Raw genomic sequence first — 60,948 nt, 5'->3', positions numbered from 1 at the left:
GAGAATTTCCACCTCAGTAAATCTCTCATACAAAATAACCTAACACTTATGTGTGTTTTAGCATATAAAAGGACATAATAGAAAAGTAGAAATTTGGTGTGTTTCTTAAATCTTACATAGCACAAGTTCTAAAAATGAAATCATCACGCTGAATCAGAAATACTATCATGTTAGATTACACTACACAGGGTTCTCAATAGCTCACCAAAACAAATACCATAAACTCCCCTCACGAAAGCACAAACACACAGAACCAATAAAGCTAGAAAGCTGACAAATACTAACTTCAGGGAGTTCATTTTAATTATGAAAAGCACTGCATTTCTAGAAACTGCTGATACTGGAACAAAATACCAATATCCATGACCAATACATAAACTTATAATGTTCTGGGCAAAGTATGCATTTCGCTAGTTAAGCAGAAATACTTCTTTTTACATGTTTGAGAAACAATGCTTAAAATCATACAAGGTTTGAAAAACTTAATTTAACAAAGTTTTCACGAAAAGAGAAAACACCCAGGTTGGTAATAATAAAAGTCTTTTGGCTTTCTTACAAATGATAGCTCCACAGCCGCGTAGCTCTGAGAGCACAGAGCATTTCGCTAGGAAAAATACACTGACTGTGTGCTGTGTTTCCTCTACAGTCTATGTATCCAGTCGCTCCCAGAGCCTGGCTCACTGGTTATCCGCATCATCACTCTCTTGGTCCCAGTCTTTCATGGATGCTCCCATCATGAAATCATCACGTAAGATTGTCCATCCAGGGCCCTCTTCTGATTTCGCTTCAGTCTGAGGACAATTACAGAAACAAAATATCAAAAGACAATTTAATCATAAGGGAAATAAAAAAGCCCAAGCTACAAAACTAACTTGTCAACACTTAGTTTCAGAACAGAAATGAAAACAAGACAAATTATAGTTAATTTACACACTGTGATATAAGCACAAATATGGAATAGAGTTATACGTTAATGAACTATTTTTAACCCCATAAAAAATTATGGAAGCAGGGGGAAGAGAATATAGTAGAATCTAGGTTTGCTATGAATTTTTAAAATCTGGCAATCGAAAAAGACTTAAATATTATTTAATGTTTATGGATGATTTATTAGAAAAATTCTGGCAAACTATTTTAAAATAAAAAGGAATTTAACAAAGCCTTATCATACATAATAAAAGAGAGAAAAGGAGACTAACTTGGTATTGTGTTAGGTTTTTATAGATGTTATCTCATTTAACATTTGATAAAAATGTGAACCAAATGTTCTTTATTTAGGTTATGATCTCACTGCCTGACCTAATCATGTAGTCAAAAGACTAATCACATGCTAAAAAGATAAATAACTGAAGCAAGCAATAAACGTAATAGGTAGCCAATTTTGCTTATTTATAGGATTTACATAAAACTATGACAGCTGAAGTACAACCTTGAATTTCATGGTACAACAGCACCACCTTGTGGTATTAATTAAGTAATACAATATATGCGACCTCAAGTTCTGGGTTTCTTTCCTTCATTCCACAAATGTGCTTCAAGCACTGTTCTTAATGTTGGAAATACATTCGTGAACAAAACAAAGCCCCTGTTCCCTGGGATCTAACAGTCTACACCTTTCTATTTAAACCATTCATAAAATACAACGTTGGGAAAAACTCCCAAAGTATGCAAGAACCCATGATATTTGGCTAAAAAATAGTGTTATCTTTACGAGAGCTATTAACCATATAAAAAGCAATTTTTAAGAGAAAAGATATTAAAGACATTTCCTGGGTTACAAGAGATTACTTATCTAATTCTGCTGAAGCTACCTTCTATTTTAAAAAACATCGCTCCAAAAGAGCCAATTCTATTTAGGAGAAAAAGGATACTATTACAAAACAGGAAAAATATCCTATTGGATTCACCCTTGTCTTCCTGGGATCAAAAAATCAAGCAAAGTTTGTACCTAAATGTAAAGACTAAAGAGTATACAAATTGAGCAAAGATTTCAGAATTGTCTTAAGTCAAACAGTGTGCTCTGTACTTTAATTAAACCAACACAAAAAAGAAAAAATATCGGTGTTTTTAGAAACCAACACTAAAACAACTGCAAAGCTTCTCATGCCCACACTGATATGGGAGTGAGCAGTGAGAAAGGAGCGCGTGACTCCACATGGAGCCCGCACACACCTTCACATCACTCGTCTCTACGGCTCCAGAACTACCTTCCTAAAACTATTCTTGCTTCTGTTGGATTTAGTTACCTAACTGGATAAAAGGCTATTTTTTTTTTTAATTCAGCTCAAGATTTCTTTGCCAATCTCCTCACCTTAAGTAAGAGAAAAAGCTGTTTCCTTGGAGCCACTTAGATGCAACCAGAATCAAAACACCTCTCCTACCACATAAAGCGTTCAAAATTTTCAAGTAAATTCTAAAAAGTATAGGACTCCTGGGATAGTCAATGCAAGTACCTGACCAGTAAAGACTTCACCCTGACACTGATGTTCATGTTTACACATGAACAGGCACACTCTCTGCGGTAAGCTTCCACGGGCAGAGTTACACCCAATGCGCTGGCAACATGCCCCCAACCACGGGAAGGCAGACCCCTCACGACTGAGCTCAGTGTAGACTGTTTCTACGTGAGAGCGCGTCCTGACAGCCCACCTCGGCAGGACTGTGGGTGACTCCTCTACTAGGCAGCATCATAAAAGCTGTTAGCAGCCGAAAGCAAAGGAAGGAAGAAGAGTAGAACAGGGACAAAGCCTTAAACAGGTAGTTCAGAAACAAAGAAAAGAACCATAGTGGACCAACGGAAAGAACTCACTAATTAAAATGTTGAAAGCAACTGCCCAGCAAGCTTGTCTTGAAAGAGGATTATGCAAACATATATTTCAGGCAAAGAGAACAATCATAGTAAACTCGAAGCATCTCTCAACGGTCCAATGCAAAGAGTAACAATGAAGTCAAGCTTTGTTGGGGGATTTTGGTTGTACTGTTTTTGTTTTTTTTCAGCAACTGATTGTCTATATCAATAATTTTCCAAGTGTGGTCCCCAGACAGGCAGCACTAACATCAATATCACTTGTTAGAAAATGAAAATCTCAGGCCCCATTCCAGACCTCCTGAATCAGAAACACTGGGAGCTGGAGCCTGGCAACCTCTTTTCATAAGTCATCCAGTGCTTCTGACACTTGCTACAGACTGAGAACCACCAGTCTATAAAAGAACAAATAAGTCTTAGTTTCATTCTCTGCTACAAGACCAAGTAAACGTTATAGCTGAGAGAGAAAAGATTTTAGATTCTGGAAATCCAATGTTAGGACACCTCACTAGATGTTTCTAAAGTCGCCATCATCCAAGCTCCCACATTACAGTGCTATCTTTATACTGTGAAGCAAAAATATGGACAAAAACAAAACAAGAGAAAACAGTACAAACAAGTATGGGTTAATGTATTTTAAAAAGCAGGTATTTTTTATAATATTTGTCCTGATGGCAGTGCAAGAAACACTGTGTTTTAAAGGCAACAGGATGACCCTTTACTTTCTCTGCCTACACTTGCTAAAGTGATACGCAGCCAAGAAAAAAGGCGGGGGTGGGGGGGAGTCTACGTAAGGTGGCAGCTGGAACATACACAACTAGTCCTGCTCAACTGCAAAACTCACTAAAACAACAGAAAAGTTCCTTGTCATTTTAAAGACATAAATCACAAGGAAAAGATCCAGAGAGACAGCAGTGACACCATGGAAGCGAGACGGGCCAGAAGACTGTCTGGTCAAAGCCACAGAAGCGCACTCTTAGGACTGCAACTGTCAAGACGTGACAAACCCAGTTCACACAGCCGGGTCTCAAGAAACCAACCAACCAACCAACCAAAGCCCCGGGAACTAGCACTCGCTGGGTACTTTGGGAATTGAGGATTGGAATGGAAGGCTCAAAACAAAGAGAACTGGGAGAACCTTACGTTGAGAAGCGATCAGATCTCTGGCTCCCCTTGCCCATTCCACACTAGCTGGGTGGGAGACTGAAGCTTTACCCTCCGGAGAGGTGATGGGCTAAGCACGGATGAAGGCGCAGGTGCAGCACCAGAAACAGAGAATTAAGTTATACCCCCTGCTCCCCGATAACGAGTCTCAAACCTCCTCACTTTGGGCTCCCAAGAATACTGGGAGGCAGGGGCGCCTGGTTGGCTCAGTGGGTTAAGCCTCTGCCTTTGGCTCAGGTCATGATCTCAGGGTCCTGGGATTGAGCCCCGCATCAGGCTCTCTGCTCAGCGAGGAACCTGCTTCCTCCTCTCTCTGTGCCTGCTTCTCTGCCTACTTGTGATCTCTGTCTGTCAAATAAATAAATAAAATCTTAAAAAAAAAAAAAAAAGAGTACTGAGAGGCAGATCTTTCCCTTCAGACAGGAAATCAGGAACAGCCTAGAGAATATCTGGCCAGTCACTAATAAACAGCCCCCGGAGAGAACAGCACACGAAGGCTCCTGTCACATGCACAATATCCGCACGCGCACAACTTCATTGCCTCTTTGGGATTATTTGTTCTAAATCATGAACAGACGACTAAGGACTATCAGAAAGGAAAGAGAGGGTAACAAACACAAACATTTAGAAAGCAGCTTGTAGGAAAACAGAAGTGTTCAAAGAGAAGAAAATTTAGGGGAAAATACCATTAGTATACTCAAAGAATTAGGAGATGATAGTGCATCCACACAAGTGGTTGCTATTTAAAAAGAAACATTAAGAGAGTAACAAGGAGCCTGAAATTAAAAACATGATGGCAGAAATAAAAACATCAATACAAGGGTGAGAAGCTAAAGCTGTGGAATCAGCCAGAAAATAGAGTAAAAAGAAACAAGTGATGGAAAATAGAAGTCAAATAACTGGAGGACCAGTCCAGGAGATTCAACATACAAATAACAATTATACAGAGAGAATACAAATATGTAGGGGAGGAAAACCAATGAAATACTTCAAGAAAACTTCCCAAAAGTAAAGGACACACACTTCCAGAATAAAAAGAGCCCTGAGAGTGTCCAAAATACAAAAGAAAAACCAAGCCACATCAAGGACATCATGTACAATTTCAAAATAATAGGTACTGGAAAAATATCCTGTAAGCTTTCTCAGGTCCGAAAGAGAACAAACAAGTCACATACTTAGAGATGATCAGGAATTAAAACAGATACAGATTTTCCCATAAGCAACCCTATAAGCAAGAAAGCACAAGATACATTCTTCCAAAATACTGAAGAAATAATTCCCAACTTAAAATGCAATACTCAGATACACTGTTATTCAAGTATGAGGAAAGAACAGAGGTACTTTCAGATTTATAAGGTACCCAAGTTTACTTCTAATTAAGCCTGTCTCAGGGAACTACTGAGAACGTCCTCCACAAAAACAGAAGAGTAAACCAAGAAGACAAAGACACAGGACAGAAGAAGTAGGCAGTCCGACCGAGGAAAGAGAAGGGAAGTTCGGGGCGCTGGGTGGCTCAGTGGGTTAAAGCCTCTGCCTTCAGCTCAGGTCGTGATCCCAGGGTCCTGGGATCGAGCCCAGCATCAGGCTCTCTGCTCAGCAGGGGGACTGCTTGCCTTCCTCTCTTTCTCTGCCTGCCTCTCTGCCTACTTGTGATCTCTGCCTGTCAAATAAATAAATAAAATCTTTAAAAGAGAAGGGAAGTTCCAGAGTGAGAGTAAACAGAGACTCGAGAATGGTAACCGAGCATCAGGCGCACAGACATCCTAGAACACGGCATGTACCGTAACCTGACAAAAACACTGAAGATATGCTTCACCACAACAGTGGGAGTAAACCAAGAAAGAAGAAATGTGATCCAGTAAATATGAAATCCAATCCAGAAGAAATTCCAAGGATCATAAAAAATATAAGTCGCAGGATGACAACTGTGAAGCAGCCCAGAAAAAGGAGAATGGGGCAGTCTAGGAGAGAACAGCTCAAAAATACATTATCTGAGGTAATTTGATTTTGAGAAACTAAACTAAGGAAGTTACATATGAAAATCAAGGCGATTATTAACTTAAGGAAAAACAAATAGAAAAGAAACAAGTTAAGAATACAGAGAGGCATAAATGCCAATGTAACGAGCTAAAGGAGTAAAAAGTGGTTGTCCTGGGGTAGAAGCCCCAAAAGAGTAGGCAGAATAGGGCAGAAAACTACTTACAATAATCCTTTTGGCAAAAATGTGGCCTCTTAAACAACATGGATAAGTAAAAATTAATTTAAATGGGGAAAAACAGGACCAAGTAATAAGAAAACAAACTATTCCTTGATTATTTCCACAAATTCTAAGTTTTGCAGGCCTCCTCTAACATCCTCCCCAAAAATCTCCCCCAAGACTCTCTCTCAGTTTTACTAACTATGATTCTGTTTCCCTTTCCAACTTATTGAAATGAAAAAAAAAAGTTAAAAACATGAATTATGCTATGAAGTTATTATTGCCAATTTACATAATACTGCCTTATTTCTAATTCTCTTAAAATTCCTAGCCAGAAAGCAGCTGTCTTCCTCATCTTATAGAAGGAAACGAAGGCTCAAAGAAGTGAAGGAACTTGAACTCAAATTCAGTTAATAAATGGATGAGTCAACACTCAAGCACAGATCCATGATTCCAAAGTCCAAGTTCTTTCCATAATACTATACTGCTCTAAAACTTAGTAAGAACACTATTATTACTAAATCGCCTGTTATAACCTATAAATTATACAGTACAATGAGTACTAAAATATACTGAAACGGACTGAATATGTTTAACACAATTTCTATAAAAGTCAGAACTTGTGGGGGGCACGTGGATGGCTCCGTTGGTTAAGCATCTGCCTTCAGCTCAGGTCATGACCCTAGGGTCCCGGGCTCCCAAATCAGGCTCCTGCTCATCTGCTTCATCCTGTCCCTCTGCTCCTGCTTTCTCTCACTCTCTCAAATAAATAAACAAAACCTTTAAAAATAAATAAAGTCAGAACTTGGGAATATTATATTGCACAACAGATTTACATAATTATCAATTTACTATATCTTTTCCATAAAGATGATTTATCATTAGGTATAAAAATTTTCTGAATATTTGGACCATCCGCAAAAAAAACGTCGATCAGAGATTAATAAGAAAAGGCGGCTGAGGGAAATTCCAAATGTGTCATTCACTGGAACACTTGCCTAGGGTGATTCCTAAACAGATTGCGTTACATGTTAAGACATCATGAGAATTAGGGTTTTTTGGTTTGTTTGTAAAATGGAGGTAGTGGTAATCTGATGCATTACTTTTATAAAAGGAATGAAAACCAACAGAGTTCTGGATCTGAATCACAGTTGACTATTGATTACAACACTGAAAATCAGAAAGCTCAGAGGTCCACGTCTTCAAAAAAATGAAAGATCCTTCCCTTAACCTTGGTACAGATATACTGCAAGATACAGGGAACCACACTACCCAGTTTAGGCTCAGACAGGTGCTCTCATCAGGAGGAAGTGGTAGGAAGGTTCAGCACAATCAAAGCCGAGCAGGTTGTGCAGCCTGTCAGTGCCGCTGCAAAGCAGTACAAACTCAGTGACCTCCAGCAACCTGCACGGCAACTCTCTGGGCCTACATCAACCGACAAGTAACACTGATTAAATGCAAAAGTTTAATGAAAACCACATGATACAAGGAAACAAAATAGTCCCTATCCTCACTGGCCTGCTTTTATACAAATATTTAATCAAGATCATACAGAAGCAGTCTGTGTCAATTTTGAAGATGAAGACAACCCTTAAAAATGTTAATCAGCTTCCATTTCAAGGTTCAAACATACGCTGGCAGCTACTGAAAAGCAAACTGAAAACAGAGGTTTGGAATTATTCATTAGTCTAATACCAAATAATTAAGAGTTTAACCTCATTTCAATTCTGAAGGGGAAAATTAAAGTCAAATCCTAAAACAATAAACAGTATAATCACATCTATATTTAGCAATGAGCAATAGTTGTGATTTCATTGCTTTCCCTGAGAATGTTCAGTTTCCATTTTAATTTAGTTTCACCTGAATTTAAAAAGGTTCTTAACACATGGGCTAAATTCACCTTAATACCTTTATTGTTGCAAATTTTTTATAAAGCTATTTATAGTTTTAGTTAGTAATCTCCCCTCCAGCTGATTAAAGCCTATCTGAAAGTTCTGCCATGGAAATGAAGGATATATGGGAAATCCCTTTATAAAAAGATTTATTCCGGTAGAAATCAACAGAAATGAAACACAGCCCCGTATTTTTAGAATCTGAATAAGAACATCTATGGCTTTCTCTTAACGCCAGACATTAAAGCATCCCACGAACCATAAAGGTTATTTATTTATTTATCTGAAAGAGAAAGCAGAGACGGAGAACACACGGGGTAGGGTGAGGGGGGAGAAGGTGCCTCTCTTCACTTTTCTAGAACTCTGTCAGAGTTTTTATTTTTATTTCTTTTTTAAAGATTGTATTTCTTTCTTTGCGAGCGAGCGAGCGAGAGAGAGCACAAGCAGGGGGCAGAAGGGCCGAGGGAGAGTCGGACTCCTCTCTTAGCAGGGAGCCCCATGCAGGACTTGATTCCTGAGCCAAAGTTAGATGCTTAACCAAATGAGCCACCCAGGCACCCCAAAGATTGAAAATTTAATCAGAGAGTGTTGAAATTTTCAAACTGGAATGTACAAGAGTTCTAGTAAGAACATACAGATTCAAGGTTATATGGAAGATCCTGTAATCAGTACATACTCAACTTTCCTCTAATTCTCAAATCAGGGAATAAAATAAATTAAATATTAAAATAAATAAAATATTAAAATGGTTCTTAATATTTTATTTATTTATTTGACAGAGCAAGAGAGCACAAGCAGGCAGAACAGCAGAGGGAAAGGGAGAAGCAGGCTCCCCAGTGAGCAAGGAGCCCGATGTAGGGCTCCAATCCCAGGACCCTGGGGTCATGACCTGAGCTGAAGGCAGTTGCTTAACCAACCAAGCCTCCTAGATGCCCTAATTCCCAAAGAATTCTTAATAAGCAATTCCTAATTGTTTTGATCAATCTGTGCCTTCTTCATTTCTTCACACACTTGTTTTAGTTCGTTGTAACTGTTTTACTAGGACAGCATTCCAGGCAGTAAGCCCATTTGGGCTTTGTTTTTGTTAACTATTGTATAGTTTCCAGATTCTTGTACAGTTTACAAACTTAAATGGGTAACCTGTAAGATCCAAACAAGCAAGAAAAGTATTCAGTAGGCTATCCAAGGAAAAAAGACCAAGATGCTAAAATCATGTACCTTTAGATGTAGTCCAAGCACATGTTAAACGTAGACAGCTCTCTAAGAAAACCTAATTCTACGTAGCTTTCTGAGAATTCAGGCCTAATACTTCTAAAACTCTTCGGTGTTTGTTTCCCCATCTGCTGCACTATTTTTTTATTTTAATTTCCACGCTGCCCTGGATTTTACCATGTACTCAATGCACGCGACTGCTCAACGCGGTTCGCTCTGGCGGCTCCCATTCTAACTTGCTCTCTATATATTTAAATAGAGTTAAGTTTGAGGAAACATTTAAGCAACCCAGATGTTCCTCATTGTTTATAATCTCTTAAGAACTCTTAATAAGTTAAAGTTGACTGAACTGCCCAAAAGACAAATGTAACACCTCAAGAAGCCTTTTGACAAAAGTGCTCTATTATTTTTAGACTCAATTAGGAACTTGAAACATTGAGAACACACTCTGCCAGTCAGACGCTTAAAGCATATCGTTCTTCTTTTATCAACCTCGTTATATAGTATATAGATGAGAATTCAGACTTATAAACAACTTACTAGAGCTGTGAATTCATCTAGAAAACAGACACTAATTTTTAAAATCATAAATGTGTTAAAAAGCTTAAGTGAGAAAACATATGTAAAAGTTCTCTGTGAAACTATGAAATGTTACATAAACAAAACTTCTACCTAGTAAAAATATGCATGCTATCAATCTACCTATGAAAATCAACAAAAAGATTTAAAAATAAATAGACTGTCCTCACTAGAGATCCCTGGGAAAAGGGTGAATCCAGCTCTGGGCCACAGAAAGTACAAGGTTAATCCTGAGAGCCTGTGTCCCAGAAAGCAAGAAAATACTCGAAGGAAAATGAGGTCATGTCAGAAGGGCACAAGAAACTAGTTTGCATTGGTTCCTGTCCTCACATTTGCGAACTTAAGCATTAAAAAAAAGCCTAACAAGGGATGCCTGGGTGGGTCAGTGGGTTAAGCCGCTACCTTCAGCTCAGGTCATGATCCCAGGATCCTGGGATCAAGTCCCACATCAGGCTCCTTATAGCAAGGAGCCTGCTTCTCTCTCTGCCTCTGCCTGCCACTCTGCCTGCTTGTGTGCTCTCTCTCTCTCTCTCTCTCTCTCTGATAAATAAATAAATAAATCTTAAAAAAAAAAAAGGCATAATGATTCTAAAATACCAAACAACTAGACATTCCTACATCTATGAAATTAAACCAAGACAAAAACAAGAAGGTGGGAGTGAGGGAGGAAGGTTAACTCGCCTTCCTGGAGCACTGGAGATGACTGCTAAGTCCACTCCTTACTCTGAACCTGGCCAGCACTGGAGATGACTGCTAAATCCACTCCTTACTCTGAAAAGCGGTCATTAAAAGCAAAGTTACATTAACCCCGTATTTTGGAACTTAAATTTAACCCTAGAAAAATAAATAGAAAATGAGTGAGAAAAGCACCCGTTTGCAAATTTCAATAATATTTAACTGTTTTGGACAAGGATCATCAATTGATGGTAACAGGCAAAAGATAGATGGGGAAAAGTATATTTGCTCCTTTCAAATTATTCATCCCAGAAATTACTTTCTAACTGTAGAGGAGAAAATGCACCTTTAATGAAGAAACATTTATTACCACTTTCACCAAGTGAAAAACCCTCATCGCTAATATGGGACATTCTGATACTGGGTCTCCTGAAGTGAGAGCATGCTACAGAAACAGCATCTACGTATTACACCTATGACACAGTTTAAGCCACAAAAATGTTGAACCTAAATCCTAACCTTTAGTCGTAACCTTCCACTTGCAGCGAAAGGGCACAGAGGAGCAAGTTCACAGACATGATGAAACAATCAGACAGATTCGGAGCTGGACTCATTCTTCAAGACAACTGGTTTAGTTATAGATGATCTTCTGAATTGTAGGGTATATGAATTTTATCTCAAGAAAGCGGTTTTAAAAAAAGAATTCCCAGGACAGTATGGGTATTGGCACCTTCAAATAATCACCCCCAAACAAAAACTAGACGCAGAGGAAGACAGGCAGACAAGTCTATATAACAAACACACGGACAAGTGTCAACAATTATCAAACCTAGGTGACAGAAACACTGGTCTTTCATACTTTCTTCCTGTTTGAAAATTCCCATTAAGCAACAGGGGAAAACAAGGATCCTGAACTTCCTATTAGGCAAGCAATGATTAAATACAGGATGCATCTGACACCCAATAAATTTTAATTAAGTCCCTGATAAAAGAATAGAAAATTAATTCTAATAGTGAACTTAGAAAGAATTCCTTATATGAGTTCAAAGAGTTTGTTTCATGATTCTGAAATGCTTTACTATAGTAATATTTTCTCTTACTTAACAGTTTTGAGAAATGAGATTTTAAAACCTATCAGTCTCGGGGCACCTGGGTGGCTCAGTGGGTTAAAGCCTCTGCCTTTATCTCAGGTCATGATCCCAGGGTCCTGGGATCGAGCCCCGCATCGGGCTCTCTGCTCGGCAGGGAGCCTGCTTCCTCCTTCTCTCTCTCTGCCTGCCTCTCAGCCTACTTGTAATCTCTGCCTGTCAAATAAATGAATAAAATCTTAAAAAAAAAAAAAAAAAACCTATCAGTCTCCACGCGCTGCTACACCTCTAATGAAGGGGCTGTGAGACCCAGGCAGACTCAGACGGCAAGCCCTCTCTCATCATTCTCCTTCGAGCCTCGGGGGTGACACTGAGGCTCATTAGCCAGCCCCACCTCTTCTAGCTCATCTAGGTGAGAAAGGGGAGACCCAGTTTTCAGTTCTGCTTCTCACGAAGGACCTCAGATCTTTTTAAGGAGCAGGCAGAAATGGCTGATTTGGAGCAATGTGGACTGGGTTTTAATCCAGATTCCACCAACTACTATCAATGTGACCGGGGGCAAGTCACTTAATATTTCTGATTTGGGGTTTCTTACCTCTAAAATGAGAATTCTAGGGACGCCTGGGTGGCTCAGTTGTTAAGCATCTGCCTTTGGCTTGGATCATGATCCCAGGGTCCTAGGATCAAGTCCCACATCAGGCTCCTTGCTCAATGGGGAGTCTGCTTCTTCCTCTCCCACTCCCCCTACTTGTGTTCCCTCTCTCACTGTGTCTCCTCTCCCTGGCAAACAAATAAAATCTTAAAAAAAAAAAAAATGAGAATTCTAGTACTTCTTAAAATGTAACTATATAAAAACACCTCTCAAAGTACCTGGCACAAAGCAAACAGTACCAAGCCCCTTCCTAGTCCTTCTACCACCATTCCCACTTCCTAATGCCCTGAATCATCACATATATGCACAGAATCCCCAACTAGGGATATCTGGAATCTTCTAATGATGTTTCTACACACTAGTCACAAAGATGAGAACATTCAAATACTGTCGTATGAAAGCAACCACTTAGAAACCAAACTCTCCTTCGTAAGTAAAATCTTTAAAGTAACAGAGTTTAAGTATAGCTTAAAACGGGGAAGAGAAAGTTGGCAATCTCCAGTTCCCCAAAACCTAGGTTTATTATTATGTAACAATTTGCATCAATAGACTAGAGGCCCCTAAAATGAGAATTTTCCTAATCTAAACATAATTTTCACTAAATTATTGGATTTTTTTTGGATTATCCAGTAATTCATAAAGAGTAACAGGTTCTTTCCAAATTCATTTCCAACTTTCATCTTTGACTACTATTTGTTAAGAAAAATAAGAACTAGGGGCGCCTGGGTGGCTCTGTGAGTTAAAGCCTCTGCCTTCAGCTCAGGTCATGATCCCAGGATCCTGGGGCTCTCTGCTCCGCAGGGAGCCTGCTTCCTCCTCTCTCTCTCTGCCTGCCTCTCTGCCTACTTGTGATCTCTGTCTGTCAAATAAATAAATAAAATCTTAAAAAAAAATAAGAAAAATAAGAACTAAATATAAGGAACACAAAATGAAAGTACCTGCAGACATTTACATAGCACTGTGACAAGCACTATTCTAAGGACTCTACCTATACTAACTCCCTTGAGTCTTAGAGTTATCTCTATGAGGTGGTTATTGCTACCAGAATGATTATCTGAAACACTTAAGGAACTTGAGGCATCGTGTGGGTGCATAACCCATATGCAGTGTATTGCAGAAAAAGCGTTTCGACCCAGGCCATCTGGTTCCAGGCCATGGCCTCTGCTACTGTAGAATATCTCACACATCCCTCATCAACATTCTCATCTGCCTATAGCTCAAGCAAAAAACACCAATCAACTCATATTTGATTTTCAGCAAGAAACAATAAAATATTTTCTTAATTTTTGCAAATGTACCAAGTGTAAGCATGTAGCATAAGACTTACTTTGCACAGGACAATTATTAGAAAAAAAAAAAGCCTGAACCTCACTGATGAGAATCCTATACACACATCCACTCCAGCAACTTCAAATAGAACATTTCTTCAAATAGGGCCAGGAGACATATGGCACCATCAGTACATTTTATTTCAACAGTAACTAAAGATTTCTACAGAAGCCCCGTGATTAGTTCTGACGCTTCCCCCATACCCGTATTTCCCCCATGTCAAAATGCTGCACGCACCACGTTCCAAACATAAGTTTGCTTTGATTACAACTGCTGTCCAAATCCAAAACCACGCGACATTAAAGCTAAACAGCCTATTTTAAAAGGAGTTGAGAAACGGGCTTTAACAGCATGTGTACAATCATGCTCATTCTCATTTCAAACTTTGGAGTCTCTCTTTTGTCTAAACTCCAATCTATTTAGGCATTTTCAGTAAACAAACATTAAGCCGAATTATTTACAAAGTTAGAATTCCACACATTCCAGCCAGAGCTGCTTTTATGTGAGAGGAAAATACTGTCGCCGTGCAGAGCAGGGGCAACTTAAGGGCAGTATCGTTCTTGACCCGCTTGCCTGCCTTTCATTTCCCCAACACCAGTTAAAAACTAAATCCTGAAAACTGCCAGGGACCACCTAGGGAGCTGCATGCAGAGTCCCTCCATTCTTCGGGAGCAGGAACTCAGCAGGTCTCTGAACCCTACAGAACGCAGTTTTTCACAGGATAGAGCAGTGCAAAGCTAGGTTTAGTTACTAACATACCAAAGCAGCCAGGTACTTCAAAAGTATTCCCACCACTAAATACGCAGCTATGGAGGAACTGTGAGGGCCATTACTGTGTATGAGAAACAAAGCCCCTAACTTACCTCTATGTTTGACATTTCAAGTGCTCATTATCACAAAAATCAGGAAAAAAAAAATTGTGTGCATGTGTGTGTGTGTGTGTGTATATATATATATATATATATATATATATATATTTTTTTTTTTTTTCCCCCTGCTCCAGCAACTTTTTCCCCTGGGAATTTTTCACTGAAATTTGTTGTCCAGCAATCAGTAAAAAAATTACTTTCTAACAGAAACTACCTAACATTTCCCCTTACTACGAAATTATTATTGTGGCTTCATTAAAACCAAAGGTGAATGTGATACATGGCAATTTCAAATAAATGAAAACTGTGCAAGTTTAATTCAAGAGTTTGAATAACATACAGTCAAAGCCTTCCTAACAGCAGCCAATATATACTCTTTTGAGATTCAGATTTAAGAAAAATAAAATGCATCACATGCATCATATTTCCTTCAGTCCCACCTTTAAGGAAACAGACACTTAAATTTCAAGAAGTTTGACTGGGTTTAGTCAACTTTCAATAAAAGAACAAAAGAATAACCAGGACTTTGGAAAGTAAGGAAAAAAAATAACAGCTCTACATTATTAAAATCTTGATCACTCAACATAAAGAGAAAACATATCACCAGATTGGTACGTGTTCTGAACGGGATAAGGAAAGAGCTATTCCTGAGGGATAAAAAAGTGAAATTTTTTATGAGACCCTTTCTTACACAAAATATGAATTGTTGTTGCTTCCTTAAACACAGTGTCCTAAATACAATTTAATCTTTTTAAAAACCACTCGGGGTCAACATCACGGAATCCGGCAATGTTCCTTCTTACATGCTGGTGTGTAGCTGCTACGGGCCTTCCATTTATTTGGTTTAGGAGAGGAGTGGAATTTGCAGGTTCTGGATTATAGAATTCTCTCCAAAAAACTGACAATTTTTTTTTGACAATTTTTTAAACCTAGAAACATTTAATTATGGGAAAAACTCTCTAAAATACATGATGCATCTTCCCTGATGAAGTAAACAGGTACATTGTTTTAGGGCCCTACAGAAACCTACAGGACTTCTGAGTCTCTGCAGCAAGGGCTCACATATACTCTCCCCCCCTGGTCGCCCTCCCCCCTGTGTTCCCTCTCCTCCACTGACCAAGTGCCTCGCCCCACACCTGCTGTTTTTAACCCACTCCTTACCGTCCTTCTCATTTCTGATTACAACTTCATCTCACAAAAGTCCTCCTCTCTTGGGGGGAGGGAGGCCAAACAGGGGTTGGGGTTCAGCAGTGCACTTGTGATGAGCACGGGGTGATGCAGAGACGTGCTGAATCACTACACTGTACACCCGAAGCTGACATCATACTGTACGTACACTATACTGGGATATAAAATAAAATAAGCCTTCATCCCCCAAACATGTTCCATCTTTTAAAGGTTCAATTTTGTGAAAGCTGTCACCATTTCTGAATCTCCTGAGCTGTAAACCTCACAGTCATCACAATTCCCTTCTCTCCCTGAACCCTCTGAATTATGTTAGTTCCAATCAAATCAATCTATACCTTGAAACTACCTCTCTGACCTGGTTCTTGTCCATCAATCCCCACCCACCACATCTTAGATCAGGTTTTCCCCTCTTGCTTATGGCAACAGTCGCCCACTAGTTGGTCTTCTGACATAGTCTCTCCATCCTTCAGCATTCTTTTCCTTAAAAATAACCAAATCTGATCAGGTCACTTAAACCTGATGAAAAATTACAACTGGCTCTCAAATGCCCAAGAAATAATGTCCAAATGCCTTACCAGAAGTCTGAAGACTTAAAAATGTGATCTACTACTTCTCCTCAGGTTCCCTTTCCTAGCCTCCCACCAATCAGCAAATACCCCATATCCCAACCTCTACGAAAGAAGGACCACGAAAGGAAATTACAAAGGATGTGAAAAATTGAGAGCTGGTAGGCTTTGTTCCCCTGTAGTAGCACAATGACTGCCCGTTGCTTTTCCTTGGATCACCACTAGTGAAAATGTCACTCACTAGGACTCCATTCTCTGACATTTATTTCATTTCTTTTAAATGTTTTCAAAGATTCTGTTTCAAATAGGCTAGCTTCAACAGCACTGAACACTTGTGCTAATTTATGACTTTCTTCATGAAATTCTTTAGCTTGAAGGTAAATATTCCAACAGAAATGCCACTCACGGGTGCTTCCTTTCCTGTTATCATCAGAATTCACATTATAAAATGAAAATGCTTCTTTAGATACTCAAAGCACCTTTACCCAAAGACTGGGTTAGTCCAGCAAAGAAACTAGTACCTTTACTATGTTTGCTTCATGACTTTTTAAAACTAAAGCTAAGTGTCTCATACTCTCCTCAAGCACATTCCTCTCGAGAGTCACGTTTTCTCCGATCATCCTCCCAGCATTTTTCCAACTTGACTACCTTCTCCTTTCATAAGCAACACACCGTCTGTACTACCTGGAACATTTGCTCAAGCAATTTTCAAGTGGTTTCTCTTCTAGTTTCCACATGAAATGTTCAGTGAACTAAGTCATTCCCAAGAACCAAACCTCCACTGAACTTAACATTAAGTACTTTACCCCAAATTTCTACTTTTTTGGTTAAGAATCACTCTTTTCTTAGGCTTTCTCACTTCCACTAACTGTTTTTTGTTATGGCCCTATTTCACAAAGATATACATTTAAAAAAAAAAAGTTAATGTGATATGGCGTGTCAGTGACTCGAGAAAACGGACATTACTGAGGAGATATTGGGCAGTGAACTCACAAATAAATGACTTACTTCCGCATATAAGTTTTGCAATGTAAGGAATTTAAAAGAAAAAATGTTAAGTTTGTGAATGACAGATGTGTAATGTGTACATTTATTAAAGTGATGTACGTCACTGTACAAATGACCTGATTTCCCATGATGAAAGAGATGTGCAACTGCTATTAAGAAAAAAAAAAGTTAACCCTTACTTATGTAACAGAAGAAACAGCTCCTTTTTTGATAGACAAAAATACTTAGAATACTACTTTCCCTAAGTTCTAGTGAGGGCTTTTTGATTTACAGACATTAGCTATTATCTCTTCTGAAATGAGCCCATCAGGTACTTTTTTGCTTTTGTTTTACTTTACATTATGTGGGTTCAGCTCCAAGAAATAAAGCATAGTAATTAATAATTCAAATGTAATTTAATGTATCAGTCTGACATCTTTTAAAATACTTACATCTTTTCAAAATCTCAAAAGTTTAAATTTCAAAATTTAAACATCAAAAATGATGTTTAAAAAGCGATTATACCTTTTTGGCCTCTAACGCAGGCTTTCCCAACTACTTTACGCCAGAGATCATGATTGCATACAATAAAATTAAGACAAAATAAGCAAGAAAAGTACTAAGGGCAACAATATTATCCAAAATTTAATCTGATATCTGATTATCTGATATCTGATAATCTGATTATCAGCAGAATCAAATTAAAAATACTCTGATAAACAGCTAATGATGTGAAAGGCAGTCTTTGGAACATATAAAAACTTTGCTCCAATCCAGGCACCAAAAGCCTTTGAAGACTATGGTTTTTAAATGGAGGAAGCAGACTTTGAATAGCTGAAGTTGTAGCTCACAAAAATAGTAAATATAGAAATGTAAAATGCAATAAATCAAATGTAGGTATGTAGGGCACAATATATATGACCCTTAAAACAGACAGGAAATCACAGATATGCAATGTGTAAAGGCATGATTTAGTAATTCTGCTTACCAGATTAAAAATAAATCAACACACTAGACATAAAAGATCATACACTCTCTTTTCTTCATTTTCTAAGAAATGATGTTAACCAAAGATATGCCAGAACATGAGTCAAAGTATCTAAAGATCCTTAAAGGATAGAGATGATCGCAAAGCTGGTTTCCAAGAAGATGCAAATACAAATACAGGAGGGGTGTATATCTGCCATCAGTGGACATTTTCCTCTTCGTAAGGCTAAAATTTTAGAAAAATGTTTACAGACAAGTAATTTTTAAATAATCCACTTCAAAACATTAAAAATCTCCACCTCAAATACTTAAAAATTTATTGTTTGTGAAATACTTTATAATTAATTTAAGGCTCCCAATAATTCCATTAAAGCAATACGAAGTTACGGTAAGATTAACCTTTTTGCTTTTAAATTAAAAAGGAAGTCTTCCATTAAATAGCAGACACACATTTATCTCTAATTCTTACGGAAAGCCCACTAAAATTAAAAGTATAAAAAGTTATAAACAAACAAGGAAATAAATGAAACCTGGTTAGAGTTGTGATAACCAGTTAGAGAGAAGGAAAGCTAATGTTTACGTGAGAAACTGGATCCATGCTCAGGAACTGGAGGCAAGAGGGGAGGCAGACGTGAGGGGTGTGATAAAAACACAAGATGTCTGACAGTCTGTGTAAGAAGCAGACTTTTCATTTCCCTTTCTGACTTACGGAGGCAGGTGACCGACCCTACCAAGGACATGTAAATTAGTCTCTGAAGACATTAAACCAGAAAAGGTTTAAATGCAGGAACACTGATTCATATAAAGAGACGGCACTGAATAAGCCTATGTACCACGATACTGTTTGACTTGGGGCCACACCGCCCCAACCTCTGCCTCTGTGGTTACTTTGCCTGCCACTTCTGTCTATCAAATCTCCCCTGTGCATCTCCTGGAAGGATACTTAACACGGGACTTAGAACCCACCCAGAGAATCCGGGATACTCTCTTCACCTCAAGATCCTTAAGTTAACTTTATCTGCAAAGACCCCTCCTCTGAATAGGCACATTTTACAGGTTCCAGGAATCCGAACACAGACTTATCATTTTAGCGTTCCGTCTACTAGACTGTTCCGTCTACTACACATAATTTAGCCAACACATCAATTAAAAATGAAGATATCCTACATCCTTTTCCAGAAAGCTACCAGTCAATGTGACCTTATCAAACTGAGAGTGAGAGCCAAGAGAAAATAAGACCGTCCTAGAAACAGGGGCAAAGGAAAGTAAAGGGAATCCCTGGGCAGTGATCAAGCAAACCCCAAGCGCACACCAGGGTAAAGAACCGCCAGCCGAGATTATAGCAAGACGAACGTGGAGAAAATAGGACTGAGGAGGGTTTAAAAAAAAAAGAGGCAACTGTTACCTCTAGGAAAATAAAAACCGTAAGAAAGCTAAGTTGAAGAATAAAGTATTATTGTACCTGCTTTGTTCAGGAGTAAATGGTGTTCACACTGAATACTGATCTAGCTAAAAGCGTTAATACGCTACATCAGAAGGGCAGAAGGATGCAGTACGGGAGGTATGGCAGCAAAGGAAAGAATGACAATTCTTGGTCCTGCATAAAGGTATCTAATATTGACCAAAAAATAAAATAGTCTAAATATTATTTAACATACAGAGGTCAATACCACAACCAAGATCTAAGAATTGAAAATGGTTTCCTTGGAAGGGAGCAAAGCAAGGGGCACGAGGGATGGGGAAGAGCACTGGCAATTTTCTTTAGTCACTGGTTCCCTTTTGAAACTGTGCTCCTATTGCTTTGAAAATAAAATTCAGGGCGCCTGGGTGGCTCAGTGGGTTAAGCCGCTGCCTTCGGCTCAGGTCATGATCTCAGGGTCCTGGGATCGAGTCCCGCATCGGGCTCTCTGCTCAGCGGGGAGCCTGCTTCCTCCTCTCTCTCTCTGCCTGCCTCTCTGCCTACTTGTGATTTCTCTCTGTCAAATAAATAAATAAAATCTTTAAAAAAAAAAAATGAAAATAAAATTCATTTATCGCCAAGAAAGGGAAAGCGTCTCAGAAAGTGTCTTGTCCAGGATCATAACATAGTTAAGAAATATCTTAAAACTTCTTGTATCCACGGGAGTATGGAAATTCTTAAAAAGGGGCTCTTAAAAATAAATTCCCAAGTTCTAAGTGTTCCCAGGAATAAAAAAAAAAAAAAAAAAGCAGACACAACCAAAAGCACTATTAGTGTATGTTCATATAATGGATCTAACCTCTTGTTTCTATTACTACAACCCCATCCAGCTTTCTTAAGTAAAAGTACTGGCTCGTTTTTGAACATAAGACATTAATGTCACAACTACAAATAACAGGTCTAACAAGATAAAGGAGCTGAAGACATAGGAAGGTATTTCCAGACGGCTATCCTGATAGACAGCTATCTACAGTTTACATGCAGATGAACTCTAGCAGTAAAGATTTCATAGTATTAGGAGTACAAGACGCAAAGGCTGTGTTCTGACCCCTTAACCCCAGGAAAGGGACAACCGGAATTTCCCCCAAGCTCTTCTCCCCGACTGTCTGAGAAGGGAAGGGGCACGGAAAAGGGGCAACAGCAATGGTGCTAGGAAGAGGTAAAATATGAGAAAAAAGGAGAATTTTATTTTCTACTTAATTAATATCCCTCTTTATCCATTTCATTAATCTATGTCTCCTTTCTGAATCGTGTTTTGGCTCACTACTCCCACCTTTCCCTTCCCTCCTCTTCGACGGCTTTCACACCCACCTATTCCCAATAACCTGCACGGGTTTACTGATCGATGTCCTAACCGAGCATGACCGTTACATCAAACTCCACACCCCCAAACAGGGCACCGACTTCATTTACCTTTTACTGTACCTAATGATAATGTGCCGTCTAGACATATTAATTTAGAATTTTTTAATCTTATTGACTTGAAGTCATCTATCTGAACTGTAAGATTTTAAAAGATAGAAGGATAGCACCAGGTACAACGAGGCAAGCATTTTTGATATTAGTAACTGACCCAATCACAAATGCTATAGTACTTTAATATTATTCAGATGCAAAACCAAGTCCAATAAAAAAAAAAGTAAGTCTGGTGGTTTTTCCATAAATATGAAACCAAAGTGAAAGCAACATTTTTAAAAGAAATGTGCCAAGATACCGTTAGTATGGGATAAGAAGCTCTAGAAACAAATTACTTTTAGAGCAAACCCACTTCGGATTGACAGTGAAGTAGGAAGTCAAAGGAAAAGTGTAAATGGTAAGAAAAAAAAGGCAACAATGGTATTGGAAAGAACCCTTCATGTATTTTCATAACTCATGAAAAAAATAATACCGAAGCAAAAACAAATGCCTCTATTAAAGTTATTCAGAAATGAACAGAAAAAAGAAAAATAGTAAGTCTGTCTTTCTCCATCTTCCTATTAACTCCTCACGCAATGCTGCTGGATCGTTCTCTAAGTTTTAGAGTAAAATGTCCCTTGTGAGAACACAGGTTAGATTTTTTTTTAACTAAAAAGTAATCATCCCCAAACACAGTATACATGTGTTTATAATTAATTCTGACACGTTAAAACAGCAGCATCAGTGAGCATCAGTATTATGTAAATATTGGAAAATAATTTGGAGGGGTCCCTGGGTGGCTCAGTCGGTTAAGCATCTGCCTTTGGCTCAGGCCATGTTCGCAGGGATTAAGCCCCGCATCGGGCTCCCTGCTCAGCCCTCTGGTGCTCCCTCTAGCTATCTCTGTCACCATCTCTGTCTCTCTCTTTCTCAAATAAAATCTTTGAAAAAAATAAATAAATAAATAAATAAATAAATAAATAAACCCCATTTGGGTCCTTTAATATGCAAGAGACATAGTTAAATAGCTTAGAAAACTTTTGTCAAATTTAGGCAAAACTGGCAACTTAAAGTACTTGAAAAGTACCTCAGCTCTAGGTTAGCATGACATTCCGATATGCTCTTCTTCTCCTCAGAGTTTCGACTGGCAAAGCAAAGACAAAACGCTTACAACGGAGACTCCTGACTGAAGCACTTTTTGTTGGCAATAGAAATTAAGCTATCAAACACACCAGTACTTTAATTAAAAACAAAACCAAACAGAACAGCCCTTTTGCGAGTAAAGCAGATTTCAGAACCTTTCACCTGGTACCTACTGAAGTCCACTGGTCAACAGGACTGGAGAAGCAAAGTTATCAAGCCAAAGATCGGGAACAGTATTTATACTCTTCGTCCTCCAACTAGTCAAACTTCACCAAACAGCCTCAGTACAAAGACGACCTTCCACTGTGTTCCCCAAAGCTCTGAACCTTCCCATTTTAGAAGTTAAACGCCATCACAGTTACCTCTGTGGGCGAAGGTGCAAAGTGAAGCTGTATCCCTCATTCAGGTTTCTGTTCTCCAAAATGCACAAAAAGCAGGATTTCAGGTAGGAGAGACCTGGTATCTCTCACAGACTGACGTGAATCCATCGGTCCCTGAGCTCTAAGAGCAGCAGTATGGATGTCACCTCTAACTGGCAACTTCCATACTAAATAAATTATCATGAAACCTAAGAATACTAACTCTTAAATTTATAGTTTGCTTTTTCACCCCAAAACTTTAAGAACTAAAAGTCTGATGCACAGAGTCCTATATAAACACTTTTTACCTGTTTGGCTTTCACGTTCTTTGCAGTCGAACTTTTCTCACTGGTACTTGCATCCATCCCTCTCAGAACACTGATGAAATCTTTCTTGGAAACAGTCGATATCAACTTAGCACGTTTTCTAATAGAACTTCCAGCTTCTTTAACCTTTTCATCAACGTTCTTTTGGTGCTTCTGAACGGCGTTAAATAACTGTACCACACCCCTACAAAACATAAAATGACCAGTTACTTAACATAGTTAAGTAACGGTTACACTAGAATACAAACTGTGAGGTTAAGCACAATGTGTTTTTACTGCTTAGGAAAGAGGCAAACATTTAATAGGCACTCAGATGAAAAGAGCTGAATCTAAAAAATGAACATACATTTCAATGAAAGAACACAGATTTCTGAATAGAGAATAAATATATATGGGCTGATATGATTTTTCTTTTCAGCTTTCACCTTTCTCAATCAACTTTTGTGCAATTAGAACTAAAAATTACTTTTAATGCAAATATCTATTCCTCAAAATATATTATTACATAATAATTACATCACGATATAATGGATAGAGAACAGCCTCTACAGTTAGCTGTCTCACCCCCGACACTACGAAAGGTTTTCTGGATTTCAATGTCTTCTATAAATGGAAAAAATAACACTCAAGTAGCTTAAAAAGAATTCAGTTATATTATCTGCAATTCTTATGATAAAAAACTAATTTTTAAAAAATTTATTTATTTGAGAGGGAGGGAGAGCAGGCAGACAGCAGACAGAGGGAGAAGCAGGCTCCCCACCAAGCAGGCAGCCCAACGCGGACTCCATCCCACGACCCTGGGATCACGACCAAAGCCCGAGGCAGACGCCTAACTGACTGAGCCACCTAGGCACCCTGATATGAAACTAATTTTACCCTGATATAAAACTAATTTTAAAGTCCTATTTTAAAATGAAATACTTATTTAAATATTTGGTCTATAGTTAAGTTCATTCCAAGAAGGATTCTGAAGACTGAGACCTGTAGTGTCCATCATAGCAACCATGAGCCACGTGGAGCTGGTGAGCCGCGAAACGCGGCTGGCTCATCCGTACTGCACTGTGCTTGCTCCAGGTTTAAAATATGACTGGATGTGTCAGATTTAATATGAAAACAGAGACTTTTAATATCTCACCAAAAACTTTTTTAAGATTTTATTTATTCATTTGACAGACAGAGATCACAAGTAGGCAGAAAGGCAGGAAGAGAGAAGAGGAAGCAGGCTCCCTGCTGAGCAGAGAGCCTGATGGGGGGCTCGATCCCAGGAACCTGGGATCATGGCCTGAGCCGAAGGCAGAGGCTTTAACCCTCGGAGCCACCCAGGTGCCCCTCACCAAAAACTTTTATATTAATTACATGATAAAATAAAAAAATAATTTGAATATTTTGGGTTCAATAAAATACATTGGTACAATTTATTTATTTTTACCGTATTATCTAGATAGTATGTGGCTACAAAAAAGTTTTACATTATGTATGTGGCTCCCATTATATCTCTACTGGACAATACGGATTCAAACCATTACTATCTTTTCGAGTTTCACAATTCTGTCACCGGGAGAGGCACTGGCCATGTACCTGGAGTATCCCTGCGTGTTCCTAATACGTTTTTCAAGGATGTGAGGCCCTGACTGTTTTTTACACCAGGCATTTCTGCGAGTTGAGTTTGTAGGGCGCAACCTTGAGAGATGAGATAACGTCTCCCCCAGACAAAGAGCAGGCTTGTTACCATTCACCATAAAAGCAGTGGATTCCCAAGTCGAGTGTTCTTCTGTAACACAAGCCATTGCCCGCTCACGCATCCTTATAGGGCACCTGTGTTACCAATGAGGGACAAAGGGAACCAGTGGAAATGTGATGCTCTGGCTACTTTGCCAAGAGTAATAAAGTCCTCTGTCTCTGACCCAAAAGTCTCTTGTATTCTGGCAGTACCCAGGAAACTAACCGGCTAGCTTACTAGCTGGTAAGGAGGATAAAATTCCAGACCCTTCGAGCAGGGCTGGGGCCAAAGTGAGGGAAGGGAGGTGCATGTTATTAATTTCATTCTCAGAGAAATCCTGCAGGGTAGAGGTAATAGTCCACTGCTTTTCTAGGTAAATAAAATGAAGTAAAAATTAGGTAGCATGCACAAGGACACAGGTAGTAAGTCAGTGCTGGGATTTGAACCTAGCAGTCTGGCTCTATCTAGGTCACTCTGTAACACCCATGTGGATTAAAAAATGACCCAATCGTATAAGAAACTAGAAAATCAAAAATAATTCCACTAAGTAGAACTGCTGTTATTTTTCAAGTAGCAGCTCAAATGTTCTCTCCTCTGTGAAATCTTCCCCAACTCCCCTGACAATCTCCTGCTGTAAGCTCCCAACACACAGGACATGCCTCTAGTCTCAAAGAGACTGTAATTCCTACAGGTGAGTAGGCAAGGGCCACCTGGCAGCCACCAGATTCTATTTATCTTTGGATATGGAAGACATCAATAAATGTTTGGTGCCAATGATCAAAAAAATGCAGAGTGAAAGGACAGCATAAGGTTACTGTAATACATGAGTGGTTATGCCCTAAGTGTAATGTAAGAGAACAATAATCACCTATAGTCATAAATTCAGATAACCATCGTAAGAGAAATGCATGTCTAATTACACTGTTCTCCTGACTACAGCAACAGTGTGATCTGCAATAGGTTCAGACCAAATATACACTGAGGACGTTCGTAATATGCTTGCCTCACGAGACCTGTAAAAATCTTTCGCTGAATTTAGGATTAAATAGGCAGGTTTTGATATAAATCACTTGGCTGAGAAGGCAGAGCTTAAGATCAGGTTGAGTCAGAAATGGATCACTATCAAAGCTTTCATATACTCACTTTTTAAAGGGCAGAACAGTCTTACCTTGTTGCAATTCTCTGAAGATTTCTCTCTGTTTCTTTGTCTTTGACAACATCTGGCTTTACTCTGCACATCATTTCCCATTCCCGCTTCTTATCAAGCTGTGTTATAAATATTGTTATGTGAAAGAATATTAGGCATTTTTGAAAGTGCAGCATACTTTGATAGGATACTCTGTGAAAGGACAAAGGTAATAAATCATTCTGGCTTAGTGTGTCACAGCAACTGAAAAAACCCCACACTTTTAGGGGTTCAGCTCAGGGGGCCTGTGGTTAGCACTCTGCGTGTCATGTGAGAAGCACAAAGTGAGTTTCTGTCAGGCTCTCGGACAGCAGGGGCCTGGACAGCTGCCAGGATACTGAGGCAAAGAGGACAAGGTAGCATGTGAGAGAGCCACACGCCTGACCTGCCACCACCAGAGCATCAGAGGTAAGCGTTAGAAAGAGCCCAAACTACAGTCTTTGATAATCACAAGTTTAAATACTGTTTATTTTCTCAAAAACTGTCTTTCTCAGCAGACAGAATAATTAAAAATTTGCATCAGCTTTTAAAATAATAGCATTGTATCCAGTAGTACTCTGGTCCGAGGCACCTGACTTGACACCCCAATACACTGCACTGGTATATACTGCTGTCTCAGGCCAACATATCACCTACAAGCAAATATATATCTTATAAAGATCACCAGGAAGTTAGTAAGCATCAAAGGCAGTAATAAGAATCTGTGGGGGGAAAAAAATCTTTTATCTATTGCTTTTCTGCATCCATCTAACCTCTTATTTTTGTATTAATGAAAATGTCTAATCATAGTTATATCAAATTGTGTTCACCATACATTAGCCTGACTTCTTTCTAAAAAGAATAGATTTCTCCCCAAATAAGATAATTTACTTTAACTGTTACGAAATTCACTATCAGATTATGGCAGGAATTTAGAAATCTTACTTTTACGTTCAAAACAGTTCTTAATTATTTGTAGTATCCAAGGCATGCATAATCCCAAAATAATTTTTAACTGTTTGAAGTATAATTTTAAACTTATGATTAGAAATAAGTACTAGATATTCCAGAAACTGAAAATATTTAACAGTAAAAAACAATGATAATCTGCACAGACTCTACTCAGAATTACGTAATAAGAGCATTTGTAGAGACCATGCCCTTTTTCTGCTATCAACGTGTGTTTTCATCCATTATGTGAACAGTATCATCTCCAGCACTCAAAGGATTGGCCTAGAGTTGAGTTAGAGACTCATTTTTTCTTGACTTCAAAATGTTCTTACTTTCACTAGAACACTGGGACTAGCGGTAATTAAGGAGTCTAATATTTGTAAAGCTTCCTTCAGCTTCTGCCAGATAGTAATGATTCAAATTTTCAGTTGAAAAGCTATCAGTAAGATTTAGAGAAAAAATTTATCTTAAAGTAAAAAGAATATCGAAGAGCACAGTACACTGTTTCTAAAAGCAACACTTACAAAGTTCCATCTTTATACAGCTTTTGCAGAGTACTAGTATTTGGAACAAAGAAAATAATTCACCTTGAAACAAGATAAGGGGATAATGAACTTAAAAGGAAATACATTCCTTAAAAGGAAATATATGCCAATCTAAATCTACCTTTCTTTCATTTCATTTTTCTTTCATTTTACCTGTAAAGTACCTCTTGGAAATTAATACTTTTATATTGTCAGTATGATCGCAGAAAGTTATTTTCACAGAAAATAGTATTTATTTCACTAACCAAGTATTTTAGACACAGAAATACTTCATTGAGTACAAGGGATTTAAAAACCTTACTATTTCTCTTTATTTTTATAATACACAACAGCAAAATGAAGTCCAACTTTTGGCCTTGAATCAGCAGATTGTCCTAGTCTAACTTCTATGAGTGATTTAACACAAGGTACGAATTCGAGTTTATCTAGCAGTGAAACAGTCCATTTCTGGAACTGCAACCAAGCCCTGACAAGGACACCTTCACAGATTCATATTACAAAATAGGTTTTTAGCAAAAAGTAACTAACATGATTCTATTGGTTCAGAATCTAATAATGTTAGCATACAGACAGCTAAACTGAATGAAATATTTAGGCCCAGGAATCATTGCCACATGTATAATTTATTTGACTTTAGTATATGTGCTGCCGAAGCGAGCACTAATTTATTTGACTTTAAAAGGTCAAGTTTCTCAGGAGTTTAATTTCTATTTCTTTGCTTAGATGATTAAAAAATGAACATGCTCAATGGAGTAATTTAGATGAGGTTTCTGTACAAAAGCTTGGTTATTCACCCCTATGTAAAAAGCAAGTTAAAGGGTTGCCTGGGTCACTCAGTGGTTTAAAGCCTCTGCCTGCAGCTCAGGTCATGATCCCAGGGTTCTGGGATCGAGCCCCCCATCGGGCTCTCTGCTCAGCAGGGAGTCTGCCTCCTCCTCTCTCTCCTCCTGCCTCTCTGTCTACTTGTGATCTCTGTCAAATAAACAAATAAAATCTTAAAAAAAAAAAACAAAATCAAGTTAAAAAACTGGACTGTTAAGTGGACCAATACTCCCAGGAACAAGTTGATACAGATAAGAACTAGGCTAGACTAGGCAAACAATCTATTCTACAAAGCAACTGGTAAGACACACCTGTTTTCTCTTCTCTAGTCTCTCTTGCTTTAACTTTTCTTTTTCCTTTTCCAGCTCTCTGTTTTTGACCAGAATAGTGGATTTACTTTTAGGAGTTTTCTTGTTAAGAATTTTAGCCATGGCATCCGCCCAGCCCACGTTAGTTCCAACACTAGCTTCAGCTGTTTGTTCATTTTCATTGCCACAGGGTTCAACTTCATCTTCATTGTCAGCTTCCACTGCTTCATCATCTGAAGAAAAGTGATCCTTTTCTGATTCACAACTTCCTACAGAACCTAAGAGTAGAAACAAATTAAACTTTAGCACTGGAGGAACAGGTTGTCAAGGCCACGCCAGATGCCCAGGACCCATCATAAAGCTAACAGATCTCCATCTGTCTCCATTTGCGCAAGAGAGGGCTTTTTAAGTCCCAGAGCTGCAGTCATAGCAGAGAGCAAAAGGACCCTCCATCCTACTGCCATCAACCCCCAAAGACCTGGCCCCACCACGCTGGGCTTCAGCACCAAGGACCCAGGCAGCAGAAACAAATCCAAAAGCCCACACCACCTTCTACTGTCTCCTATTGCAGATGCCGACATGGGAGCAGTGTAGGGTGTGTTCAAGTCCATGGGCCTTCCTCATGTCATTGAACTACTTAAAGAGACTAATGAAAATTATTTTAAAAACGATTAACAAAAAACTTTAATCCATCAAGATAATGGAACAATGTTTCCATGGTACAGAGAAGTTAGATTAACCTCTCTGGGGATTTGACCCAGATATTTAAAATTCTGAATTAGTGTGTAGGAAAGTCTAAAAAACAAAACAAAACAAAACAGAACAAAACCACCAGCCTCCTTTCATAGAATTTGCATATAACATTATGAAATTAGATGTTTAAAACATTTCCAAAAAATGATCTAATAAAGTAATATCCGCCCAAGAGACTAAAGATTCAATTGCACTGCTGGGTGGCCAAATGACAGTATCAAGTTCTGAGCTGTAGACACAAAAGTGTACTGTTGGAATTGTATCCTGCACAACCTCCGAAAGAAGCATGTACAGGATATTAGCTAGCTAGTTCATCTTATAAGATTCAAAGAGCTGGGATCAGCGGCTTGACAGAAGTAAGAGTCTAGTTGGTGGCCTTACTTAAAAACGAACTCATTGTGAAGCTTTTATAGTTTACGTTTTGTGGCCTTTCTCAACTTCTGAAGTTCACCGAACTTTACTAACAAGAGCACAAGCAGCCAGCACAGTCTGCAGACATCTATATGATCCACAGCCTTCTGGGCAGCTTCTGTTTTCTGTTCTTCAGAAGCCAGTGTAACTTACTAGGAAATACTTCAAAAGAGAAAATCATCCAGTAGCTTAGAAACTCAGAATGTTCCTTAATAAGCAGAAGAGGAGTGAACAAAGCATTGCATTTCAGAAGTGTGCGCTGGGTCCATGTGCGCATTCATAGCCGAGCGTCACAACCAGAACTTCTCCTTCTACTTGAGAAGTCGGATTGTCCTTTATTGTTACTTCAAAATAATGTGCCTACTCCTCAGCTCTAAGACCCCTTTCTTCCTTAAGTCATTTCAAGAAAATGTGCATATTCTGATTTCAGATAACACCTTAGTCTTTTTTCCCCTCTTAATTCAGCTTATTGTCATGACCAAAATGAAAGGAGCTGAATGTACAGCGGCCTGTTAATGTCTGAGTGATCCTCTCTCGTCTCTCGACCATAAGCCATGAAGTAAGAGAGAACTGCCAGAAAGGTCCCACTTAGCTAGTCATTATAACACCTGCAATTTTGCCATTACTTTTGCACAATGCTTTTACTTAAGTGTTGGAAATTCATGAAATGCAAAAGATGTAAAAATAAATACTTAATACATTTAAGATAAAAATTTATAACCTTCGAAAACAGCAAATAAAAATATAAACAAAACATTTTACAGATGTAAAAAAAAATGAACCTCAAACAAGTAAGGAAAAGTATCTTCAAAGTGTGCCAGTGTTATCAAAAAGTAAAGGAAATAATAAAGGAACTTATCAGTAATCCCACTGCCCTAATGTGCTGCACATTTCTTTTTTCTCTCTCTTTTTTTTAAAGATTTTATTTATTTATTTATCAGAGAGCGAGAGCACAAGCAGGAGGAACAGGAGGCAGAGGGAGAGGCAAGCAGAGGGAGAAGCAGGCTCCCCGCCTAGCAAGGAGCCCGACACGGGACTTGATTCCAGGACCCCAGGACCATGACTCAAGCCAAAGGCAGATGCCCAACTGACTGAGCCACCCAGGTGTCCCTACACATTTCTCAATAAAGAGAAACAAAGTTTTAAATAGAGACTCATTTGCCACATATTTAATTTGAAGCCTTCTCTACATGCTGCCCACGGGGTAAATTTAAGAAATCTGAGGACATGGGCTTCTAGGCTTTGACATGCACATACAGGTGATTTAAGAACTTTATTATTTAAGTATTTTTAAAAGTATCTAGATTTTGCCAAACAAAAGCTGTTAGCACCATCATCCAATTCAATGAAACTAAGGGTCTACTTATACACCAGATTTCAGAGTCACACAATTTTTCCCTCAGAAGCATCTCCTGGGACCACTGTTCCTAGAAAGTACACTGAGAAGCAAAGTTTGGAGAATGTAATTACCTGGAAAATAAAGATGTTAATATTTTACATGTTTTATTCCTCAGAGCCAGTAGCATTTCATAGGTATTAATAACAAAATACACAATTATCTGACAAGTGCTTCTTCTAATAAGAATTTATTTAAACGTAAAGAGGCAGAAAGCGCTTAAATGTCTGTGTGAATGAAGAATACTTGGGTGATTAAAAACAGAATGTTCTACCAGCCCACAGTAACATGTCAAAACTACAATACTGACATCTAGTGTTTTGTCCTGATGCATTCGCACAGACGGCAACAATCTGACCTCAGTTGCACTGCAAAGGCTGCCACAAGACTTTAGGGCTGTAGGAGCTATCCCAATTCTCTGCTTACAAACTTTGGCTCTTTCTCTTGGTTTGTTTCTTATCCAGATTGACTACCACAGTACGCCTATTATAGGCACAAAATAAATCCGTGAAAAGCCTTGTAACACCATTTCATACAACACATATAAACCAATTTAACAAATTCAAAAAGAATCCACTAAATTGATCATTTTTATTTGATTTTTTTTTTTTTAAAGAAGTTCTAGCTCAGAGGTGTCTGGCATTCACTACAAATGGAAATGATCATGTTTTATATAAATAAAAAAACGCCAATGTAATGAGGTCCTCCAGCATACTAAAAACCAGGATTTACTCCTAGGATACCAAAGATAAAACAAATCAGAAAGCAGAACTGGTTCTTAAAATTTTACTGTATCCTATGAAGATGAGATTTTAAAAAAATTTTTGACTAACTGATCTTTAATAACATAAGTTAAGTGCATGTATCTAGGGACAACGATAAGTAAAAAATTCCTTTGAAGCCTTCTGCTATCTTTAACATTAAACCCTAAGTTTGCATACTATTTTTAGAATCTGGAAATTAAGGAAGGGCTACAAAGAACACTTACTGGAATAACTAAAGGTTCCAATATAACTTTCCGCATTTATGGAAATGTTCTATTATCAAAGCTGCCTCCAAGCCACTGGGCATCAGAGGCTACTGAGTACTTCAAATGCAGCTAGTACAACCGAGGAACTTGATTTTTCATTCTGATTACTTTAAATTTAAAAAGCTCCATGTGGGGGCACGTGGATGGCTCAGTCCGTTAAATGGCTGACTCTTGATATCAGGGTCTTGAGTTCTAGCCCCACAGTGGGCTTCACGCTGGTTGTGGAGCCTACTTAAAAAAAAAAAAAAAAAAAAAAAAAAAGCCACAGGCAGCTAGTGGCTACCAGCTACCACACTGGCAGGACAGGGTTAAACTTCCAAGGTTCTGAGGTAGGCACAGGCATTTCCCAACTCCCACTGCCTTTTCTCCAAACTTCTAGCTCCCTTTCAAATTTACCATCTGTCCCTGATCCCAGATATGGTTAGTTGTTGGCTAGAAAGAGGGATAAAGTTTTAAGAAGACTTACAGTCCTTCAATATTTACTGTGCACACATGAATGATGGTGAAGGGAAAAACAAAAAATCTAAGTCTAGGTTTCTCTCCTTGAAGAGGTCATATGTTTAGCGGATAGATAAATCAGTTAACCGATTACAAAACTGGTTTTACAATATGCAAAATTCTAAGTGCCTCTTCTTCTTTTTTTTTTTTTTTAAAGATTTTATTTATTTATTTGACAGAGAGAGATCACAAGTAGGCAGAGAGGCAGGCAGAGAGAGAGAGAGGGAAGCAGGCTCCCTGCTGAGCAGAGAGCCCGATGCGGGACTCGATCCCAGGACCCCGAGATCATGACCTGAGCCGAAGGTAGCGGCTTAACCCACTGAGCCACCCAGGCGCCCTAAGTGCTCTTCTTTAAAAAAAAAAAAAAAAGGCAACAAAGAAAGGGTGACTGTTTGGGAGTATCTTTTAAATTTATATTAAAGTTGCTTCCTAGGTAAAGCAAGGGTTTGAATGACAAGAGACGGGAGGAGGCCCAAGAGTAAGATTCCACAACCCAGGTGAACTGAAAAAGGCAGGGGGTATGATCACTAAATCTGGAACAGAAACTCCCTAGATCTGACTGAGTCAATGCCCTGCATAAAAATTAAAATTACGATAATCATCATCACGATGGGCATTCCAGGCCGAATAAACCAGTATGTCCAAAGGCATGGGAATGTGAAAGAAAGTGAGATGTTTATGAAATGACAAGAAGTTCAGACTGGCTGAAACTAGATCTAGAAACTGGATAGTAAGAACTGAGTCTAAAAAGCTCGCTGCTTTATAAAAAAGCTGGTCTGATTTACTACCCAAGAAATAAAATATGCACATTAACCCCCAAATTAAAACCAAGTGGTTTAAAATTACAATGCTATAGGTGTATGTTTCCAGTAAGAGGCCAAACTGCTAGTGCTTTTCTCTCTTGGTACTTACCTTGGGCCCTTACTTTTAAAAAGCTTCTCTATTGGATTAAGAAGGTTGTTCTTTTAAAATACAAATACCATCTGGGAGCATTAAGGTTACTGGTTAACATTCAACCTACTTCACACCTTTAGAATTACTCTAAATCAAACAGAATTCCTCATAAAAACTTGGTAGAGATCAGTTAGTAGTAGTAAAGAGTACGAACATAGAAGTCAGGCTGCCTGAATTCAATCTTACTTCCAGATACAAAATCCCCATCTGTAAAAATAGCAATAAAATAGTATTGATTTCATTGTGGTTTTGTGATACTTAAATGTATTAATATATATTAAAGTTCCTGAAAGAGTGCCTAGTCCATAGTAAACATTTAAGTGCTGATTACATACTACACACAGAGACACACATGATAAGAATTTTAATGTGGTTGTGGAGGAGAAATGAACAAGGAAGGAATACGTCTGGTAGCTGGAATCTTCAGGATGTGGGAGGTGCTGGATGGGAAGCTTTAGATGACCAGCTAGTTACAGCACAGGGGTGAAGAACTCAGATTATAAAATCAGACAGACGTGGCATTATGTCTTAGCCCACTACTTCCCAACAGTATTAACTGGGGTGAGTTACCTGACTCTGCTTTGTCTCAGTTTCCTTGTAGCAAAATAGGCATGAAAAATACCTACCTCACTGGGTTGTTACCATGATTAAATCAGGTAACACATGAAAAGCACTTAACACAGACCTGGTACACGGTAGACATGAAATAAATAATGGAGAGTAACCAGTGGACAGACAAGAATGCTGAGAACCTAGAAGACAGACCAGGGATGGGAGATCACAAAACACTAAAGAAAGATGCCAAAAAAAGAGTGGGTAAAAGGGATTTCAATTCCACTGTAACTTTGTCTGCGGTCCGGGATAGAGCCTATAGCGCACGTGCCCAGGAATTAAGTGCAGGCAGGCTACCTTGGACTTGACTTTAGAAGTCATCAATGTCACTGCACTACAACTTGTTTCTCTTTTGTAAAGTAAGCTCTACATTCAGTGTGGGGCTTAAATACATGACCCCAAGATCAAGGGTGCCTCGCTCTACCGACCGAGTCAGCAAGGTGCCCCATGTCCCACAACTTCTCAAAAGTACTCTAAAATACTGACAGTACTACCTAGCTAACACTCATTCAGAGCAAGCTACTGTGTTTTTTGTTTGTTTGTTTTGTTTTGTTTTGTTTTTAAATTTTATTTGACAGAGATCACAAGTAGGCAGAGAGGCAGGAAGAGAGAGAGGAGGAAGCAGGTTCCCCGCTGAGCAGAGAGCCCGATATGGGGCTGCATCCCAGGACCCTGGGATCATGACCTGAGGTGAAGGCAGAGGCTTTAACCCACTGAGCCACCCAGGTGCCCCTATCTTTTTTTTTTTTTTTTAAAGATTTTATTTGACACAGAGAGAGAGCCTGAGCACAAGCAAGGGCAGCAGCAGAAGCAGGCTCCCTGCCAAGCAGAGAGCCCAACATAAGGCTTGATCCCAGAACCTTGGGATCACGACTGAAGCCGAAGTCAGACACTTAACTGACTAAGCCACACAAACACCCCTAAATAAATACATCTTAAAAAATATATATATATATAAAATAAATTTAGAATATTCAAAATTTGTTTTAAATTTTTTCTAAAAGGCATTTAGTTTTGGAAAAAAATGAAGTCATCCCAACTTTTCATAAAAATAATCGAAATGAAAAAGTGCTGCTCTGAGACAAATTAAAAGATGTGATTACATGTGCCATCTAGACAAGCCAAAGCACAAAGCCTGAAAGTAATCTCCTTCCTGAGTCTGTCCTATAAAGTGCTAAACCATTCAAGTGCCTATGATTTATTTCATTTCTTAGACATGTTCCTTTGCTATTTTAAGTAACTTAAATGATGAAAGAGGCCATAAGCTACAGTTTGATAAAAAGCACATTTATCTGCTGGGTTATTATTATATCTAAAATACAGCTTTGTAGTTTATCAAAAACGAAGCAATAGCTCCTAGGACCTTCTAAACTGGATTGTTATCAAGTCTTCCATTAGAAGCACATGGCCATTTTTCATGTGTGTGAACAGAACAATTCAAGAAAACATGAAACCACCATTCTTCTCTACCAGTTTACAGTCCTACAGGCACGTGCTATGAGAGAAGGGTTGATCACATCATGGCACTGGATAATGACCAAGGCTTTTTCCACTTGGTCTGATTTACTGACTACAGAAGATTATTTTTTTTAAGACTACAAGCTTAAGTATACAGTTAGCATTGTGTCTAAACCTTCAAGGCTGCATCAATTCAATAAATCTGAGTAATTCAAGGATAACTCAGAGGTAGAGGTTATCAACAACTTCTCCATAGTACTGGATACCATCAACCAGTTTTTCCTTCCTCACCTGAGTTGATTTACTGACTAGGGAGGCTATGTGTGCTTGTATGTGTTTTAAGAATACAAACTTTAGGGGCACCTGGGTGGCTCAGTCGGTTAAATGTCTGCCTTCCACTCAGGTTATGCACCATCCCAGGGTCCTGGGATCAAGCCCCACACAGGCTCTCTGTGCATTGGGGAGCCTGCTTCTCCCTCTCCCTGCCGCACCCGCTGCTTGCACGCTCTCTCTTTCTCTCTGTCAAATAAATGAACAAAATCTTAAGAACCAATTATATATTGTATCAAAACCTGCAACAAGGTATCAATTCAATAAATCTGAGCAGTTCAATATTGACTGAGATAGGGGTGTCATCATCCCCTTCATAATGCCCGATATTTATCTGTTACTTAAAATGCCGACTGTAGCATTTTACCTTCCACATATCTGATTTGTGATCACTTGCGATACTATTATGACCAAATTTCAAACCCTACTGAAAAGTATTACAATTTACTAAAATTCAGTCTGAACCATTTCACTATCGTGTAAGTTTACATTATATACAAGTTCTGTTAAGTTTACCCTCAACAATACCTTAATACATGAGAAAAATGTAAAAATCACATTAAGAGCAGTTTCCAATTTGGTTGGAATGGTTAAATGAAAATTAACCATTAAAAATTAATTGGTTAAATTGGAAAGAGCAGTTTCCAATTTGGTTGGAATGGTTAATGGACATCTAGTACTATACCATGTATCAAGTTCTACGCCAAATTCTGGTACAGCTGTTAGTAAAGCTGACAAAGTTTTTCTTAACAGAACTAGGAAATTTCCTTCTTTAAAAATTCATTTATTTGTCAGAGAGAGAGAGATAGCTCATAAGCAGGGGGAGTGGAAGTCAGAGAAGCAGGTCTCCTGCTGACCAAGGAGCCCGATGTGGGGTTGCATCCCAGGACCCTGGGATCATGACCTGACTCGAAGGCAGACACAACCGACTGAACTAACCAGGCATCCTAAGAACTAGGAAATTTATGCGAAGTCTGACCAACACTACTTGAGAGTCTTTACACTCATAAAGGCATCATTTTCTATCTTTCTTATATAATTAAAGCAAGGAGCAAAAGTTCAAACAATGCATGTGTTTAACCTGTGTGTTTTCTATGAAATATAAGTAGTATTTTGCTGAAAGAATTTGCTCTCAAATGTTCATATGACAAGGTACATCCTTATCAATTTTTAGGATCCAATTGAAATTCAAAGAGAAGTCTCTGATTCAATTTCCTGATAAAACAAGCCAGTACACTTCACTATAATAATAAACTTATAATTTGCAAACTGATTCATTGATGTGTTTGAACCAGATTTAATCTTTATAGTTTCTCAGCATCCATTCTCTGAAATTCCTGAAAACTTATTAGTTCTGCCAAGGCCACATATACACAAATTCTGAACTACAAAAGCTGTTTCCGCTGGTCGCCTTTCCAGAAATAACTGATTTCATAAGAGGAAAATAGCAGATTCAGATATTAAATAACAAATTCTGAATTAAGCAAAAGGAGGATGCCCCATCTTATAACCAACGGACCTACATTATTGAATTTATTAAATAAGAGGCCCTTTATAATTTATCTGTCACAGAGGTACAGTCTAAATCCTGAAGGAAAACGTGGATAGAGACAATTAAGTCAAAACCTAAAGGATACAGATAAGAAAGTAAAGAGAAAAAGGGGAGGGATCAAGAGTACAGGTGCTACAGCCAAACTTCAGTAATGGCTGTGTCATTTATCAACTTGCTGATCAGCTTATGTATTGGGTGAGCAAGTCATAACCGTTTTGGACCTCAGCTTCCCATAAGTAAAATGAGAATAACAGCATCAATCTCATAGGGTTGTTGTCAGAATTAAAAGAAATGACACACATATGAATGAGGAGCTTGGAACAGTACACAGAACATACTAAAGCTCAAAAGATATAGCTATTATTATCCAATTCCTCTAACAGTAGAGCACATCCAAAATTTATGGTGCTATGAGTTTTTTTGTAAGTTGGTTATTTGGAAGACTGAATGTTTTCCTTCTGAAAAACATTTCAAGTGGAGCCCTTCTGTCTCTTCACTGTACTGGTGCCAGCTCTACCACAGTTTTGCCACTGCCCACCAACAGTTCTGGCATTCTCTGTCAATTGACATACAGTCAGCAGTGGTATTTATAAACAGGTGTCCCTCTCTTCTTTCAAAGTTCTCAACTGTTCCCTACTGCCTACAAATGGAGAAGCCAATCTCCTTCATATGGCACACAAGACTCTTTACAATCTGGCTTTATCCTCTGTTCCGGTTTCACTTCTATAACTTCTTTGGAAGCTAGAGCCACAGCAGACAATTCGTTGTGCCCTAAACAGCCCGCGCACTTTAAGGGACTGCACGCCACTGTTTGTGCTTTCCCCTGTATGTCTGAGAAAACTGTCTTCTCCACCCTCAAACAAAAAATTATTCACCCCTCCAAGGACTAGATGAAATGCCACCTCATTCATTTATTCAGCAAGAAAATTTACTCAACACTCAGTACTAAATTTACTCAATACTAAAAACTAAAAAGGAAGGCCCTATGAAAGTAAATAAGACATAGTTCCAGCATCTGGGGAATCTATAAGGTGAAAGACACGTTAAAATAAAATAATAACATAGCATACTATGAGTAATATGCATAAGACAGAAGGAAGCGATGCCTAAGCTGGGTTCTACAGGATATGGATTTGTTTCCATTCTTACCATTTTAACTGGACCATAACTGTAATAACTACTTTTACAGCCATGCGAGCATTTGAAAAATAATCTAGGCAGTGAAGCCAACAAGTGATGAAACCCTTGTGTGGGAGCCCAAGGATATCAATGTGGCTAGACATTGATGGGCATAGTAGTCAGGAGGGGGCAGAGTAGAAAGTATGAGACCTAAAAACCCGACCTAAGCTACATCATACAGTCTACGGATTCTGGATGTTATTCGGAGATGCGAAGCCACTGGACCATCTTGAGCAGATAACTCTCCTAGGATCTGAGGGACTCCTATGATTTAAGCGACGATCACAAAGTATCTTCCCTTCCTTTAACAGGCGTCTCTGGGAGATCAAGTGATACTTTTGTTCTACTTTAACCACATCCTCTTCTTTCATTTACTGCCATCAGGTCTCTAACTCCCAGAGTCAGGCACCTACCACACGAGAAAAGTCAAACACACCACCCATCTTCCTCTTAGCTCTTTCGGCCTTCTGCTCCTGGTTTCCTAAGAAACCTTTCCCACCCTTGTCATTTTAAATAACCCCGCCTCATTCTGCCTCTATCATTGTAACCTTTTTCCTGTTGTCAGCAGCACCAGTTTCAGCCCTTTTCATCAGTAACAGTGACGGTGAAAAAGGCCTAATAAAAGCGCCCCTTCCCTAAACACCACCTCCAGCCATTCTCACTGGGCCAAAGTCGCTCCTTCCATGACCCCCAAAATGAAACTAGCCCCGAAGTCCGTCGCATTCCCTACTTTCCGCGAATCCAATCCGGCTTTTCTTTTCAGCAGCCAAAGCTTAATCCTAGTCCGTTACCTCCACTGTCGGCAGCGTCTTTGCCCTCATCTTCCAACTCCGAAGCTACTGCCCTGGCTACCATTTTCATCTTCTTCTTCTTCTTCAGCGAATTTTTCAGCTTTTTCCCTGCACCCACACGTGGGCCCCCCACGGCCGCGGCCATGTTTCCCCTGCGGAAGCGCCCGGAAGCGTTGCGCCCGGTGCTCACCACAGGACCTCGGCCTTCAGTTCCGGCGACACAAGGTTCCGGGGCGGGGCCATCTAGCCTCCGACTGCGCCTCGGCGGGAGGTCTGCGGGGTCCGGCGAGTCTTTACCGGAGTCCGCTCCAGGGGCGGGGAGAGGAGTGACTGTACGTTCTCAGACGACCCCTCTTCCAGCTCGCCCTGGCCCTTGGACCGCTGCCGCAAACCGGAGAGGTCCCCTTTGCTGGTCTCCCTGTGGCCGCTTCCCTTCCGGGCCGCGTTTCCGGGTGTGGGTTCCGGGAGCTCGTCCGAGGTCCCCGACTCGCCCCTGCAGCCGGGCGGCCGGGAGAGCGGGCGCCGCGTCGGGAAGGGTACGGGAGTGTCATCCTCTCTCCCCAAGTAGCGAAGTCCAAAGAGTCACACGCGACACACACGATCTTTCTCGGGCACTGGATCACGTAAACGCCCTCTGATTAACCCTTTCCTGGCGTGCGATCGCGAAGCGGAGAGCGTCTGGCCGGGACCTGGCGGGCTCCGGCCGCGCGGGGCCGACCTGGGGTGCGGATCTCGGGCTGCCGCGCGGCGCTCCTGCCCGCAGGGCGGCTTCTCCCTGAGGCAACCCTTCGGGCAGCTACCGCAATCTGGCCCTACCGTTTTCCTCCTCACTTGTTGACTCCTTGAAAGTAGGACCAGATCTCATTCGTCCCTCCACCGTCCCCGAGGCTGGCAAAGCTGGTCCAGAGCAGGAGATCAGAAAACAATCTTGGAAGGAGTGAATGAATGAAGGACAATAAGCGATTAGCGAAGTTAGTAAGTCAGACTCCCAATACAGCAAACCTTTATACATCCTGTTCTGCCGGCCGGACGAATTCTAAAGGCTTTCCTAAAGCTTGATGTTTTCCTGGTAGAATGTTTCTTGGTTTTTAATAACCTAAAATCTGTAAGAGAGTACGGATTTCTCAATCCCACACATTCCAGCTATTGTTTGGGGGGGGGGTATATTTACATAAGCCAAACTCAGTACATTTTAGTATAGGTGCTGCCAAAGCGAGCACAACTCTATATTTTAAAACAAAACAACTGTCTTGTTTTTAACAGTGCGGGAAAAGTTACATTGCAAATATAATCGGGAAAGCTCAAATTCCAGCTTTTGAAAAGTGCAGCTCTTGTCAGTGCAAGAAGTATGTCTGGAGATGCCCCCTGAGACATTGCAGGGGCCTGGATTCTCCCAGTCCTGCTCAATGTCCATCTTCCCTCGCCACTTAGTGTTGAACCTGTGCCCTGCTGACTTTCCTACTTAACCTTTGTTTTGGCCTAGTGTTCTACACGGAGTTCAAAAACAAAGTTGGGAAGGCATTGAAGAAAACTGTAGAGAAGAAACAAATGTTAGAGAGAAAAATGATGACAGTGGCAAGAAGGCTCTCTGGCATAGAAGGTACCATTTGTTAATATTATTGAAGATCAGGAGTGGTATTCTAAGCATTTGACATCTTAATATGATGGCTTATTTTGGAGAGTCTGGGTGGCTTAGTCTGTTAAGTGTAGGGCTCTTGGTAGGGACTCAGATCATGACCTCAGAGGGGCGAGATTCAGCCCAGGATCAGGCTCTGCTTGGGATACTTTATCTTTCCCTCTGTCACTCCCCCACTCCACCCACTTCTCCCTCTTAAAAAAAAAAAAAAAATGATAGCTTATTCATAAGTAGACAGTTACTATGTTTAGCTGTAATTTAAGGAATTGCTGGAAAGGTAGAATTGGTTGATTATCATTCATTCATTTTTGTCCTTTTAAAAAATAGTTTCCAGATTTACATGCAGAAATCTGATTTTCAGAAGGGGATTGCTACTGTTAGGTGGGAGATTCCTGTGTTAATGCACTTAATCTTCACCAGTGTGGTAGGTACTATTGTTCCTATCATAAAGATGAGGGAGCTGAGGCACACCATAGATGGAGAACTTGGTCAAGGTCACAGCCAGCAAGTGGCAGAATCGTGCTCAAACCTGAGTAGTGTGTCTGCTCCAGGGTCTGTTCAACCACTGAGCTATATTGCCTACTCAGACTGTTGCCCTTGACGTTTAACACGTATGTGCAGAGAACAGACAATGGAAATTTCTGGCAAGCACTGGAATACATAAATTAGAAAAAAGAAATCTATGTCCTTACAATGAACTAAGATAATTGAAAGTTTTGCAAATAGAATGTCCAGGAATGGTGGAAATAACCAAAGTCACCTAGACATTTATATGAGCATTTGTTTTTAAGAGTGGGAGGGACAAGGGGCAGAGGGAGAGAGAGAGAGAGAATCCTAAGCAGGCTCCATGTTCAGCATGAAGTGGGGCTGGACCTCACGACCCTTAGATCATGCCTTGAGCCGAAATCAAGACTCCGTCCAATGCTTAAGTGACTGAGCCACCCAGGTGCCCCTCTACGAGCATTTGTATAAACATACCCATGATAGATGTGAGCTTATAACTTCTCAATGTCACATTCACCCTTTTTGGCTGTTCTGTGAAAAAATGGGTGGATCCTTTAAAAGATCTCCTTTTGCCTACCAACAGGTTGTTAAGCTTTGTCAGTAGAGGGCACTAGAATGACATTGTAAGAAGGAGCAGCCGGCTTCCTGCTTCTAGTGTGTGTCTTCCTAGAGACTCTTGCCACAGCTTCTCCGGCCCTAAACTCCTCTAGCACAGGTAGCCTCTGCTTTCTGCAATGCACTGTGCTCAGTGGCACCCAGCGGCCAGCAGCTCTCCCTGGCCAGCCCCCTTACGCAGTCTCATAGCAGAGCACGTCTAGCACGCATGCTCTTCATTTCTGACCAGCCCATCCCTTGTCACTGCAATGCTCGCTTGTAATTAATCACTCTTTATCTTAAACTTTCCTGTTCAAATTACTAAGGCGTTTCCATCTCCTGATTGGTCTCGACTGATACAGAGCTAGAATGAGGGAAGTGATGAAAATATTGTCAGCACCTACATACAGTCCCTGCCTGCCTACAGCACTATTAAAAAGTTCCTTGGAGGATTATTCAATTCTGGAAGAATCAGGGAAACTAAAACAAGGATTCCTTGTTAAAACACCAATATTTATAGGAGGATAACAAATACAATAAATTCTTCTGGATGGTTTGTTGCAGCTTGACTGATGTGAGTACATTGAAGAACTCCAAACTAATGGATATGGAACAGATAAGAGGTCAGGGTCATTGTACAGTGCATCCAGAGCAGGGTTGCTGCTTTCTGGCAAGGTCTGAATGCAAAAATGATTAGGCAGGAGCTCTGGAAAGAGATTCTGGTTAAGTGATAGTGCATGGGTTCTCTGCATAGAGAAAAATTCATGAAGGGAGACTGCAAAGAGAAAGAGGGTATCTTAATGAATATCAGAGTTTCCAGTTGGGAAGGCATAAGAAAGAGGGACCAGGGGTGCCTTGGTGACTCAGTGAGTTAAAGCCTCTACCTTCGGCTCAGGTCATGATCCCAGGGTCCTGGGATCGAGGCCCGCATCAGGCTCTCTGCTCAGCGGGGAGCCTGTTTCCTCCTCTCTCTCTGCCTGCCTCTCGCCTACTTATGATCTCTCTCTGTCAAATAAATAAATGAAATCCTTTAAAAAAAATAAAACAATCAACAATCTGAGGCCTCTTGAATTTAAAAAAAAAAAAAGAAAGAAAGAAAGAAAGAAAGAAAGAGGGACCAGGATAAAGTTATAAGAAGAACATTTATCTTCTCTGGGATAAATTTCCCCAAAGAAGAGATTGTCACCGGTGTTAAATTCTATTGCGGTCACAGAGGAAAAGAAATCACAAGCATTTAGTGACCTGTCACTTTAATGAGAGATATAAAAGAAAACTTTTAAAAGCTGAAATGATATACCATACTCCTAAAAGAGAGATCAAGTATTCTGAAGTTATTTATTTATGCCAACCAAAATTCTATTGGAATTAACTTTGGGAGAGGAGAGACAGAGACTGATTTCTAGATAAAATAATTCTTTATTTTTTTAAGATTTATTTATTTATTTGAGAGTGAAGGAGTGGGGGAAGACAGAGGGAGAGAATCTCAAGCAGACTCCCCACTGAGCATGGAGCCCTGGGGGACTGAGACAGCAGAATATTAGTGTTTTAACAATTTGCGGAGAAAATAAAGAAGCTCATATGTTACACTAAAATGAAGTCCAGAATTAAATATTGAAACACAATGCAGGAAAAGAGAAAAAATACCTGACTTATCAGGATTGTAGAAACAACTCATCCAACTTTAAAAATCAGTGAGGGTGAGTTTTGAAAACAATTCATACCTCACATCATATACAAAATGGAATCAAAGTGAAATAGACAAACATTACAACTGCAAAGTTTCTATCAGAAAGCAGACGAGCAAACCATTGTGAAAAAGCTACATACAGTATGATCCTAACTTCATGATATTCTGGAAGAGACAAAACTAGGAAGACAGTGGTCTCCAGGAGTTGGGGAATGGGCATGGTGGAGAGAGATGAATAGAACACGGGAGATTTTTAAGGCAGTGCGAATACTCTGTCTGATGTCATAAAGATGGATACAGGTCATTATGTATTTACCCAAATCCATACACTGTATAACATCAAAAATGAAGAGCTGTAATGCGAACTATGGCCTTTGGGTAATTTTGATGTGTCCATGTAGTTCATCAGTTGTAACAAATGTAGCCTTCCGTTGCCAGCGAGTTGATAATAGAGGAGGCTAGGCATGTGTGGGAAAGGGAGTACTCTCTGTACATTCTCCTCCAGTTTGCTGTGAACCCAAAACTGCTCTAAAAATAAAGTCAATTTGAAAGAAAGAAAAAGAGAAGAAAGGAAGGAAGGAAGGAAGGATGTGGCAAGCCACACACTTGGAGAAAATATTTTAAAAGCTTATGTCTGGTAAAGGGTTGTGCCCAGAATATAAAAAGAACTCTCAAAGCTCCATCTTAAAAATAAGAAGTTTTTAAAATGGGAAAAGATTTAAACTAACACTTCGTCAAAGAAGATACACCAATAACAAATGAACACATGAGGTGTTCAGCATCATGAGCCACTAAAGAAATGTAAATTAAAGCCCCAATGAACACATATCTTTCAGAGTGACGAACATTAAGAAGATTGACCATACCAAATACTGGTGAAAATGTGGAGCGACTTGAAATCTCATACGCTGCTTAGGAGAATGTAAAATGATCAACCACTTGGAAAACAAGTTGGCAGTTTCTTAACCTTGAATAATGTTATTGAGCTACTAAATCACCAGAGGCAAAAACCCACAGTGTGGACTGAATTGTATTCCCCAAAGTTCTTAGGTTGAAGCCCTACTGCAATGTGACCCTGTTTGGAGATAGGGGCTTACAAGAGATAATTTAAGTTAAATGAGATCGTATGGGTGGGTCTCAATCCAAGAGCAATGGTGTTTTTAAAAGAAGAGGAAGAGACACCAGGGAGGCTTGTACACGGAGAGAAGGCCATGTGAGGACACATGAGAAGGTGGTCATCTATAAGCCAAAGAGAGAAGCCTCAGGGGAAACCAACCTTGTAGCCTCCAGAAGAGAGAGAAAATAAATGTATGTTGTCTAAGCCCCCCAATTTGTGGTATTTTGTCATGACAGACTTAGAAAACTAGTACTGCCATTCTATATCTGTCCTTCCTATTACTATTAGTAACATAACTTAGGTCATCATTTTGGTCAGCTTGTAATAAGTCAGGTTTTCCGTTCCTTGCTTCCAAAAACCTTTGCACTCCATACACTATGTGACTTTTGTCAGCTTGCTTTACCTTTAACAAGGTAAAAGTTTTTCAGTATTCTCAGACTTAAAGATGAGGCGGTTGGACTAAATAAACTTAAAAAATCTTTTCAGTCTACATTTCTAGCTATTGTGGAAAAATTTCCAAATAGACTTTGTTTTCCCAAAGTATTCCCCCTTGATTGGAAATCCATAATTCAAGATTAAAATGCAAAGATATCTAATAGCATTAAGAATATAAAATTAGTGCTAATAGTATAATGCTTTTTTTTCTGAACTCTGCTATTATTTTCAAGTAGTAACAGAACAGAGAGAATATAAAGATGAGCATAAATTTTTGTGGGTTGACAGGTTATGAACACAGCTAAGTGGGCAACCTTCCTTTGTGGGAAACAAGTACTTGCAGATTTTAGATGCCTGTGAAGGTATGGCATTCTGTGTCTCCTCTGGATACTGACCCTTAGGACAGAAGAAATTACTAGTAATAATCTGTCATGTGAGTCTTAAGACTTTTGAAATCCATTAGAGAGCAAGTAACTAGAACTCCATTTTCTCACAGACCAGGGAATTTTGTTCTCTTAAGGAAATGTGAAACCACCTCCAAAGTTCAAGTATTCTATCCTTTTGTTCATACAGCTGCTTCTGAATCTCACAGTCTTCATTTTTAAGGAGACATGTTTTTGAATCCTTAGGAACATCCTTAAAAAGACGACAGCTCGCCTCTTTATCTTCACTTCCTCTAGCCCTGAACTTCGGCTTATGATATAATTAAGACCCAGGCAGTAGCCTCGTTATTCCTAACCAGACTGAGGCCATGTTTGATTGCCTCTTTAGAAACATCCCTGTAAACAAGAAAGGGACAAATTACATCATCTGGTTGGCGTTAAACAATAGACCATGTGAGTACTGGTAGGCGTAATACGGTTTATTTCATTTGAACAAATTACTCTTGAATTCCTGGTCTCAGAGCCTGCATTAGTGAGACAGGGGCTATCATGTATCAAGGAGACATATCACCTTGCATAAAACCTTTCCATTAAAAATTCACCTCGCTATGGAAGTTAACAGTCTCCTAGGCAGTATTCATCAACAGTGACAAGATTTGCCCAGCATTTCTGAATGATCAAGCAAACACAAGAGAAAAGTGGGCCGCTTTGATTCTTCCAGACTTTTACATTCTCATTTCTGCTAAGAAACTGTGTCCTGATTGTATACAAGGAAGTTCTTTCTCATTATGACAGTTGAACCTCGCCTAGGTGTCCCTAGTAGACCAGTGACACAGCTGAAAGAAGCTTTAAGAGCTGGGCCTTTTTCTTTCATCCTTCCAAAGTTGAGGAGCCACATCATCCAAGAGAAGTGACTATTTGTGCAAAGGTAAAATCCCAGGGTTAAGGCTTCCTCGACATGTCATTTTATTTATCAAATTTTTAAGGAGCCCTTACGATGTGCCATGTTGTACATTCGACACTAGGGATTCCTAATGAGATGGACAAGACCCTTGTTCTTGTGATGCTTACCTTCTATGTGAAGGAAACATAAGTAATAATCAAATGAAAAATAAAATAAATAGCTGTAGCTAGTGATAAGTGTCAGGAAGATAATAAAACGTGGTAATGTAATAGAGAACGGTTTGGAATAAGGGGATGCCTAAAGTGAGATGGGATAAATCAGAGCTGAGATCTGAATGGTGTCATTGAGATGGCCTTGTGACAATCTGGGAGAAGTATTTTCTAAGGAAGGCAGCAAGCTCCTTCAAGAAATAGAAGCCAGCCGGAGTTGAGCATAGTGAGCAGAAGAGGTGGGGCACATGCTGAAGTAACAGGAGTAAGAAGGGGCCAGATTAAGCACATCCATGTAGGTCAGGCAAACATTCAACTTTATCCCAAGAGAAGTGAGGAGTCATGATACAATTTTTTTAAAAGAAAGATTTTATTATTCATTTGAGAGAGAGAGAGAGAGAGAGATTATGAGCAGGGGGAAGGGCAGAAGCAGAGAGACAAGAAGACTTCCCACTGAGTGGGGAGCCCCATATGGGGCTCAATCCTGCGATCCTGAGATCATGACCTGAGTCAAAGGCAGATGTTTAACCAATGGAGCCACCCAGGTCCCCCATCATGGTACTATTCTGACGCTGCAATAATAGGATCTGAGCTCATTTCTCAATGACCATTTTAGTTCTGTTGGAAACTGTCAGGGTCAGAGTATAAATGCTCAGACCAGTTAGGAGATTACTCTAAATTTTATGTGAGAGATCACAGTGGCTTAGAATAGGGTGGAAATAAACTTAAATGACATATTAAGAATATATTTTAGATGTGCAAGCATACAGCTGTTGATGGAATAGATAAACCCATGAAGTAAAGGAATAAAATATTATGCCTAGATTTTTTTACTCAACAGCTAGGTGGATGATAATGCCGTTTGCTGATATTGGGAAGGCTGGGGAAGACCAGCTTTGCGGGAAAGATTGTTTCTTTTTTTTTTTAATATTTTATTTTTTATAAACATATATTTTTATCCCCAGGGGTACAGGTCTGTGAATCACCAGGTTTACTCAAAATCTATAAAGAACTTAGCAAACTCAACACCCAAAGAACAAATAATCCAATCAAGAAATGGGCAGAGGAAAGATCGTTTCTATTTGGCCTTGTCAGGGTTAAGATCTTGACGTCTAGGTAAAAATGTTGACTAAGTAACTGCGTCTCAAGACAGAGGCCAGGGCTTGAGATTTGGGTTATAAAATTTGACAGCAACCTCTTAGTGATTTTTACTGCTCAGGAGTGAATGAGGTTTTCCAGGAAGAAGAGAAAAAGAAGGCCCTTTCCAGTTGGCAAGGAACTCTGGTATTTAGAGGTAAGGAGGGAGTGCATGGAAATGAGTAGCCAAAAAGTAGACAGAATTAGGAAATTAGGAAAGCAAGAGAGGAAAGTATTTCAAAAAGGAAGCAAGCATCATCTTTGTTAGATACTGTTGTGAGGTGAAGCTAAGTGTGGTCAGGAATGTGTCTATTAGATATTTTCAAGGAGGTGATTTTGAGGGGATTTGTCAAGAGATCAGTGGAATGACTGGGAAAAAAGCCCTGCCAGAGGGCGCTGGCAAATAAAGAGTCCAGTTTCCAGCTAGATGGCAGACCATATGTGCAGAGAAATGCCTCCTGGTATGGAGCACTTAAAAATAATTGCTTAGCTGTTTTTTAGATGCTTAGTAACTACTTATTAAGTAAATAAATGAATGACTTTAGGTTCTTCTAGATATCCCCAAATAAACACCATCCAATGTTCTAGCTCCTTTTTGGCAACCCTCATGATTTCATTAAAAGCTCAGGACTAGGGGCGCCTGGGTTAAGCCTCTGCCTTCGGCTCAGGTCATGATCTTAGGGTCCTGGGATCAAGTCCTGCATGGGGCTCTCTGCTCAGTAGGGAGCCTGCTCCCCCCCCACCCACCTCCTGCTGCTCTGCCTACTTGTGATCTCTCTTTCTGTCAAATAAATACATAAAATCTTTAAAAAAAAAAAAAAAAAAAAAAAAAGCTCAGGTCTGGAGTTAAATTTGCTTTCCATCTCTTTGGCCAGCGGATTTAGATCACTTTTGGGGTGGATAAGAGTGGGTTGAGATAGAAGATCTTCTTCCTACTAAGAGTCAAGTTCTATTCCAGAATAAGAAAATCCAAATCTCTGGGGATGGGGTTCAGCACTGGTATTTTTTACAAACACCCCCCCCCAGTTGATTCAGATGCACAGTGAGAGTGAGAGCCACAGTTTGATGTGGAAGCAGAAATAACCAATGATGGGCATTCGTGGTTGGGTAGCAGGTGCCGATACGCCTAGAGAATATGGTGCTGAGATTGGGGGGGGGGGTGACATCATTAGATGAGGAGGGAGCAGGCATTTCCGGAAGATTTGTTTTTAAAAGAGGAGAAGCAAGAGTGACAAAGAGGAACGTGAAGAGCTCTTGGGGTACTTCAGGTACAGATGAAAAAAGAAAACCAGCATTCCTGAGAAACTTCTAAGGTCAGCCAAGTTCCAGGTAAACAATGTGGAAAGATTCCTCAGAGAAGAGATTAAAGACGTACAGAGTTTGCTGGTGACAGCTTCTGGTTGATATAGTGCAGAGTAAAAGGGTTTGAAAGGACAGGGAGTAGAGGAAATGAATCAGTAAAGGGATCTTCCAAGAAGCGCAGGACAAGTGTCTGGGTGAAAGGGGATGATCCAGACGTGACAACTGAGGGGAACAAGGAGATGAATAATGAGGGCGTTCAACTGATCGTCAGTTATGGAAGGTGAGCAAAAGTCAGATGCATCCCCAAGTCCAGTCTTTTGCAGATCTGAGCTCACTGTATAAGTATGAAATCCCATGACTGTCGAAGGAGGATGATCCCAACTGGGAAAGTTGGTCTGATGGTATGACAGTGACTGTTTTCCACATGGTATGGGTTTCCTGTGCTACAGCCTGGGAGTAACCCATCTCCCCTGGCTCCCAGTTCCCAAGAAACTCTTCCCTTCTTTGTTATTCTTAGAAGTATTTCTTATTTTTGCCAACACCCCAGGATACACAGTATCTTAGAATAAATGCATGATTTTCCAAAGACTTGAGGATTAACAAATTTCAAACATCTTGCTTACACCCTGCAGGAGTCTCAGGGCCAATATAAATACAAAAGCCTCGTTGTCTGGCCACAGCTGGAAAAGAAGGAGGGAGGAGAGAACAAAACACAAATTAATGTCTCAAAATTACACTCCATGCTCACCTTACAGGAAATAGTGAGTTCAGACAAATGTTAACTGAGAACCACAGTTATCATAAGGAATCTCCATAGTTCAGCTGGGACCTGAAATTATCTTTTTTATATTAACTTATTTTATCCAGTCATAAAATACTTTGAGCTACATTTTTTATGCCAGATGGTATTCTATATGTTTAAGATGTTTAAGATACAGTTAAGAACAAGCAAACAAAGGCATTCTTCTACTAGACATTATATATTTTGGGGAGTGGATAGACAAAAAAAAAATCCTATTGATCAACCAAGAAGTAAACTAGAAAAATTTCAGGTAATGATCCTTTTAGGGATCCTCTTATGGTACTCTTACCACGTATGAAAAATGCTGCCATTTTCCTTCTTTCTAGAACCTTACTAAAGTCTCGCCTCAAATGAATAAGTCTAGGCAAGTCTTGCCCATTCTCTCCCTCTTTTATGTTTTTTATGATATATTTTATGTACACTAACATGTGACCAATTCTAGATGCACCCATTCTAGTTTTGAATGCTTGTAATTTTATACACCTGTATTACCACCGCAATCTTCAGGATATAGAATAATCTTCCTATCCTAAAGTTCCCTTGTGTCCCTCAGCCCACCACCAGCCCCTAGCAACAGCTGATACACTTTCTGACACAGAGTGTTGTCTTTTCTAGAATTTCTTATGAAGAGAATTGTACTGTATGCAGACTTCTATGTGTTCTGTTTTTATTGACTCTGTAGTTGTCATTTCATTAACACCATCTCATTGATTCAGGAAAGATAACCACGTTCAGTTTCATCTGCAAAGACACAATGTTTGTAAACCAGTTCTTCTGAAGCTGCCTACCCCCCCCCATTTTTGTTAATTGCACAATAAAGCACTGTAGATGAATCCTCAGATAAGCATAAGTACTCTGAGGCTGATGGTAGGGATCTTGAGGTTCTTGCTTCTGATTAGCCCTACTGTGTCGCAAAATCCCTGCCCCTCCCACCAACATGAAGAGAGAATTTGAATACAATAACATCCATCTCTTTTTCTGTGCTTAGTTAAAGCATTAAATTCTTTAGCACAACAAGATCAAGTCATCATGATCTCTGGGTCCTGGATCTGAGCTCTGCTCAGGCTCCCTGCTCAGTGGGGAGTCTGCTTCTCCCTCTCCCCTCTTCATCCCTGCCCAGGTTCATGCTCTCTCTCTCTCTTAAATAAATAAAACCTTAAAAAAAGAAAAATAAATAAATTTATTTATATTTAAATATAATGTGGCTCATAGCTGGGTGTACTACTTCTCTACTAAACATTATGACATGAGGATTTTTGTCATGAGATTTTCCACCATTTCACTGCAGTACCACCAGCACTGAAGCCTTCTTTCCCTTGAACACCTGGGGATGCTAAGCACTGAGCACCAATGTTGTTACCCTACAGATTTTTCAGTGATTTATTTCTTATTGAATTTATGGGTATTGGTTAATACTTGCTGGGGTCAAAACACGGGCTCAGCCTATGGCCCAGTGCACCATTCCCCCCGCAGTCTTCTTTGTCTAAGAAAACTGGGATTCTGTTTTCTGAATCTCTGCTTCACAGATGGGTACTAACAGGAAGCTTGGTGTTTAGACAGTGGGGAGATTTGTCTAACCGACCAATCTTGGTCTGAATTCTTGATGCCTCGTGGTGTGAGAAAAACATTTCTATTTTCAGAACGATCCTGGATCTGGGCAGAAAATGATCACTATATGTAGTGAGTCAGGCGAGGGAGCCCCCAAATTGCAAAAGAGATTAAGGAGTAAATCGACCAATAGACAAATGGTTCATTCTGGCAAAGGAGTTTATTTTCCTCTTGCCTCTCATGGCCATATGAAGTCATAGAGTGTTAAAAAAAAAAAAAAAGACAGGTAATCTTGGTATTCTATTCCTTTTTAATCATAGAATTTTAATGCTTGACAAGGCCTTCAATAAGAGACTCAGGTTGGTTGAGACACTCCCAAGGCCACGCAGAAGGAGGAACTGTCCAGCACTCAGGTGCTAGACTGATTCCCAGCTCTGTGTTCTTCCTTCTGCACTCTGTTGCTTCCCCATGGCTAGCAAGGTTGCCCTTTTCAGTCTCTAATGAAACATTAACTCTCTAGTTCCTTGTACTCCACTACCTTGAGGAGTTGTTGTGGTGTTGATAGAACTTTTCTTTAAAAAAAAAAATAGGTATGGTCATGTATTTGATCAAGCCCCGTTATAGTCATTATCACAAGAAATGAAAAAAATGGTCATTATTATAACAAATACTTCTGAAGTAAGCTACAGCAAGCACATTGCCTACTTACTTTTCTAATTTTTCTTTCCAGATTTTTTTTTATTTTGTCATTTCAAATGGACTTACTTATATCAAAGTGGAAAACACGACATTTAATTTCCTTAAGGAGGAAACTAGACCACATTGGGCTTTCACTTTGCCAAACTCATTGAAGTAGGGCCTTGTCATTGCACAGGAGAAAAAACATAAATGGATGAAGAATGTTAAGATTTGCAATAAAAGTTAGTAGATAGCTTCACCTCCAGTATCTCCCTGAAGCAAATGGTTTAAGACCAGATGTCTTAATCCAAACATTTACATATAACTCTAACTTGAACTGTTCCACTGGTTTTGTTATTATCTGCATTTGCATACAGACTTTTTTGAAGGGGTCTTATTAACTTGTTCATGGCACACTGCTGGCTTTAACGACACTTTGATGACTTTCTAAAGGAAAGAGTTCTCCTCTGAACATCCATATTATATCTTGAACTTGCCATTGAATAAGGTTTACAATTGTTAAAGTAGGTATTTAGAATTGCTTTTGATCAGGAGTAGGTCCCAAATGGCCACCTGTCCAATAGGTTCTTTAATATGAGGATTATTAATGGGATCCCTGGAACTGGAATCTCACAAATGGAAAATCCATCAGTAATATGCTCACTACCCTTTAAATATCATTGATGATCTGTGTCTCATTCACAGGAAAATCAACAAGAATAAAATTTTTGTATATTTTTTTTATTTTGTAGTGGGATTCAGTAATAGCCCAATTATGTTCAGCCTTACCTTGTAAAGGCTCTTTCTAATTAGTGTATAGAAGTTGCAGGAAAGCTATGACCTTTTGTTCCTTCTTTTACTGCTAGAAAAAGGCTTGTACTGTGTGAGGGTGGGCATAATGAGATTGTTAATGAAATCTACCAAATGGGGTAATAAATATATTCTGACGACTGTTGATTTTTCTGCAAGATAGCTAGAAGATTACTCTGTGGTCTTCAGCAGATGCTCAAACCATGGTAGACTAAACAATTATATTTTTTCCTTTAAACCTGAGATTCTTCCCGAGTTTTCCTTGTATAATGGAGATCAATGTAAGGACAGAAACTACTCTGGCAATCTTCTAGTAATCCTGCTTCCAGGACAAACAAAGAGATCATCATAAAGAGCATGTGTACCTCAAGTTTCTCTTCAAGAGGAAATTAAACAGTGTCCTTCAGATCACAGTCAGGTATAAGGTGAACTTTGATAAAAAATAGTGTAGAGTTAGAAATTATAGTGATAAGTGATAAGTCATAGGCAAAGAAGTCTCCTGAAACTGAAAAAGGCTGTAACTAGTTGAAATCAGATGGATAACAGGAAGCTCTGATCTGTTGGTTCTTCCCTAGGCCTTGAACAGGGTCAAATAAAATTGTGAGATGGTCATTAAAAAAATGCATATTACATGAATACTACTCGCATTCTACTTCCTAATGACTCTTGAATCTATCAGGTTCCTTCCATTCTACTGCCACAATCTTGGTCAAAACTTTCATCCTCCCTCCTGTGGACTTCTTGTAATGCCCTCCCAGTTGGTCTCCCTACATACACTAAGCAGAGTAATTTTTTCTTTCCAAAATGCAAGTCAATCATAGTGATCTCTTCTATTGCTTATGTGGGCTATAAGGCCCTGTAATGTCCTGGTGGCCAACTGATTCTCAGTCCCAGGGATTATGTTCCCTAAGGGGCCTTTGGGCAGTACCTGGAGGCATTTTAAGTTGTTACATTGAGGAACACTATTGGCTTCTAGTGATAATGCTGTGAAACACCCTACCAGACACAGGACAGATCCCCACAACAAAGAATTATCTGGCCCCAAATGTCAATAGTGCGGCCATTGAAAGTCTTGGCTTTAGCTCCTGCCTACCTCTCCTCCTCTGGGGCTCCTCTTCCTCTCCCTTATTATGCTTCAGGCATGCTGGATTTCTATTAGTTTTAAATTTAGGCTATCTCATCCCGCATTTCTAGCCCTTTGTATATTCTCCCTTGCCTTGTAACTTCTACTCAATGTCCAAATGTTCCTGGAAAAATCCCTTTTTCATGGAATTCTTTTCTAATGTTCACCCAGCCTCTTATAGACTAGCAAGCAAGGTTAGAATGACTTCAAAATGTGGGCAGAACAGAGTCTACACATTTAAAATCTTCAGTGTTGGCAGCTGGCCAATGGGATGGATGTGGTTCTGGAAGGGTTGAAGCAGACATGTCAAATACTGTTCTTCCTACTGTAAGTTTTCTATTTGGAATCATTATTAACTGACAGAATTTTTACTCAGACAAATACAAAAAGTGATTTCTATGTTCCAAGGATCATGTCAGGTAAAGGGCAGAGGAGTACAAAGAATCCTATGATACACTCTCCCATTGTATGGTTAATATTCGAAGTACTATACCAATCAAATGAAGAAGAGTAGGCTAGGATGTGATGAATTTGATCTGTATTGCTGTTCATAATCACACAATAAATATTTGTTAAGTACCTACTATATGCTAAGCATTGTGCAAGATGCAGGTATACAAAGGTAAGTTGCAAACTGTTACTACTATTTATAAATTTCCAATCCAGTGGAAATAATAGCTAATATTCCTGGACTTTCCCATTCCTTCACATGTATTGTATCTCACCCATTCCTTATAATTTGCCCCATGAATTAGGTGTTATAATTAGCCCCAAATTTACAGAGAAGGAAACTGAGCTTTGAAGAAGGACAATGAAACTCAAGAAATTTCCATGTCTAACCCTAATCCTAACCTATGTCTGACTTGTAATGCCAGTATCTAGCATGGAGTGGGTGGTCAATGTATATTTGTGGAATGAATGGGTAAATTTCCTTCCCAAAGGTCATAGCTTATAAACTGATGGACTTTGACTCTCTGCCTTCAAAATTCACACTCACTCTTCCAATCAAGGAATTTATTCTTTCATCATAGTGGAGACATGAAGTTTCTAAAATCAAGGTGTCAGTAAGGTTTGTTCCTTCTGATGTTCTGAGGGGGACACATGGTCCTTGGCTCTCCTCTAGCTTCTAGCAGATGCCAGCAAACTTTGGCTTGTAGATACATCACTCCAGTCTCTGCCTGAGTCTTATGTGATGGTCTCTGTGTGACCCAGAATCTATCCATCTTTATAAGGACACCAGTTATTGGAGTTAGGGGCCACTCTAATCTAGTGTGTCCTCATCTTAACGTGATTACACATGCAAAGACCCTGTCTCCAAGTAAGATCACATTCACAGGTACCGGAGATGAAGATTTCAACATACGTGTCTGGGAGAGACAAGTCAACTCACAACAACCTCCTCCTCCCTTCGGCCAGCATGGCTCCCATCTTTCTTTACAGCTGGCAGCCATTCCCGATGTCAGCTGGGGCTCACAAGCATAGATCTTGCAGGACTTGGCATGCATTTGACCTGTCTCTCCTCTAATGGATGCTGGGTGGATCGATGCTAGCCTGTAGCATGTTGGATTGTGATTTGGACTGCCGGTCTTTTCTCCGAGTGGGAGGTGAAAGCAGATGGAAGGAGGGGGTGCAGGAGCAGGGCCCCACTAGCGTGACCGTTCCCAGCTTCCTCGTGGACATCGTTGATGACATCTGTACTTGTGTCTCATGCCAGCAGTGAGGCCTGAGCAGAGCTCTGGGCAATGACTCCACCATTTCTGAAAGGTCTGAGGTCATAGTGTACCCCCTTTATATGTCTTTCTTTGTTCTCTATCACACTCATATGGGGACAAAAGAAAGGACAAAACTAAGTACTTGTAGCTGAACATGATGCTATCCTGCTTGAAGTCCCTGTTGCAATTCCCTGTATAAAACATTTTTTTTTTCCTCAGTAATAATACTTTGGGCGACCATAAGATTCTGAAAGAAGGGAGAAATGTTTTGGTCTTGATCACTATCTAACTTTGAATTCATCTCTATTCTTTAGAGTACAGAGATGAGGAATTCAAACATATATATTTACTTATTTTTTTTAATTGTATTTATTTGTCAGTGTGAGAGAGAGCACAAGCAGTGGGAGCAGCAGACAGAGAGAGAAGCAGACTCCCCACCGAGCAAGGAGCCAGATATGGGACTCGATCCCAGAACTGTGGGATCATATCCTGATCTGAAGGCAGATGCTTAACAGACTGAGCCAATCTAGCTGTCCCTCAAATATAGATATTTCTATTTATTTATGTATATATATGTATACATATACATATACATATATGTGTGTGTATATGAAAGTGTAATTGACACAAAATGTTACAGCGTGCAACCTACTAATTCAACGACTCTATACATTATGCTGCCCTCCCCATAAGTGTGGCCACCCTCTGTCACCATACAATGTTACAATAGAGTTACATTGACTCTATTCCCAATGCTGTACCTAATATTAGACAAACTTCAACATGAATACACAGGTCCCCCAAGGGGGACAGTACACCAAGATTCTGCTGCTTTCATATTTTCAATATAATTGAAGGAGGGACTCTACTGTAATAGAAACTGTACACATGAGTAACTATATCAGTCCCTTAAATCAAATACTCTTTCCAATGGATTTAATTTAATAAAGCCATAATTTATAGTTTACTATGTAATCTAGAGTTCATTTTGAATAGAATAATGAAGTCCAGATTTTGAGGAAATTTTTTTTCCTGTTGACATAGGAATAATACAAACTAAAATAGAAAAAAAATTATACTCTCAAACTGTATCTAAATAGCAAGAAGCAGATAAAACGCTTTCTCCTTTGTTAGCACCTTCTCATTGTAACTACAGCAAAAATAGTTTTAAATAGAGAGTTATCGATAAGACCTTTTTTTTAAATACAAAGTGAATTTCTAGGCATTGGAAAAGTTGGTCGTCAACTCTTTTTTGCTGAAATGGAGAACTTAAAGGAGGAAGAAACCCAGAAAGACTACCTTAAGATGGACATGGAAAGCACCAGAATCAATAACTCCCATCTTGCCCGCTTCCTCATTTGCATGTTACATTTCCTGCACGACACTCCTGTTACTGTTTTGTTTTATTTTTTTCTTGTTACTGTTTTAAAGTGCAGACACAAACACCTATTTACTTGACCAAGTTCAAATACTAATGCCATTAAGTAGAAAGGGGTGGTCGTTTCCAAAGACTAGACCACTCCCTGGCCCTGCAGAAGAGTCCGGGCACATCTGAAATCTGGGGAAGTGTTCTGCTCCCCTAGGTCGGGTCTGCTTTGGGAGGAGGCCCTCCTCTCCCTCTCTGGGGGAATGCCATCTGCTGGCCTCACTTTCGCATTCTTTATTTGCATGTGCTAGCCTTTTTATTGCAAATAGGGCTCTAAATCTTACTTTAGGAATAGATATTGCGCTATGTGTGAGTGCATGTGCGAAAGAAGCTATCAATAATGTTAGTTATGAAAACCTGATCATAAGTGTTTTTAGTCCATTAGCCATTTCACTTTATTTATGTCCCCTTTCAGGCAGGATTTGAAGCCAATATTCAGAAGATGAAGTTTAGATGAAGAGCAACACAAGAGGGTATAAAACACTGTCACGTTTTTTCATGCTGGAAAATATTTCTTCCTTATATTATTTCTTTAAATAGCTCTTCACAATAAGTAACCTCTGGGAATAAGAAGTGCAAAGAGAAGAACGGGGCCAAGCCTTCGGTATTTTTTAATATCTCTCTACCTACCCACCCACCAGGCCCTTTCCTATCATTACATTTACTCATATTTTTATGAACATTACCAAATTAAAAAAACCAGGAAATGTACCCATAGGCAAGTTTGACATATTTTGCTCCATTTCAGTTCCTAACAGAAATTCAGCCCGTGATTTATTAATAAAAATCCCATGTGCTCTTATCTGCTGCTTTACCTACCAAAGAGTGTGCTGTGGAAATAGCGGAATCTGCAAGGAGAAGCTTTCCTGTGCCTCTCCTGGTGCAGAGTGGCTGTCGGCTGTTGAGAATACGGGGGTGTGCTCACCAACATAAGGTGTCCCCAAAGCCATCGCCTGATCCCGCCACAGAGACACGTGCATGGGAATGTCAACCCACGACTGGAGGTGGCAGCATCCCAGAGTTTTGCTCCTATTTCATTCAAAATGGCCAAGGAGAGCAAGGAGAGAAAACAAGACTCAAAGAAAAGGATGTCTCGAATGAACTAACTTTCTGTTCTATCATATTAAAATCCATCCTGCTACAAATGCAAAGGACAATGCAATTTCTCCAGTAGATTAAAAGGCATTTGAGGGTCTTTTAAGAAAAGAATAATGTTTGGTCTCGTGTCCCCAAACAGGAGGCAATATTGTAACTCAGTGTTGGGCCAAATGCTTCATTTGAGCTCTGCGCCTCGCGGTGAGTCTCTGACTTTTCCATTCATTTCCGTGAATGACAATTGCAGATACAATGTTTCAAATCCTCGAGCAGACGGAAATGAAAGCGAACACTAGCTGCTCTAGTCACCTAGTCCTTCTCTGTGGAATCATTTCTAATTGAATGTTAAGATCAAAGTTTAAGTTTATAAGAAAGAAAAACAAGTGCAGATAAATAGTTATTATCTGACATCCTTATGAAAATTCATGACCTGCAGTTTTATCAGAGACCTTATAAGAATTCTAATTGTGAAGTATGCAGAGCTATTAAATGGCGAGTACGCTTCAGTCTCTTGATAAGAAGTGAGTTAAATAATTGTCCTGTTTAACTTGTGCTTGTTAACCTTTAAGGTCAACTAGTTTGAACATACGTTTAATGAAATCCTGGAGCCAGAATTTATGATACTGCTGCTGAATGTTAAATTGGACAATTTACATAAGCAGGACATTAACCTTCTGAGCACTAAATAGCATTTTAGCACTTAGCCGCTGGGGACAATAAGGGACATGTTCTATATATTTGTGATTAGCCTGCCTGGAAACTCTCATGATGACCAATTGGCCTACCAAGTTTAGCAGCATAATTAAATGAATGGACTCAGCCTAAGTAAATTATCAGCGCTGTGTACAGTATATCATTATAGTCCAAAGAAAAAAAAGATATGAATAATTTAATAATACATTACTAATTTATCAATGCTAAGTGACTTTGAGAAGGCTCTTTGTACTTCATTGTTTTAAATTTTATATTTGATTTACTGCTCATGTGATTAAAATTGAGCCTATTTCATTTCTGACCAGAAATATATAGAAGCAGTCAATGTTATTTTATTTTATTTCATGTATTTATTTTTTATTTTATTGAGGTGAGAGGGGTGGTGTTTCCCGCTTTGGTGATATTACAAAATGCCCACTACTGCGCGCTGATTAACAGGTAAACTAGCAATTTGTCCCAATCAGATGTGTGCCGTGCCTGCAACTTGGTAGCCTTCCTGAGGGGAGGGCACTAACCCCTGAGTTGTTCATAAGCCCAGCTTGCAGCACAGCAGCAATTATCATTATGGTTTGGAAGGGTCAAGCACCAGGGAAAGCAATTTGCACTTCACCTAGGAAGACTGCTGCTGATTGCGGATGATCAGTCCTCTGGGCTGGCTCTCCCAGAGCTGTGGTCTGCAAATTCAGTCTAACATTAGGGTGGATTGAACTTCACTGGCTAAGTACCTATTTGGGGAAATAGCATGTCACCCCGAAGTCGGCTGGGGCCCCCGCCCCTTTGTCTTCTAAGATGAACCTGGGTTCTCAATCCATGAGAGGTCTGGGGTTTTTACTTCCTTGTGCTTCTCCCTCTGGACATTTCTTAAATTCTCTCTGTCTCTGTTATCTAGAGGGAACCTGGGAATGTTGTACTTAGCCTTTTTACTGGCTTCCCCCAGACTCTGCTCCTCTTGGTCATTCTGTGGTTTCGGTGACACGCCGGGAGGTGGTGTCGCAATGCCGATCCCCCAACCTTTGGTTGGCCTCAGCCTCCATTCCTCCCTCTTTCCTCCTTCGTCAGAGGAGCAAAACTATTATTTCTCTCCATCTCACCAAGGTCCCTCTTAGGTTTGTTCCTACTCTGAAGTGTCATTCAGGTATTTCTCTGAACAAATATTTTCTCCTGTCTAAAAGGGAAACCACAAATACTTTGACATCTATTTGCTAAACAACAGGAATACGCTAGGAAGGGAAGCAGGTAATTGACAAGTCTTTGGATGATCGTGATGGACAAGTCAAACTACCCATGGCAGGTCTCACCTTTCTGCCTGTATGGCTTTTTACTGGGGACCAGATCCAGCCTCACCAGCATGTAACCACAATGGCAGCAACAATAATAGTGACATTTTTATACTCTGGAGCACGCTGTCCTGTGTATTCTCTCACCTGATCCTCTCGAACCTTAGATATAGCGTGGATACTGTTATATCAGTTTCTCATAAATGAAACTGTGGCTAAAAAATGAAGGACCTTGTACAAAGGAACTTTGCCCTGGTAGTTTATGACAGAGCCAAATTTAAAAATTTTTGTCTGTTTTCAAGTCCAGTGCTTCTGGATGAATGTAGCCCATATGTGCTCATCGTTGTTCAGATCAATGAGCATTGATTTTTTATTAATGTTAAAATACTTTTAAGTAATTCATGCAAATGATAGAAAGTAATTGGACTAATACAAATAATTATACAGCAAAAAGTAGGCTTTCTCTCTTCTCTGAATCAGTTATCCCCTCCAGGCACAAAATTAATG

At 39.6% G+C, this 60,948-nt stretch overlaps 1 protein-coding gene across 1 annotated transcript; it reads right to left on the bottom strand.

Annotated features, from left to right (window-relative positions):
- Window positions 1–281: 281 nt before the first annotated feature.
- On the bottom strand, window positions 282–39,599 carry RRP15 (ribosomal RNA processing 15 homolog). The gene is made up of 5 exons (XM_004751465.3): window positions 39,349–39,599; window positions 28,388–28,662; window positions 25,762–25,859; window positions 22,856–23,057; window positions 282–791 (listed from the first exon to the last, which is right to left on the bottom strand). Exons 1-5 carry the CDS (start codon window positions 39,491–39,493, stop codon window positions 678–680), a joined length of 834 nt encoding a protein of 277 aa, XP_004751522.1. The 5' UTR covers window positions 39,494–39,599; the 3' UTR covers window positions 282–677.
- Window positions 39,600–60,948: the final 21,349 nt, after the last annotated feature.

This window comes from Mustela putorius, unplaced genomic scaffold (assembly GCF_011764305.1).
Source record: "Mustela putorius furo isolate JIRA1106 unplaced genomic scaffold, ASM1176430v1.1 tig00000508_pilon_pilon_pilon, whole genome shotgun sequence".
In the NCBI taxonomy this organism is placed as follows: Eukaryota; Metazoa; Chordata; class Mammalia; order Carnivora; family Mustelidae; genus Mustela; species Mustela putorius.
Note: the sequence above shows the minus strand (reverse complement) of the source record. Positions and strands in the feature narration are given on the sequence as shown.

Coding starts and splice junctions, on each gene's coding strand:
- RRP15 (XM_004751465.3), bottom strand. CDS start 39,493: ATGGCCGCGGCCGTGGGGGGCCCACGTGTGGGTGCAGGGAAAAAGCTG. Junction 28,663..39,348: donor AGACGCTGCCGACAGTGGAG/GTAACGGACTAG, acceptor TTCTACTCTTAG/GTTCTGTAGGAAGTTGTGAA. Junction 792..22,855: donor AGAACGTGAAAGCCAAACAG/GTAAAAAGTGTT, acceptor AATTGTCCTCAG/ACTGAAGCGAAATCAGAAGA.